The sequence below is a fragment of the Macaca nemestrina genome, chromosome 1 (genome assembly GCF_043159975.1).
Source record: "Macaca nemestrina isolate mMacNem1 chromosome 1, mMacNem.hap1, whole genome shotgun sequence".
In the NCBI taxonomy this organism is placed as follows: Eukaryota; Metazoa; Chordata; class Mammalia; order Primates; family Cercopithecidae; genus Macaca; species Macaca nemestrina.
In genome coordinates this window covers 239,223-300,170 of record NC_092125.1, presented here as the reverse complement: position 1 = coordinate 300,170, position 60,948 = coordinate 239,223, and the positions used below count along the sequence as shown (strand labels likewise).

General features: G+C 43.7%; 1 protein-coding gene and 2 long non-coding RNA genes across 7 annotated transcripts in view; 1 reads left to right on the top strand and 2 right to left on the bottom strand.

Moving 5' to 3' along the window:
• Positions 1–2,182: 2,182 nt before the first annotated feature.
• On the top strand, positions 2,183–16,104 carry LOC105463335 (uncharacterized). The gene is made up of 3 exons (XR_011609875.1): positions 2,183–2,627; positions 13,567–13,743; positions 15,079–16,104. It is a non-coding gene; the product is annotated as an uncharacterized lncRNA (long non-coding RNA).
• A 12,073-nt stretch (positions 16,105–28,177) lies between these two features.
• LOC105463334 (protein RoBo-1-like) lies at positions 28,178–40,923 on the bottom strand. Of its 3 annotated transcripts, none has more exons than XM_011710368.3 (7): positions 40,806–40,923; positions 37,130–37,215; positions 36,832–36,922; positions 36,493–36,597; positions 35,862–36,011; positions 30,263–30,394; positions 28,178–28,510 (listed from the first exon to the last, which is right to left on the bottom strand). In XM_011710368.3, the coding sequence occupies exons 3-7, from the start codon at positions 36,902–36,904 to the stop codon at positions 28,320–28,322; spliced, it is 651 nt and encodes a 216-aa protein (XP_011708670.2). In that variant the 5' UTR covers positions 36,905–36,922; positions 37,130–37,215; positions 40,806–40,923; the 3' UTR covers positions 28,178–28,319. The 3 variants fall into 3 exon arrangements, with proteins under 3 accessions (XP_011708670.2, XP_011708669.2, XP_011708671.2); XM_011710367.3 differs by having other exon boundaries at positions 37,130–37,198; XM_011710369.3 differs by having other exon boundaries at positions 36,493–36,594; positions 37,130–37,198.
• Positions 40,924–55,623: 14,700 nt separating this feature from the next.
• The window catches only part of LOC105463336 (uncharacterized), a 9,593-nt gene continuing 4,268 nt past the window's right edge, over positions 55,624–60,948 (bottom strand). Inside the window, exon 3 of one of the 3 annotated variants that reach the window (XR_976269.3) lies at positions 55,624–56,567. This is a non-coding gene — a long non-coding RNA (uncharacterized lncRNA). The remainder of the gene's footprint in view (positions 56,568–60,948) is intronic. The other 2 variants (XR_976270.3, XR_011609871.1) reach the window with 2 other exon arrangements.

Genomic DNA, 60,948 nt, shown 5'->3' with positions numbered 1-60,948 from the left:
TCAAACACCACATGTTCTCACTCATAGGTGGGAATTGAACAGTGAGATCACTTGGACACAGGAAGGGGAACATCACACACCGTGGCCTATTGTGGGGAGGGGGGAGGGGGGAGGGATAGCATTAAGAGATATACCTAATGTAAATGATGAGTTAATGGGTGCAGCACACCAACATGGCACATGTATACATATGTAACAAACCTGCACGTTGTGCACATGTACCCTAGAACTTAAAGTATAAAAAAAAAAAAAAAAAGAAAAGAAATTTCACTGTGTGACTGTGTGGAAGTGGAGTGCGGCTAAAGGGCAGAAGACAGCAACTCAAGATGATTTATAGTTTAAATTAACTAAAATCAAATAGAATTTAAAATTCCATTTCTCAGCCTTACTGGCCACATTTCAAGTGTACAGTCACCTCAAGAGCCAAATGTGTTACTTCTATTAATTTTCTAGGGCCGATGTAACAAATTACCACAGACTAAGTGGCCGATAAAAACAGAAGTATATTTTCACAACGTTATGGAAGCCAGAATTCCGAAATCAGTTGTTGGCAGGGTCACGCTTCTGCCAGAGACTTGGGGAGACTCCGTTCCTTGCCACTGCTAGTGTCTGTCAGTATTCCTTGGCTTGTGGGTCTCATCACTCCAATCTCTGTCTCCATGGTCACATGGCCTCTGCTTCTCTGTGTCTTCTCCTCTGTCTCAAAAACACTTCCTCTGCTTCTCTTATAAAGATAAATGTGATTGCATTTAGGGTCCCACCTATATAATCCAGGATAAGTTCTCCCTCAAGATTCTTAACTTAATCACACATTTTTCCATATAAAGTAATATTCACAAGTTCTGGGGATTCGAATGTGGACAAATATGTGGGGCCACCATTCGACCCACCACAGTACTTACTGTATTAGCACAGATATAGAACATTTTCATCATTGCAGCAAGTTCTGTTGCAAAGTGCTTTAGGGGATGTTTATCAATCACGGGTCAAAACACTGGATGAATGGTCAAAGCAACTTAGTGGCTGGTGAATCTGCCACAAGGAATGAAGGTTGTGATGTAAATGTTAAACGAGTAGGTTTTTCCTTTAAATTATTGTCATTATTTATTGCGGAAAAAACGCATTCCATAACATTTACCATCTTAATCATTTTTAAGTGTTCTGTGCTACCAACTACATGCACCTTGTTGTGCTACAGATCCCTAGAACTTTTTCATCTTGCAAAACTGAACCTCTACACCCACTGAACAATAACTGCCCTTCACCTTCCCCAGCTCCTGGAAGTCACCATTCTACTTTCTGTTTTTAAGAGTTTGACTACTTTAGATACCTATGTAAATGGAATCATGCAGTAATTGTCTTTTTGTGACTGGCTTATTTCACTTAGCATAATGTGCTCAAGATGCCTTCATGTTGTAGCTTGTCACAAGATCTCCTTTTTAAGGCTGAGTAAGGTAGGTGTCACATCATCGTAGGCAGATGTCACATTTTCTTTATCCATTCATCCATTGATGAACATTTAGGTTGTTTCCACAAAGAATTAGAGCTTCTGCAGCTGCCGGAAAAGCAAGCCGTCAAAACAGCAGTTGGGTAACAGGAAGAATTCTAACACTCTTTTGCTTATAGGGAAAAGGGAATCTTCTACCTATGTGTGTGTTCATTCAACACACACTAACAATGCATTTATGTCCCAGGCACAGTGCTAAGGACTGGAAGTATGCGGATCATGCATATATACACAGTCCCTGTCCTTTCAAAGTGTTCAGTCTCAAGGAGGTGTGGGTGTGTTAGAAAATCTTCAGAGGTGCCAGAATTGCACTAGATGCTTTGACGACTTGGAGGGTATTGGTAGGGTAGGATGTTCCTGGTCAGAGAATTAAATATATAGGTACCCTTTCCTCAAAAACGCTTAGGCTAGGTAGGGAAGAGGGTCAGCCACAATAGCATGTCTTTAATTCGGGGGGTGAGAACCAAAGAACTGGAAAAACAGACATTCCAGCTCCTCCAAGTTCTCCCAATCGTCGGAACTGTGGAAATAGCCCACCAGGCTTTCTCCAGTCACGTGAGCCGGGAGCCACCGGGATCTCATTGGCCAAGGCTCCCAGAGGGCGGGAAGAGCGGGAAGTGAGGACCAATGGGGCAGGCCAAAGCGACTGCAGAGGCCGGCGCATGCGCAGTGCCGTCCGGCCTAGCCCATCCGGACCGCCCGGCGTCAGGTACCTGTTCACCAAGCCGCACCGCCCCGAGGCCGCAGCTGCCGGTGCAGCGCCTCCCGCCGGCCCCCAGCGCCTGTGGAGAGGAGCGGACAGGCCAGAGGCTCCCTGGGCCGACAAGTCTCGGCTAGGCCGTGCTTCCGAGTCCCAGGCGCCTCCAGAGGCCGAGTTCCCAGCGCGGCCCACCCAGCATCCGGGGCGCTGTGAGGGGCGCTCGCACCCGGCGGCGGAAAGGCCACTGGCGTGGCGGGAGGCGGCCCGCGGCCTGGGCGTGCCCCCGGCGGGGAACGGAGCTCACTGGCTGCTCTCTTCCCGAGAGAGCGACGGGGCCGGCCGCAGCCTCAGCCATGCGCCCCTCGGCCGCAGGCGGGCTCCTCTTGGCCTGCAGCCTCGCTTTCCTGCCCTTCTTCACAGGTGAGCGGGTGGCTCGGGGTCCTCCCGCATTCCCGCAGCATCCCTCTCTGCGTTCCTGTATTCTCCACTCTTTTCCAGCCTGCATTCCCCCATTTCCACCCTCATTCCTGCATTCCCAACTGCATCCCCCAACATCGCCGCGTTCTCCCCATCGTTCCCACCGGGGTTTCCGCGTTCCCACATCCCTGCTCTAATTCCCACCCGCGTTTCTGAATCCCCGCCTGCTTTCTCTACCCCAGTCCGGCCTTTATTCCGGCATTTCTGCCTTCATTCTCGCATTCCCAGCCGCATTCCCCTTTGCATTCTGCAAACCTCCAGTCACCTTTCTTGGTTGGGCAGTGTACTCAGCACGGCACAAGGAAAGAGCAGGCACGGTTCCTGCCCTCACGGTGCTTAACAGTCTACAGAACAGTGCCGGGGACACAGTCCTGAGTGTTGCCTCCTAACCAGACACTTACCGACTGCCTGGCCTCAGGAAAGCAGCTGAGCTTCTCTGTTCTTAGCTATCCTTATTAGAGCACTAAGAATATTGGTTCCTGCCTATTAGAGTTGTAAGGAATATGTGAGCTAGTAAAGGGCTGACACAATGCCTGGCATTTCATAAGCTCTCATTAAAGAGAGCTTTAATGTCTGTCTTTCTTTCTCCAGAGACCACTTCATGTTGGGAGAATGGAGGGGAGAGAAAGTATTCACCAGTGAAACGTGAATCATTAACCCTCATCCAAGTAGTTCTACTTCCCCGATTTCCCTGAAGGTTATAGGGTGTGAACAGCCTCTAACTGTCCCTGGTTGTTCACAGAAGAAAGAAAGATGTTCTGGGTCTGCTTATTGGGAAGAGTCATTCAGTTAGTGCCACATAATCATTTTAACATTTCTCCCATTGCTGCCAGGGCATCCTGCATCCCCTCCCAAGCCAGCTTTTCACATCGTCTGGGTAGTGGACTAATTCGCGCTCAGCAGCACTGACTGTTCTGGCCACCTCCTTGCACCTTTCCTGGTTGCCTCAGCCTCTCAAAGTTCTCGTCTTTCCTTTGATGAGAAAGAGGAGGGCAGACTGAAAATAGACCCACCACCCACCTGTCCTTTCCCCCGCCCCATACTGGTGGACCAGCATCACAGTAAAAATAGCTATCACTTAGTAAGAATTCATTATGAGCCAACTTAGGACTTTTGATAAGATAAAAAAAGTTCAGCATAATTTTACGTAAAATTACAGTTTTTTCTTGATGTATTTTCTTCTCTTCTGCTTTCCACACCTAATAAAACATTACAGAAAGTCTTGTTTTATTTATTTTGAGAACAGGCCTTAGGTAAAATGTGGAAGTTTATCTTGGAGCTTCCAATCTTCAAGTTCTCTTCTCCTTTCCCCATCCTCTGTCTTCTCCACTCTATCCTGTCTTACCTCCTCTAGAGCCCAAAGCCAGCTCCACTGATTTTTCTCAATCAAAGCTCATTTTTCAAAAAAAGGATGGTAAAATCATCGTTCCTCTCACTATGAATAGCTAAGAACAGTGCTATTAACTTGCCTGGGATGCTCTGCATTTTAACAGAAATCAAAGTCCAAAACTTAAAAAAAAAAAAAAAAAAAAACCCCATTTACTGGAATATCGGGCTTAAGAGTGTTTGTGCATTTGGTTGAGAGGGCAGGAAGGCCTATCAGTCTGCATATGGCACACACTCTAATAATTTTCCTCAAGTTCACATGCCATTGCCTTGGGAAATTAGGACCCCAGCCAGGCAGCCCCAAGGGGCAGAGGGAGGCATGAGGGCAACTTTGAGGGGAGTGGGAGAAAGTGATACTTAATCTCATACTTAACCAGGTGACCACTTGTTTCCTCAAAAGTGCCCTCCTTTGCTCTGCTGATCAGAGATTGCTTAGTGGTTTGTAGTGGTTTGTAGTGAAGTTTGTTTGAATATAATATTTTCTGTAGCAAGCCATTTTTTTTCAGGAGGAAAAACAAATTTTAAAACTTTTTCATGTATTGTCCCATTTTTAAATTTACTTATATTTGTTTTTAATTGTATAACTGTAAAAATAAGTAATACATGCCTATGCCATATATTATCCTACCCTCTTCAGCCCCCAACACAACTCCTATGAAGCAGCCACCGTTATTCCTTTCTTGTTTACCTTTCCAGAAGTGGTCTGTTATTTACAAATATACCCAAATGCATCTTTTCTTTCCATTGGCAGCATTTTATACCAAATGCTCTACATCTTGTTTTTTTCCCTTAAAAGTACATCTTGAAGAACTTTTCATTTCATCCGAATATGGCCATATTCTGTCTATGGTAGTATTCATCTCTGTTTCATGGATATGACAGAATCCATCTAACCATGAGAATTTCAATCACCTCTGATCACATCTTATCACAGAGGATGCTACAATGAATGACCTTGTACAAATGCATGTGGGAAAATACCTAGGCATTGCTGGATAAAAGAGCTTGTGCAAATTTTTCTCGAAAAAAGGATTACTAATTTACCCACCAGAAATAGATGAGAATACCTGTTGCCCCTCATTGCAATTTTTTAAATTTATTTTTCATTGTTTTGCTTGATGAACATTTCTTGTTTTTTTTTATTGTTTTGTTTTTTAATTTTCTTTTATTATTATACTTTAAGTTCCAGGGTACATGTGCACAACATACAGGTTTGTTACATATGTATACATGTGCCATGTTGGTGTGCTGCACCCATTAACTCGTCGTTTGCATTAGGTATATCTCCTAATGCTATCCCTCCCCCCTCCCCCTCCCCACCATAGGTCCCGGTGTGTGATGTTCCCCTTCCTGTGTCCAAGTGATCTCATTGTTCAATTCCCACCTATGAGTGAGAACATACGGTGTTTGGTTTTCTGTTCTTGCGATAGTTTGCTGACAATGATGGTCTCCAGCTGCATCCATGTCCCTACAAAGGACACGAACTCATCCTTTTTTAATGGCTGCATAGTATTCCATGGTGTATATGTGCCACATTTTCTTAATCCATTCTGTCACTCATAGACATTTGGGTTGATTCCAAGTCTTTGCTATTGTGAATAGTGCCACAGTAAACATACGTGTGCATGTGTCTTTATAGCAGCATGATTTATAATCCTTTGGGTATATCCCCAGTAATGGGATGGCTGGGTCATATGGTATTTCTAGTTCTAGATCCTTGAGGAATCACCACACTGTTTTCCACAATGGTTGAACTAGTTGACAGTCCCACCAACAGTGTAAAAGTGTTCCTATTTCTCCACATGCTCTCCAGCACCTGTTGTTTCCTGATTTTTTAGTGATTGCCATTCTAACTGGTGTGAGATGGTATCTCATTGTGGTTTTGATTTGTATTTCTCTGATGGTGAGTGATGACGAGCATTTTTTCATGTTTCTGTTGGGTATGAATGTCTTCTTTTGAGAAGTGTCTGTTCATATCCCTTGCCCACTTTTTGATGGGGTTGTTTGCTTTTTTCTTGTAAATTTGTTTGAGTTCTTTGTAGGTTCTGGATATTAGCCCTTTGTCAGATGAGTAGATTGCAAAAATATTCTCCCATTCTGTAGGTTGCCTGTTCACTCTGATGGTAGTTTCTTTTGCTGTGCAGAAGCTCTTTAGTTTAATTAGATTCCATTTGTCAATTTTAGCTTTTGTTGCCATTGCTTTTGGTGTTTTAGACATGAAGTCTTTGCCCATGCCTATGTCCTGAATGGTATTACCTAGGTTTTCTTCTAGGGTTTTTATGGTTTTAGGTCTAACATTTAAGTCTCTAATCCATCTTGAATTAATTTTCGTATAAGGAGTAAGGATAGGATCCAGTTTCAGCTTTCTACTTATGGCTAGCCAATTTTCCCAGCACCATTTATTAAATAGGGAATCCTTTCCCCATTTCTTGTTTTTGTCAGGTTTGTCAAAGATCCGATGGCTGTAGATGTGTGGTATTATTTCTGAGGGCTGTGTTCTGTTCCATTGGTCTATATTTCTGTTTTGGTACCAGTACCATGCTGTTTTGGTTACTGTAGCCTTGTAGTATAGTTTGAAGTCAGGTAGTGTGATGCTTCCAGCGTTCTTCTTTTGGCTTAAGATTGTCTTGGCAATGTGGGGTCTTTTTTGGTTCCATATGAACTTTAAAGCAGTTTTATCCAATTCTCTGAAGAAAGTCATTAGTAGCTTAATGGGGGTGGCATTGAATCTATAAATTACCTTGGGCAGTATGGCCATTTTCACAATATTGATTCTTCCTATCCATGAGCATGGTATGTTCTTCCATTTGTTTGTGTCTTCTTTTATTTCACTGAGCAGTGGTTTGTAGTTCTCCTTGAAGAGGTTCTTTACATCCCTTGTAAGTTGGATTCCTAGTTATTTTATTCTCTTTGAAGCTATTGTGAATGGGAGTTCATTCAGGATTTGGCTGTCTGTTTGTCTGTTACTGGTGTATAAGAATGCTTGTGATTCTGGCACATTGATTTTGTATCCTGAGACTTTGCTGATATTGCTTATCAGCTTAAGGAGATTTTGGGCTGAGACAATGGGGTTTTCTAAATATACAATCATGTCATCTGCAAACAGGGACAATTTGACTTCTTCTTTTCCTAACCAAATACCCTTTCTTTCTTTCTCTTGCCTGATTGCCCTAGCCAGAACTTCCAACACTATGTTGAATAGGAGTGGTGAGAGAGGGCATCCCTGTCTTGTGCCAGTTTTCAAAGGGAATGCTTCCAGTTTTTGCCCATTCAGTATGATATTGGCGGTGGGTTTGTCATAAATAGCTTTTATTAATTTGAGATACATTCCATCAATACTGAATTTATTGAGAGTTGTTAGCATGAAGGGCTGTTGAATTTTGTCAAAGGCCTTTTCTGCATCTATTGAGATAATCATGTAGTTTTTGTCTTTGCTTCTGTTTATATGCTGGTTTAGGTTTATTGGTTTGCCTATGTTCAACCAGCCTTGCATCCCAGGGATGAAGCCCACTTGATCATGGTGGATAAGCTTTTTGATGTGCTGCTGGATTCGTTTTGCCAGTATTTTATTGAGGATTTTTACATCGATGTTCATCAGGGATATTGGTCTAAAATTCTCTTTTTTTTTGTTGTGTCTCTGCCAGGCTTCGGTATCAGGATGATGTTGTCCTCATAAAATGAGTTAGGGAGGATTCTTTCTTTTTCTATTGATTGGAATAGTTTCAGAAGGAATGGTACCAGCTCCTCCTTGTACCTCTGGTAGAACTCGGCTGTGAATCCGTCTGGTCCTGGACCTTTTTTGGTTGGTAGGCTATTAATTATTGCCTCAATTTCAGAGCCTGCTATTGGTCTATTCAGGGATTCAACTTCTTCCTGGTTTAGTCTTGGGAGAGTGTGAGTGTCCAGGAAATTATCCATTTCTTCTAGGTTTTCTAGTTTATTTGCGTAGAGGTGTTTATAGTATTCTCTGATGGTAGTTTGTATTTCTGTGGGGTCAGTGGTGATATCCCCTTTATCATTTTTTATTGCATCTATTTGATTCTTCTCTCTTTTCTTCTTTCTTAGTCTTGCTAGCGGTCTATCAATTTTGTTGATCTTTTCAAAAAACCAGCTCCTGGATTCATTACTTTTTTGGAGGGTTTTTTGTGTCTCTATCTCCTTCAGTTCTGCTCTGATCTTAGTTATTTCTTGCCGTCTGCTAGCTTTTGAATGTGTTTGCTCTTGCTTCTCTAGTTCTTTGAATTGTAATGTTAGGGTGTCAATTTTAGATCTTTCCTGCTTTCTTTTGTGGGCATTTAGTGCTATAAATTTCCCTCTACACACTGCTTTAGATGTGTCCCAGAGATTCTGGTGTGTTATATCTTTGTTCTCATTGGTTTCAAAGAGCATCTTTTCTTCTGCCATCATTTCATTATGTACACAGTAGTCATTCAGGAGCAGGTTGTTCAGTTTCCATGTAGTTGAGCAGTTTTAATTGAGTTTCTCAGTCCTGAGTTCTAGTTTGATTGTACTGTGGTCTGAGAGACAGTTTGTTAACATTTCTGTTCTTTTACATTTGCTGAGGAGTGCTTTACTTCCATCTATATGGTCAATTTTGGAATAAGTGCGATGTGGTGCTGAGAAGAATGTATATTCTGTTGATTTGGGGTGGAGAGTTCTATAGATGTCTATTAGGTCTGCTTGGTGCAGAGCTGAGTTCAATTCCTGGATATCCTTGTTAACTTTCTGTCTCGTTGATCTGTCTAATGTTGACAATGGGGTGTTAAAGTCTCCTGTTATTATTGTATGGGACTGTAAGTCTCTTTGTAAATCTCTGAGGACTTGCTTTATGAATCTGGGTGCTCCTGTATTGGGTGCATATATATTTAGGATAGTTAGCTCTTCCTGATGCATTGATCCTTTTACCATTATGTAATGGCCTTCTTTGTCTCTTTTGATCTTTGATGGTTTAAAGTCTGTTTTGCCAGAGACTAGGATTGCAACCCCTGCTTTTTTTTGTTTTCCGTTTGCTTGGTAGATCTTCCTCCATCCCTTTATTTAGAGCCTATGTGTGTCTCTGCATGTGAGATGGGTCTCCTGAATACAGTAAACTGATGGATCTTGACTCTTTATCCAATTTGCCAGTCTGTGTCTTTTAATTGGACCATTTACTTCATTTACATTTAAGATTAATATTATTATGTGTGAACTGGATCCTGTCATTATGATATTAGCTGGCTATTTTGCTCATTAGTTGATGCAGTTTCTTCCTAGCATCGATGGATTTTACCTTTTGGCATGTTTTTGCAATGGCTGGTACCTGTTGTTCCTTTCCATGTTTAGTGCTTCCTTCAGGATCTCTTGTAGGGCAGGCCTGATGGTGACAAAATCTCTAAGCATTTGCTTGTCTGTAAAGGATTTCATTTCTCTTTCACTTATGAAACTTAGTTTGGCGGGATATGAAATTCTGGGTTTAAAATTCTTTTCTTTAAGAATGTTGAATATGGGCCCCCAATCTCTTCTGGCTTGGAGAGTTTCTGCCGAGAGATCTGCTGTTACTCTGATGGGCTTCCCTTTGTGGGTAACCCGACCTTTCTCTCTGGCTGCCCTTAACATTTTTTCCTTCATTTCAACTTTGGTGAATCTGACAATTATGTGTCTTGGAGTTGCTCTTCTCAAGGAGTATCTTTGTGACGTTCTCTATATTTCCTGAATTTGAATGTTGGCCTGCCTTACTAGGTTGGGGAAGTTCTCCTGGATGATATCCTGCAGAGTGTTTTCCAGCTTGATTCCATTTTCCCCATCACTTTCAGGCACACCAATCAGACGTGGATTTGGTCTTTTCACATAATCCCATATTTCTTGGAGGCTTTGTTCTTTTCTTTTTACTCTTTTTTCTCTACATTTCCCTTCTCGTTTCATTTTATTCATTTGATCTTCAATCACTGATAATCTTTCTTCCAGTTGATTGAGTCGGTTACTGAAGCTTGTACATTTGTCACGTAGTTCTCATGTCATGGTTTTCATCTCTGTCAGTTCTTTTAAGGTCTTCTCTGCACTGATTATTCTAGTTATCCATTCATTCATTCTTTTTTCAAGGTTTCTAGTTTCTTTGCGCTGGTTACGTAATTCCTCCTTTAGCTCTGAGAAGTTTGATCGACTGAAGCCTTCTTCTCTCAACTTTTCAAAGTCATTCTCCTTCCAGCTTTGTTCCATTGCTGGCGATGAGCTACGTTCCTTTGGAAGGGGAGATGCGCTCTGATTTTTTGAATTTCCAGCTTTTCTGCACTGCTTTTTCCCCATCTTTGTGGTTTTATCTGCCTTTGGTCTTTGATGATGGTGACGTACTGATGGGGTTTTGGTGTGGGTGTCCTTTCTGTGTGTTAGTTTTCCTTCTGACAGTCAGGACCCTCAGCTGCAGGTCTGTTGGAGTTTGCATGAGGTCCACTCCAGACCCTATTTGCCTGGGTATCAGCAGCGGAGGTTGCAGAAGATAGAATATTGCTGAACAGCGAATGTTGCTGTCTGATTCTTGCTCTGGAGGCTTCGTCTCAGGGTGTACCCTGCCGTGTGAGGTGTGATGTGTCGGTCTGCACCTAGTGGGGGATGTCTCCCAGTTAGGCTACTCAGGGGTCAGGGACCCACTTGAGCAGGCAGTCTGTCTGTTCTCAGATCTCAACCTCCATGCTGGGACATCCACTGCTCTCTTCAAAGCTGTCAGATGGGACTTTTACATCTGCAGAGGTTTCTGCTGCTTTTTGTTTAGCTATGCCCTGTCCCCAGAGGTGGAGTCTACAGAGGCAGGCAGGCCTCCTTGAGCTGCAATGGGCTCCACCCAATTCGAGCTTCCCGGCGACTTTGTTTACCTACTTAAGCCTCAGCAATGGCTGGCGTCCCTCCCCCAGCCTCGCTGCCGCCTTGCAGTTAGATCTCCGACTGCTGTGCTAGCAATGAAGGAGGCTCCATGGGCGTGGGACCCTCCAGGCCAGGTGTGCGATATAATCTCCTGGTCTGCCATTTGCTAAGACCCTTGGTAAAGTGCAGTATTAGGGTGGGAGTTACCTGATTTTCCAGATGTTGTGTGTCTCAATTTCCCTTGGCTAGGAAAAGGAATTCCCTTCCCCCTTGCGCTTCCCAGGTGAGGCGATGCCTCGCCCTGCTTCAGCTCTTGTTGGTCGAGCTGCACCCGCGGACCAGCATCAACTGTCCGACACGCCCCAGTGAGATGAACCCAGTACCTCAGTTGAAAATGCAGAAATTACCCGTCTTCGGTGTCGCTCACGCTGGGAGCTGGAGGCTGGAGCTGTTCCTATTCAGCTATCTTGGGCACCAACCCCCTCACTGCAATTTTAATTTGCATACATCATTACCTTCTGCACTATCAAAATGTCTATGCCTGTGCTGTCCGGTACAGTGGCCACGAGCCATGTGTGGCTATCCAGCATTTGAAATGAGACTGGTGTGACTAAGAAACTGAATAATTATATTTTATTTTAATTAATTTTAAATAGATACATTGGACAGAGTAGCTTCAGAGCAGAGTAAGGTATGAAAGAGTTTGGAAAGTGTCAAAAGGGGATATGAGACGTATTGCTGAGAAATTATGAATTGGAAGGTCTCTTTATTAACGATTGGAATTTTTGTTATTTTGTTTTTTAATTTTTAAAATTACTTTTTAAAGTGATAAGTTTTTACTAATTAGTTTTGAATCTATGCTTTTTTTTTTTTCTTGAGACAGAGTCTTGCTCTGTCACCCAGGCTGGTGTACAGTGACATAATCTCGGCTCACTGCAAGCTCCGCCTCCCAGGTTCACACCATTCTCCTGCCTCAGCCTCCCGAGTAGCTGGGACTACAGGCGCCCACCACCACGCCCGGCTAATTTTTTGTATTTTTAGTGGAGACAGGGTTTCACCATGTTAGCCATAATGGTCTCGATCTCCTGACCTCGTAATCCACCTGCCTTGGCCTCCCGAAATGCTGGAATTACAGGTGTGAGCCACTGTGCTGAGCCAAATCTATGCGTTTTTAAAATTACATTTGGATTGTGTTTCCTCAAACAAGACTCTCCAGAGAAAGCAAGCCTGGTTAGCCCTGGATATCTAATGGTTGTAGTGGGTGGAGAGGCATCTGGGCATATCTGGTCTCTGCTTCTCCTTCTCTCCATGGCAGCACTGGCTCCCAGGTCTCAGCACTGCCTTCCCAACCCCTTCTCCTACCCAGGGTGGAGGGCCGGCTGCCCTCACATCTGCAGGGCCAATGGTAATATGTCACAATATTTAAAAGAAATACAGTAAGCTAAAAATTAAAATAAAATAGTTTCCATCCTTTTACTTGTACAAATATGTCTTCAGAATGATCTAAAAGATTTGGAATGTTCGCAAGAGTTTCATGCCAGAGAATTGCAGCACTGAGAAATCTGGATCCTGGTCTCCAGCCCATCTCTTTTCCCCATTCCACATTCCCCTTCACTGTGAAGGCCATCGTGATCATGTGTGTGGACACGCCAATGCTGAATTTTAAACTCCCCACTCCCACCACCTCTGACAACTGCTTGGTTAGACCTCAGTCTGTTTGAACAAGAAATCCCAGGATTCTTGGTAGCCAGGCAAGGTGGGGAAAGGGCATACAGGACCCAGGTGGGCATGTCCCCTTGGTGTCACATACTACTCATCCCTTAGGGGTTAACAGAGGCAGAGGAGGCCCTGGTTTTGGGGAGGTGAACAAATCAAAACCACCTTTTGATAGCCTAAGAAGAATTCTTCAGGTAAATACTATGGCTTTTACTCCTTTTTTCCCCTTGCTCTTAATTTTCCACAGATTTCCACCTCTTTATTCATAGTCCCCTCCATTCTCTGCTCTGTGCCAGGACATCTTTCACTGGAACAGCCAAGCCCTCTGTTTGCCCATGACAGCAGGTGGCAGCAGGAACACTGGAATGGAAGCAGGGAATCAGTCGACCTATGTTCACTAGGACATTGTTATGGAGCCCCAGAGGCAGAGTGTGCAGGAGAAGCCAAGGCTCTTTCTTGTCAGTTTGGGCTCCTTCTTTGAGTATCCTGTGCGTGCTGCCACCCGTGACCTTTACTTGTAAGACCACATTATTCTGTGTAAGTGTTTGGAAGTAGACCTTTTCCAGGCCTCCTCTCAAAAATGTCCCTTTTTCTGTGAGGCCTTTCCTGGCCGCCCCGTAAATTACATCCCTACCCTGCACATCCTGTCCTGTTTTGTCTCTCTCCGTAGTATTTATCGTCATCTGACATATCACATTTTTTTCTTCTTCATTTGTTTTTTTCTGCGTCCTCCATCTGAAAATGAGCTCCATAATGGCAGGGATTTTTATAATAACTCTAGTGTTGTTGGATGCATTTGAAAGTGTCACATGAGGAAGGCAGGGGTGAGGATTAGGGAAGGGTGAATGGGGTGGGTGGATCTAGTTCTAGTGGCTGTTCTATAAGAATGAGTACATTTACTTATCAATGGCAAATAACTAGCCTGTTTTCTATCTTTTTTTAACAGTTTCCTGGGAGATTATGATGAGTGACCTAGAGGAGAAGGATGTGGATGAATTCAGCTCCAGTGGCTTTAAGTGCCTGACATGCTTTGCAGTGCAGGGAAGGAAATGTGATCCAGAACTCAAATGGTGTGCGGCAGATAAAACAAAGTGTATTGAATTCTCTGGCATCATCAACACAGGTACTTTTCTCGGATGTACTGGTATTCTCTCCCAAGCCTATGGGGTCTGTGTTCCAAGGGTAAGGTAGAGGAGAAATCAGCTTTTGTCCAGATCTCTTAGAAATGAGGACACAGCAGTGGTCTGACTCTTAAGTATGTCCAACTGGCTTTCTCATATTCACTCATTTTTGAATTGATATGTGCATTCATTGACAGGCTCTCTGCTAGCTTGGAGGAGGAATCGCCATCTTCTGCAAATTTTGTTTAGGTTTAAAAAAAAGAGAAAAAACCCAGGGGCAATGTGTGCTTTTTTCCTCTCTGTTGTTGTTGTTGTTGTTGTTTTTTAAATTTTCAAAATAAAGGCTTTGGAGAGAAGCAATGACCAAGCTTAAACTTTCCTCGAAGAGATTGCAAATTATATTTTACTATGCTTGCTTTAAGAAAATACAATACAAAATTCTAAATTAATTGAAGACATTTAACTGAGAATTGAATTAGGAGTGATAGTGTGGAATAGCACGAAATGCAGTGGGCTGAGTTCCATGAGGGTTGGGTTGTTTCCGTAATTCCTCTTTACCTGCTCATATCCTCCTGCTGACTCTGGGGAGCTCCCCCTTCCTGAAGTTCATCTAAGTGAGGCAACTACAGAGGCTAACCATATTGGTTGGCCTCTTGGATTCTTATGTTTCTACTTTCTGTAATTTGCATAACAAAAGAGGGATGTATTTGCTTTAAAATAGCAATCTCTCGATTGCTGTTGACACCCCGGAAGAAATAAGATGAAATCATCAAGAGCATAGAATATGTGCCATGTGAAAGAATGTGTCTGAAGGTGCTTTGAAAGGCAGGGAACACAATCACAGTCATAGCTTTTTTATGTCTAGCTAGTTCTTAAACGATAACTCTGACCAAGAATAAGAGATTAGATTTATGTTCCTAAATTTACAAAGAGTCTACGTAACTGAAACACAGACACGCCAACTACCCTGAGTATCAGTAGCATACAGAATACTCCTAACAAAGTCATTAGGACTTCTTACTACTGTTGGCGTAAAGTGTCTATAAAAGCGTATGCTATCCCAAGTGGTAATATAAGTTGGAGAAAAGTTCATATAAAGTTTAGAAAATATGCCAATATGTGATTGACGTAGATTTTTAAAAGATTTAAGAATTTGGAAGTCCTGTGTTTGGAGGACACATTTCCAGCTCATTGCCTCTGCTACAGAGAGCCCTGTCAGGTGGATCACACCAGAGTGTGACTTGACTTATATCCTACTCCAGCCCAGTCTGTATGGGTAAAATGCTGAGTATAAGGAAGGAGGAGAGAGTGGACATCTCACTTACGGTTTCTTGCAGGTATTCGTGATGTAGCCGTTGAAATGAAGAGATGCATACAAGCAGACCTATGCAAAGAGACGATAACTTCTTATATGGGTTTTCCAATTGCTAACAAGAGTAGAAATTGCAAATCAGCCATCAGAAACGGGGCCAGAATCAGACCCCCATCTCCCATCTTCTTTGTTCTCTTCCTGGGGAGGGTACTTCATTGAGTTCTGGCGAGGGCCTAGCCACTTCCATTTATGAATTAAACCTGCATTTTTTTGTTTATGTATTCTTTCATGAGTGTTAATTTCTCCATAGTTACATTTAGTTGTTCGTTTATTTACTCATTCAGTGAGTTTACTTGTTGTGTATCCAGCCTTGCATAAAGTGGGTCAGGGTCGAAGCAAATCAGCTCTGGGTCTTGCCTTTAAGGTCCCAAAGCATTTAGAGAATGAGGACATGTGCAGTTCAAATGCTTAGAAAGCAATTTAAGAAGTACATAAAAGAGCAGAAGCGCTCTGCTTAAGGAGCCTGAGGGATTGGTTTGGTCATTGGGTAAAAGTAGAAGACTGTGGGTTTAAGGAAAGATTAGGATTTTAGATGGACTTTGAGGAGACCTTTACTATGTGGCAGCAGAAATACGGAGACATGGACACGGAGAGGTGGGCGGAGGCTAAGATGCAGTAGCTGAAATTAATGGTAGGAGGAGTGGGGGAGAGGAAAATGTCAGTAAATATATGGGCCTGGCTGGAAGCATCTTTCTGTGAGGGATGGAAAGTGCTGCCCTAGGTGAACAGGGTGGACTCACTGAGCTGAGGACAAGCCGGCTCTGTGATGGAAAACAGTTCCCTTCAATCCACCAGAGAGATGATCAAAAGCCAAGGTCCCTGGTTCTCACTGCTGACTACTGTTTGTTTGTTTGTTTGTTTGTTTGTTTGTTTTAAGACGGAGTCTCACTCCGTCGCCCAGGCTGGAGTGCAGTGGCGCAATCTTGGCTCACCGCAAGCTCTGCCTCCCAGGTCAAGCGATTCTCCTGCTTCAGCCTCCCAAGTAGCTGGAACTACAGGCACGTGCCACCACTCCCAGCTAATTTTTTGTGTTTTTATTAGAGATGGGGTTTCACCATGTTAGCCAGGATGGTCTTGATCTCCTGACCTCGTGATCCGCCCGCCTCGACCTCCCAAATTGCTGGGATTACAGGCGTGAGCCGCCGCGTCCGGTCCACGGCTGACTACTTATTACAGAATCATCCAGGAGCTTTAAATGAGAGTGCTCATCCCAGGCCCACTGCCAGAAATTCAGATTCAGCTGATCTGGGGTGAGCCTGGCCTTGCTCCCACATTTTTGTCCTTTGTGTTGTTTTAAATGCCCCCTAACCAGGGTGATTTTAATTTTCAGCTACTTTTTTTTTTTTTTTTTTTACTATTTTTTTAAATAACTGAAGTATGAGTAAAAGGCCATAATTTATTTTACCCAAAGTGAAAGACCTCCAGTTAAAGCCAACCGACTATAGCATGTAAAACAGAAGATTGTTTAAATGATATCAAATGTCAGTTGATATAAAGTTTGAAAAATTGCAAGTACTCTTCTTTAACTTTAGATTAGTTGTGTAATACAAGAACACTAACCAAATTAATGGCTTTTGTTCTCAAAGGACTTCCTAATTTATGGAGAAATGTCATCATGACCCCAAAAATCAAACTCATGGCATAAGTACATTTTAATCTTTTATATCTCTCAAAGAAAAAATTTCAGCTAAATGTGATTATATTTGTTTCTCTCATGACAACTTGTACTCCAGATATATGAAGTCAAATATCAGGATTTATTGGAATTTTAAAACAAGAGGCAAATGCTTTTATTCATAGCTTTGTTCTCCTGAAAATTTTTACTCTCAGTTTTCTCAAACAGACTCTATGAAAAGTGTCATGGATAGAGTTTTTTAAAATCCTTGAGTTTATATGTGTCAGTGCCTTAAATCGCCACCAGTTTGTGGAATAATTAGAAGACAATGAATTTAATGAACGTGTGTTCTTTGCCAATGCTCGTTGGATGAATCATGGAAAAGTTTTACAAAGATTTACTATACTATTAATTCCAATTCACGATTTTCTTCAAACAGAAGGAATACTTGCCAAACATTTAATAATCAAAGACCACAATAGGCAATGTAATTTATGTTTTTTCATTGATGTTACATTTCACACATGAGCTGAAATTTAGCCTCCAGTCAAAGGAAAAGCTTATTTGTAAACTTGGTAAAAAGATATGACAATTATATTGAAATGGAAACTTTTTACAAGACAAACAATAATGATTTCACACACTTTTAACTTTTTTTTTTTTTTTTTTGAGACAGAGTCTCTCTCTATCATCCAGGCTAGAGTTCAGTGGCACCATCTCAGCTCACTGCAACCTCTGCCTCATGAGTTCTAGCAATTCTCCTGCCTCAGCCTCCCAAGTAGCTGGGATTATAGATGCCTGCCACCACATCCGGCTAATTTTTGTATTTTTTTAGTAGAGACAGGGTTTCACCGTGTTGGCCATGCTGGTCTTGAACTCCTGACCTCAAGTGATCCACCCACCTCAGTCTCCCCGAGGGCTGGGATTACAGGCGTGAGCCACCGCACACTCTTTTAACTTTTTAACATTCTAATAGGCAGAAGATTTTGATTGTCATCAACATTGTTATGTAAAGTGGCTGTAAAAACTATAAAAACATTAAAACATTCTGTTGGTGTTTATAAATTTAGAGTTGATTTTCAATTTTTGTGATAACTGTTTTATTATGTTCGTAATACTGAGTGGACACAGAGTTAATGAAGTTACTTAATTTGGATGAATTTAGTTTTGAAATTGATATGAAGTGAGAGTTCACTTTCCATGAAATCAGGAGAGTGATATCACCAAGATGACAGAGTAGGACATACCAGCCTTCATTCCCCTTGCTGCCCTGCACCGCCCAAAAAATAGGTATCCACAAATCAAAATGGCACTGACAGGTCTCAAAGACCCTGTGTTAGTCTGTTCTTGCATTGCTATAAAGAACTACCTGAGACTAATTTATAAAAAAGAAGTTTAATCGGCTCATGGTCCTGCAGGCTGTACAGGAAGCATGGCTGGGGGGCCTCAGGAAACTTTCAATCATGGTGGAAGGTGAAGGGGAAGCAGGCATGTCTTTCATGACTGGAGCAGGAGGAGGAGAGCAAATGGGAAGGTGCTACACATTTTTAAACAAACAGATCTCATGAGAACTCAGCCACTATCATGAGAACAACAACAAGGGAGAAATCCACCCCTACAATCCAGTCACCTCACACCAGGCCCCTCCTCATACTGAAAAATACAATCATCCTTTCTCAACAGTCCCCCAAGTCTTAACTCATTTCAGGATTAACTCAAAAGTCCACAATCCAAAGTCTTATCTGAGACAAGAAATTTCCTTCCACCTATGAGCCTGTAATATCCAAAAACAATTAGTTACTTCCAAGATACAATGGGGTACAGGCATTAGCTAAAAACTCTCACTCCAAAAGGGAGAAATTGGCCAAAACAAAGGGACTACAGTCTACACAAGTGCTCCCTCACTGGTAATTAAGAAGAAATTCTATCTTTATTTATTGTCCCTTTTTTCTCACATTCCACATCAAGCCCATTAAAAAATCCTGTTGTATCTACTTTCAGAGTATCTTTAGAATTCTACTTTTTTTTTTTTGCCTTTCCCACTGCCACCACCTCGATCCAAGCCTCATCTCTCACTGTAGTATTGCCATAGCCCTTCTGTTCTCCCAGCTTCCAGCCTTAGTCCCCTAGAGCCTACTCTCATCTCAGCAGCCAGGGTCATGTCATGTAATGTACTTGCCTCTGCTCAAAATACAACCAGAGTCATGTCATATGACGTACTTGCCTCTGCTCAAAATCCTCCAGTGTCACCCACCTCACTCAGAGAAAATGCCAAAGCCAGAACAATGTGGGCCTGCTGTTCGTTTCCTAGTGTTCTGCTGCTTGCTCACCTTCTTGGTTATCCTCCTACTCATCTTCTTGTTCTTCTTCTTGCTCACCTCCTTGCTGTTCTGCATGCTTTCTGTTCTTGCTTACCCTCCTTTCTCACCTTATTTTCCTCCTTGCTCACCTCCTTGCTTACTCCCTTACTCTCCTTACTTATCTCCTTGCTTACCTCCTTACTTTCCTTGCACACCTCCTTGCTCACTCTTATTGCTTACCTCCTTGCGTGTTCTCCTGGATCACCTCCTTGCCTAACTCACTGTTCTTTTCCTTGCTCACCTTCCATTTTCACCTCCTTGTTCTCCTCCTTACTCACCTCCTTGCTTGTCTCCTTACTCTTTTGCTCACTCTTCTTTCTCTCCTCCTTGCTCACCTTCATCCTCTTCTTCTTGCTGTCCTCCATGCTCTCCTCCTTGCTTACTCTCTTTGCTCTTTTCCTTACTCGCCTCCCAGCTGTCCTCCTTGCTCACTACATTCCAGCCCCAGTTGATCTTTTTGTCATTCCTTGAGCAGCCACACTCCCACTCAAAGGCTTTGTACCGACTTGTTCCTCTTCCTGAATCGCTCTTCCCCTACATATCCATGAGATTTCTTCCTTTTCTCTCTCCTACCCCTTCTTCAGGCATTCACTAAAAAGTCACCCTTTCAGTGAGACCTTCCATGATCACTCTACTGAAAATATTAACTCCATCTTCCAACAGGCTTTCATATTTCCTTCCCTACTTTATGTTTTCTTCTTAGCATCACACAACCTAACATTATACTTATCTAATTTACCACCCATCTGCCCAACTGGAATGAAAGCTGTGCAAAGACAGGGATGTTCTTCTGCTTTGCTCACTGTCTTATCCCCAGCACTAGAATAGGACCCGCCATATAGCATGAGCTCAAGAATATTGGTTGCATTGATGGATGAATGCATGAAAAGGTGGATGGATGAATAAACAATGGAAACAAAAACTTGACTTAATTAGTAGCTACATCATGAATGAATGACCACAAGATGGAGACATTCATTAATAAAATCTTATCCCTCCGTTTTGTTGTTTATCTGCCTCTTCCCGCCTGTATTTGTGTGTCTTGTTTACCTCAGTTTACCTCAGTTTCCCTCTATCTGTTCATATCTGTCTGGGGCATGTGTGTGTCTTTTCTTCCCTTTTTTATTTTGCGTCATTTCTTGTAGACTTGGTTATATCATATTCTTTCTCTGTCCATGTAGTCTGCATTTGGCAATACAAAATAAAAGTTAGCACTTAAATTTATTTTGCCCAGGTTAAGGATGCGTCCAGGAGACAGGTCTGTACTTTTCTCCAAAGATGATTGTGACAGCTTCAATATTTAAAGGGGAAAAGACAGACACTGGGGAAAGTGGAAAAAAATTTTTAAAGTGTGGGTCAATAGGAGGCAGGCAGTGGCATGCTTCTGAGTCTTTGATAAACCCTTCACATGTGAGAAGTAGGTAGAGGAATAGTCACTTATGCATTCATCTGACTCAATCTGCATTTTTATATAATATAAAATAAACATAAGGCAGAATGTTGGGGGGATCAGACCCAACACCAGGTCATGGGGGTGACAAACTCTGGTCGAGTCAACAGATTGAGAAAAAGACAGTTTGAGAAGTAAAGTGGGACCAGGGGGCCATCGCGGTTGTGGAGGCTGTGAAGGCCCCAAGCTCCAGGAGCGCACGCTGTTTATTGGTAATCCAACAAAGATTGTGGAGGCTGTGAAGGCCCCAAGCTCCAGGAGCCCACGCTGTTTATTGGTAATCCAACAAAGATTGTGGAGGCTGTGAAGGCCCGAGCTCCAGGAGCACACGCTGTTTATTGGTAATCCAACAAAGATTGTGGAGGCTGTGAAGGCCCCGGGCTCCAGGAGCCCACGCTGTTTATTGGTAATCCAACAAAGATTGTGGAGGCTGTGAAGGCCCCAGGCTCCAGGAGCGCACGCTGTTTATTGGTAATCCAACAAAGATTGTGGAGGCTGTGAAGGCCCCGGGCTCCAGGAGCCCATGCTGTTTATTGGTAATCCAACAAAGATTGTGGAGGCTGTGAAGGCCCGAGCTCCAGGAGCACACGCTGTTTATTGGTAATCCAACAAAGAAACAGGTGGTGAGAATGTGGAGGTCGAAAGGGCGTGTTGCATCAAGCACATGATTCACGGCTGTGATGGTTTAGCATGTGCTCTGCTACTTGAGATAATGGAGAGCAGGTTCTTTTAACTCAAGATACAATCGATCCTGGGAGAGTAAGGAGCAAGGAGCCAGCAAGTCTAGATGCATTCCAGAGCCATGAGCCCTGGATTCTATCCAAGCCGTGAGGGATTTTATGCCCTGGACTTAGATTATGGTGCATCAGGGCAGCCTTCCACCCTTTAGCACAGAGCTTGGTGTTCCAAAGACCTCAAGGGGTTTTAGATCCTGGATCCCGGACATGTTCCAAGGCTCTTTTATGTTATGCCAGATATGCAAGCCCTGCCTCAGCGTCTCCCAACACTCAGCTTTTCCCAACACAGAGGAAGAAATCTGATAGGCATTTGTCTCAGGTGAGCAGAGAAATGACTTTGAACTCTGCCCTTTGTCCCATACCTGTGAAGATATGCTGTCAATTTACATGGTCAGGGTGAAATTCTGCAGAACTATTTTAGGGTGAAGGAATTTCCTAATGTACAAATTGTGAAGGAGGTATGTAGCTTTTTTTTTTTTTTTTTTTTTTTTTTTTTTGATCTTTGAGGCTGTCGTATTTAGGAACAAAATGGGAAACAGATCTGCCTGATGTGGTTCCCAGCTTGACGTTTCACTTTTGTTTAGAGCCTGGAGTCCTGAGATTTATTTTCCTTTCACAGTTCCCATGTCAAAGCTGGACATGGATGTTGGACATGGATTTGCTAGAGTGGAGGCAAGAGGCACAGATACCAAAGGACCTTTGGGGCTGAGTGTTGGGTGGGTCATCTACACAAATTTGAAACGGGGCAGGCCTGAGGTTGGGAGAGCACCATGCTTTTGTCTTAGAGACCTGACCTCTGAGAAGGATCATCACTGACCCGAACTGGGGTCTGCCCACCCAGCTGGGAATGTGTATACCCACCAGATATACACATTGAGGTTTGCAGCAGTGAAAAGGAAGGCAGTTATTTGCAGAGCACCAAGCAAGGAGGACCAGGAAGCTAATGCTTAAATCCTGACCTCCCAGGTGGCTTGCAGGTAATGGTTTTTAAAAGCAGGGTAGACCAGCGCAGTGGCTCATGCCTGTAATCCCAGCACTTTGGGAGGCCAAGGTAGGCGGATCACCTGAGGCCAGGAGTTTGAGACCAGCCTGACCACCATGGAGAAACCCTGTCCCTACTAAAAATACAAAATCAGCTGGATGCGGTGGTGGCACCTGTAATCCCAGCTACTCAGGAGGCTGAGGCAGGAAATCACTTGAACCTGGGAGGCAGAGGTTGTGGTGAGCCAAGGTCTCACCACTGCACTCCACCCTGGGCAACAAGAGTGAAACACCATCAAAAAAAAAAAAAAAAAAAAAGCAGGGGTAAATTTCAGGAAAGCTACACACAAAGTTGTACATCAATCCTGGAAGTTACACATTGGTTCTGACCTAAACAGGTGGGATATCTTGAAGTGGAGCTTACAGGTCAGGGTAGATTCAAAGATTTTCTGATTTGCAATTGGTTAGAGAGCTTTGTTTAAAAAACAAAAAAGAATATTAGCAAAAAAGACTGTTAGCTCTGGCTTATGGGTATGACCTTCTCCAGGCCCCTCAGAAAGAAATTTCTAATGGCAATCAGAGTTCAGTCCTCAGTTCTCCCTTATCTGAGGTCTGTGTGTCCTCGGTTCCATTTTGTGGGGATACAGGTTTCTGAAAAATAGCTCAGGAACATATGTTATTATATTAGGTTTAATTTCTATAGAGAGCCAAACATCTTCTGGCTCTAGTTTCTTTGGCTGTTGTTTAAAACGACTATTACCTTCTTGCTTATCAAATCGTTCATTCACTTTTCTAAGCTAGCTAGGTGCCTGGAATTTTCCTTGAAGGTACTCGAGAATTTCTTTTATGTCCATGCCTGGGGGACTCACAGACCTCTAAGAGAGGTCCCTGCTCTGTCTCAGGATCCAAGAGCCACAGCAATGAAGAGCCAGAAATGAGCTGCGGTCATCAGCCTCTGTGTGTGGAAAGTGAAGAATAGCCTCTACCTGAGATTACGACAGGCACAATCGTTCCTCCCTTCATCAATTTAAGCCCCTGAAGCACGCTGCATTATGTTCAGTTACCTAAAGCAATGGTCTACATTATATTTCATACTCTTTTCTGCAGGAGACAACAGAAGATTGGTTCTGCATTTTTGTCAAATTTCTTGTAGGGTCAAGTGCAGTGTGGCTCACACCTGTTACCCCAATGTGTTGGGAGGCTGAGCAGGAGGATCACTTGAGGCCAGGAGTTTGAGACCAGCCTGGGCAACATAGAGACACCCTGTCTCTACAAAAAAAAAAAAAAAATTTTAAGATTAGTCAGGTATCATGGCATGTGCCTGAAATCCTAGCTACTTCGGAGCCTGAGACAGGAAGATCATTTGAGCCCAGGAATTCGAGTTTACAGTGAGCTATGATTGTACCACTGCACTCCAGCCTAAGCAACAGAGTGAGACCCTGTCTTTAAAAAAAAAAAAATCTGGTAGGACATCATCCATAATGTTCAGAGTTCCATATAAAAAGATTCCTATAATAAATCTCTCTCAAAGATTTGTTCTGTTGATGATCTAATGTGCTTTGTGTGTGCTAATTCCCTCTCAAAGACAGCCACAGCCATAAATGAGTTTTCTGGTACAGTGGCCCTCCCCTTCACCCATCCTATAACACAGCTTTGTAATATTTTCCTTAGCATGACAGTTCCAATAGTCCTCATTTATAGATACCTTTTGTTGACAAAAAAAAAAAAAGAAAGCATTTGAAGAGATTTTATTCCGAGTCAAATGTGAGGACCATGACTCATGATGCAATTTCAGGAGGTCCTGAGAACACGTGCCCAAGGTGTGTGGGTTACAACTTCATTTTACGTATTTTAAGGAGACCTAAGACATCAATCAATACATGTGATGTATACATTGATTCGGTCCTAAATGGTGGAACAACTCAAGGTTCACTCTGTTGCTGCACTGGTGGATTCAAAGATTTTCGGATTGGCAGTTGGTTGAAAGAGTTAGGTTATTAATCTAAAGACCTGGAATCAATAGAAAGGCATGTCTAGGTTAACATAAGGGGTTGTGGAGACCAAGGTTCTCATTATGTACAGAAAGCCTCAAAGGTGGCTGCCCTTGGAGGCAAGAGGTGGCAAATGTTTCCTCTTCAGGCCATTAGAACCTGCCAGATACCCAGGCTCAGCAGAAGACCTGGAAAGGGAAAGGGATTCTCTAAAGAATGTAAATTTGCCCCACAAGAGACAACTTTGCAGGGACATTTCAAAATACATCAAAGAAATTTACTTTGGGGTAAAATGCTTCGATTTCCTTCAGGGCCTGCTATCTGTCATGTGATGCTATGCTGGAGACAGGTGGAAATTTGGTATCTTATTGCTACAGAGTCTGTTTTGTCAGTATTAAGATCTCTGTTTTAATGTTTTGTTGTTGTTGTTTGTTTTGAGACGGAGTCTTGCTTTGTCACCAGGCTGGAGTGTAGTGGCCCAATATCGGTTCACTGAAACCTCCGCCTCCCGGGTTCAAGCGGGAACCTGCCTCAGCCTCCTGAGTAGCTGGGATTACAGGCGTGCGTCTCCACACCCGGCCAATTTTTGTATTTTTAGTAGAGACAGGGTTTCTCCATGTTGGCCAGGCTGGTCTCAAACTCCTGACCTCAGGTGATCCACCTGCCTCAGCCTCCCAAAGTGCTGGGATTACAGGCGTGAACCACTGTGGCCAGCCATCTCTGTTTTAATGTTAATGCTGCTTAGCTGGGTCTGAATTCCAAAGACAGGAGAGTATAATGAGGCACGTCGTACACTCCCTTCTCATCCTGGCCTGAACTAGTTTTTCAGGTTTCTTTGGAATCCCCTTGGCCAAGAGGAGGGGTGTATTTAGTTGGTTGAGGGGGTTAGAATTTTATTTTTGGTTTACACTTTCATTGTAAGAATTGTAAAAAAAAAAAAAAATTTTAAAAACTATTTATTTGTTTGCAAACAGATGGGTTTTGTGGTGGCTAAATACTATCTTCAAAATAAGTCCATATCCTTATCCCCAGAACCTTTGAATGTCATTTTATTTATTTGTTTATTTATTTATTTATTTATTTATCCTACTTATTTATTTAGTTTTGAGGTGGCGTCTCCCTCTGTCACCCAGGGTGGGGCAAGGCTGCGATCTCAGCTCTGGGTGCAACCTCTGCCTCCTGGGCTCAAGTGTCTTCCCACCTCAGCCTCCCAGGTAGCTGGGACAACAGGTGCATGCCACCACACCTGGCTAATTTTTGTGGGGTTTTTTGTTTTGTTTTGTTGTAGAGACGGAGTCTCACCATGTTGCCCGGGCTGGTCTGAAACTCGTGGGCTAAAGTAATGTCCCCAACTCGACCTCCCAAAGTGCGGAGATGACAAGCTTGAGCCACTGCGCCCGGTCTGAGCATCACCCTGAGCGCCATTTTATATCGTAAAAGAGACTTTGCAGATGGATGAAGGACCTTGAGATGGGAAAATGTTCCCAGATGATCTGGGTGGGCCTAGTGTAATCACAGGAGTTCTCCTGAGAGAGGAAGGAGGAGTTAGGGTCTTGTGAGTGGAGTGATGTACTTTGAAGACGGAGGAGGGAGGTACAAGCCGAGCAGTACAAGTGGCCACTAGAAGCTGAAAAACACAATGAAATGGATTTTCCCCTCAGAGTCTCCAGAGAAAACAGCCCTGCTGACGTCAGCTCAGTGCAATTCTTTTCAGACTCGAGCCTCCAGAACAAGGAATGACATTGTTTTCTAAGCCACTACTTTTGTGGTAATTTGTTATGGCAGCAATTGAAAACTGATACAGGTTATTTAAAAAATGAACAAAGAATTGTTACCAAGTCTAAATTTCTACAAGTAATAAACTGGGCAGCTTGATTATTTCACCTCCAGAGAGATTGGATTCAAATCTCAACTCCACTATTTACTAGTTGGACAAGTTAGTAACCTCTTTGTGCCTCAGTTTCCTCATCTATAAAATGGGAATAAAATAGTACAGTACTTCCATTATGGGGCTTTTGTGAGGATCAACTGAGTTAATACATGTAAAGCAGTTAGACCAGAGGCAGGTATGTAGTAATCCCTCAACAAATGTTAGAAAATGTTTGTCATTACTGAAATTCAACTTTCTTCTCGTGAGAAACAGAAGAAATTAATTCTTACTCATTGATAGGCAGAGTACTGCAAAGACCCATAGATCACCTCCCAGATCGACTCCGGACATGCAAAGCTGAACACAATGTGCAAATACTTGAAAGCTCCGTGTCTAAAACGCACATTCCTTGCTTTCTAATATTTCCATTGAAGAATAGCCTCACTGCCCCAAATGAGGTAAGACGGTTGGAATTTAGATGTTACCCTGAATCTGCCATTTCTGTTCTGGAAAAATCAGCAGAAGGAGTCAAAGCACTTCCCAGCAGGGGCGGCCATGCAGCCTTGATAACAGAGGCTAAAATAAGGTTCCCCTTTGATCCGGCTCAGAGCCCAAGGGAACTGGGTTTGTTCTGAACTGCTGACCAGTTTGAGCAAGCAGAAATCTTCACGTTCAGGCCAGGGAAGGAATAACTCACAAGTTTCAGGGTGTTACTTGAGACTGCGCCTCTTAGATGGCAACTGTCAAGAAAAGCCTTTGGGCTGGTCTCTGCCGTGTGGTCTGTGCCCCTCTCATTGCCGTTCAGATGGATTCTGCCGTGTGGTCTGTGCCCCTCCCATTGCAGTTCAGATGGATTCTGCCGTGTGGTCTGTGCCCCTCCCATTGCCCTTCAGATGGATTCTGCCGTGTGGTCTGTGCCCCTCCCATTGCCGTTCCGATGGATTCTACCGTGTGGTCTGTACTCCTCCCATTGCAGTTCAGATGGATTCTGCCGTGTGGTCTGTACTCCTCCCATTGCCCTTCAGATGGATTAGTTGGGATAGGCTAACAGGGGTACCCTAACCCCTCATATTTCAGAGAGTTAACATAGAAGTGTTTCTTTATTGCCCACATAATGGTCCACATTGGGCATTCATGGTTGGGACACTACTTCAGGTGGATCTCCTCCAAGTAGCAACTTAAGGACCAGTCTTCTCTATACTGAGTCTTAGCCCTCCTCAGACACAAAGTGCATCCCACACAGTCAACAGATGCAGAAAGGGCATAAAGGGTCATGTCTGGAAGGGTTCCATGGGCCAGGATACTGGAGAAGGGTGCTCACTTTGGCCCACATATAGCTCAAAAATTGCTGCGAGATGTGGTCCAGTCGTGTGCCAGGAATTTGGAGAATCAAAGGGTCTATTTGAGCCTACCACAGGGTTACTTAGTTGTGGGATCAGCACCACAAGAACATCATGCAAGTTTGAATCCTGTAAAAGCTTTTCCTCGCCTGGACCCCCTGCCTTTTCACAGGCATTTATGAAGTGTTGCTGTGGCTGCTGTGGTTCCAAACCCTGCCACGTGAGGACACAGCCCTCTTGGCTCTCCATGCATGCACCTCCATCTTTTAAACTTAGCATTTAAAACTACCTCACAGACCACCTCTGCCTGCATCCTTTATCCTGATACCCATCCATCCTTGAAAGCAGATGTATCCAGAGTATATGGCAAGAATTTCACACACAGGATCCTGAGGTCAGGGAAAGTCCATTACAGCTGTGACTTTACAATCTGTGGGAAAGGACCCTCTTGGGATGTGAATTGTTCACTCAAAATAATTTTCCCTGGCAATGGGCAGTTAAGGATCAAGAGTGGGAATTGAGAATATCAGGAAACAGGTGCATTCCAGGATGTGTGACTGAGGATATAGTTCGATTCACACCAAGATGGCAGCACAGGGATTCTTATAGATGCCATTCAGACTTCCTCTGAAATGTGCTATTTGGGTTGAAGAAAGAAGCCATTAGAAGGGTGAATAGGGTTTTTTAACCTCAAGAACAAACAAGTAATCACACACATACTTCTGGACGTATCAACCTTTTAATTCTCTGATATTGTGGGTAGGCAGTGCTGGGGGAGGGAGACATTCAAGGTCTCCAACTTCTTCAGGTTTATAGAAGTGCTTGGAAACGTTTGTAGATGGCCTTGGAAGTGCCTCAGAGATCAAATCAAGACTTTCAGCAGAAAGAGAGCAGTCAGAATTGATGAGATGATGGACATCAGCTGAGGGCTTCCATTACTGCTGCCTTCACAGTAGGTACGGATTTTTATGTAATTTATCGTCTCCACATCCTTCAAGTTGCAAGCAGTTTCAGTTGCACAACCCATACCAAATAATAATATGGTGTCATTAACTGCAAAGAGAAGGATCCAGAGGTTAGTCGTGTCTCCCCTCCTCACCCACATCCTCAGGTCAACCTATCTGCATCCCCTGTGGAAGAGAAGGGTGTGCAGAGTGCCCCAGAATCCCTGCCTTCTGCCTTCTGCATGAGAGGCATCAACGGTGGCTCCAACTCCATCCAGGGACCAAGCCTTACTGCCTTCTGGTCCCAACATCTCTCCAGTTGAGGAGAGACCCCAAAGGGACCTTGCTGTCTCAGATGCATGACTGAGACTGGGGCCTTTGGGTCCTGACTAAGGAAGGGATCGTTGATGTAGGAAAAAAGCTAGAAAGAAGTCAGATCTCATGTATTTTGCTAAAATACTTCAGTGGTACCTGTCCTCCTCCTTACCTTTGCTTCCTTTGGGGAAACCACAGTGAAATATTGCAGATCTCTCTCAAGATTGTGGCTCTTCTCCCCAGGGCTCTGAGTTTCTTGGGAGATTAGTACTGTGAAATCTCATTGCATGTCTGTGCTATCCACATGGTAAGAGGGAGTAGAGAGACTGCCCACTATCAACAGCTCCAACCCTTTTCTGTATCCTACCAGACATCATATTTTTCTCAGTCATCTCAACATATCCAGACAAAGGGCCCTTCACCTGCGAGTACCAGACCCTCCTTCAAGATCTTCCTCCCTTCCCCTCCAAAGAAAGCATAACTCGTCTCTTTTCCCACTAAATTCTCTCTCCTGTCATTTAATCAGCTCGTAAAACACCACCAATTCCAGAAAACCTCTTCCAAATGGATCAGAAGAGAACTGACAGTACCTCCATCCAGCTGTACAATCTAGAAAGAGATTATGGTCGAATGGCATATGTGCCCTTCACCACAAATATACTTCTTCCCTACTCAGGAAAATTACAAATCTTTCTATAGATTTCAGAACGACACCATGCAAAAAGTAAATGCTTAATCGTGGGGTTTGGTAATGGTAATAACGGTAGTGATGATAATAACTGGAACTGAGGTGCCATCACCCCCTTCATTGCCAATGAGCCAAGAGCTCATTTCAGGACATCATAGTGATAGATGTCCCCCTCAAGCCTCAGTCCTAGCTATGGGAAGCAATTATGTTCTCTCCTCCCCTCTCTTCCTTTTTCTTTTTTCTCCTTCCAGATGTCTCCCTCCAAACCTTAGAGGGATAACCAAGCATCTGGCCCTGTAGCACACCTTGCTGTGTGTACCAGTCAGCCTCTCAAATAATCCCCAGTGGTTCCCATCTTCTGGTATTTGTGCACTGGCATAGACCTCTCCCAGGCTGTCAGTCTTGATCTGTGTGTGACCAAGAGTGGAAGTGAGGATGTGTCACTTCTGAGATTCGATTATTAAAAACTATAGTCTCTCTCTCTCTTGCTCTCTCTCTCTCTCATCGCTTGTTCTGGGAGAAGCCAGCTGATGTGTCCAGATGACTCTCAGGCACCTATGAGGATCATAGGAGACGAACAGAGACCTGCCAACAACCATGTGAACCAGCTTGAAAGCAAACCCTTCATCCAAACGACCACAGACCCTGCTGATACCTTAATGTCCACCTCATGAAAGACCGTGAGCCAGGACCATCCAGCTATGCCACATCCAGATTCCTGACACACAAAAACTGTAAAATAACCCTTTGTTGTTTTCAGCTGTAAATTTGGGAGTAACTAGTTATCCAGCAATAATTGGCTAATACACTACGCCCGTTAGGAAACTGAACACCAAATGCTTGGGTAAATATCGATACCTGTGCCTGTAAAGTTAAGACACTTCGTCTCTTCCCCTTTACAGGCGAGGTCACTTGGTTGGCAGGTAGCACCTTGCGCATTGTAGCAGGCAGGACAGGTAATGCCATTGGGATCTGAGGACTTCCGAGCCACTGATTGAAGAGAGAAAAAAAATGTATCTTAAGAAACAGGCAGATAAAAGAGTTCATTATTTATCCCCAAGATCATGGTTATTCTAGGATTTCTACACACACACACATATACACACACACACACACACACACACACACAATTACAACTAGGATGGCATGGGGAGGAGGGAGGAGGATTGTAGGTATTAGATGTTTCCATGTAAAGTAATGAAAAACATTTATTAGGAATTCAGTGTTATTTTCCCTTTTCATGAATCACCCCCTCTCTGCCCTGACCGGAGAAAAATATTTAAATAATGGTAGAGAAGATAATCTGTGGTCTAAAAAGATACGATTGAAGGAGTGAGGAATTAAATAGATGAGGAAGGACAAGTCTTTCAGCTGGAATTGAAGAGAAAATTATTTAAATCTAAAGACTCACATTTAGAGAAAATCCCCAAACCAATCCCTGCCACCCACCATCACTCAGTCTCCCCCACCGCCACTCACTCTCCCCCATCGTCACTCACTCTCCCCCACCGTCACTCAGTCCCCCCCACCGCCACTCACTCTCCCCCACCGCCACTCACTCTCCCCCACCGTCACTCAGTCCCCCCCACCGCCACTCACTCTCCCCCACCGCCACTCACTCTCCCCCACCATCACTCAGTCCCCCCCACCGCCACTCACTCTCCCCCACCGTCACTCACTCTCCCCCACCGCCACTCAGTCTCCCCCACCGCCACTCAGTCTCCCCCACCGCCACTCACTCTCCCCCACTCTCACTCAGTCTCCCCCACCGCCACTCAGTCTCCCCCACCGCCACTCAGTCTCCCCCACCGCCACTCAGTCTCCCCCCACCGCCACTCACTCTCCCCCACCGCCACTCACTCTCCCCCACCGCCACTCACTCTCCCCCACCGCCACTCACTCTCCCCCACCGCCACTCACTCTCCCCCACCGTCACTCAGTCTCCCCCAATGCCACTCAGTCTCCCCCAATGCCACTCAGTCTCCCCCACCGCCACTCACTCTCCCCCACCGCCACTCACTCTCCCCCACCGCCACTCAGTCTCCCCCACCGTCACTCAGTCTCCCCCACTCTCACTCACTCTCCCCCACCGCCACTCACTCTCCCCCACCGCCACTCACTCTCCCCCACCGTCACTCAGTCCCCCCCACCGCCACTCACTCTCCCCCACCGCCACTCACTCTCCCCCACCGCCACTCAGTCCCCCCCACCATCACTCAGTCCCCCCCACCGCCACTCACTCTCCCCCACCGTCACTCACTCTCCCCCACCGCCACTCACTCTTCCACCATCACTCACTCTCCCCCACTGCCACTCACTCTCCCCCACTCTCACTCACTCTCCCCCACTCTCACTCAGTCTCCCCCACCGCCACTCACTCTCCCCCACCATCACTCAGTCTCCCCCACCGCCACTCACTCTTCCACCATCACTCACTCTCCCCCACCGCCACTCACTCTCCCCCACCGCCACTCAGTCTCCCCCACCATCACTCAGTCTCCCCCACCGCCACTCACTCTCCCCCACCGTCACTCACTCTCCCCCACCGTCACTCAGTCCCCCCCACCGCCACTCACTCTCCCCCACCGCCACTCACTCTCCCCCACCGTCACTCAGTCCCCCCCACCGCCACTCACTCTCCCCCACCGCCACTCACTCTCCCCCACCATCACTCAGTCCCCCCCACCGCCACTCACTCTCCCCCACCGCCACTCACTCTCCCCCACCGCCACTCAGTCTCCCCCACCGCCACTCAGTCTCCCCCACCGCCACTCAGTCTCCCCCACTCTCACTCAGTCTCCCCCACCGCCACTCAGTCTCCCCCACCGCCACTCAGTCTCCCCCCACCGCCACTCACTCTCCCCCACCGCCACTCACTCTCCCCCACCGCCACTCACTCTCCCCCACCGCCACTCACTCTCCCCCACCGTCACTCACTCTCCCCCACCGTCACTCACTCTCCCCCACCGTCACTCAGTCTCCCCCAATGCCACTCAGTCTCCCCCAATGCCACTCAGTCTCCCCCAATGCCACTCACTCTCCCCCACCGCCACTCACTCTCCCCCACCGCCACTCACTCTCCCCCACCGCCACTCACTCTCCCCCACCGCCACTCAGTCTCCCCCACCGTCACTCAGTCTCCCCCACTCTCACTCAGTCTCCCCCACCGCCACTCACTCTCCCCCACCGCCACTCACTCTCCCCCACCGTCACTCAGTCCCCCCCACCGCCACTCACTCTCCCCCACCGCCACTCACTCTCCCCCACCGCCACTCAGTCCCCCCCACCATCACTCAGTCCCCCCCACCGCCACTCACTCTCCCCCACCGTCACTCACTCTCCCCCACCGCCACTCACTCTTCCACCATCACTCACTCTCCCCCACTGCCACTCACTCTCCCCCACTCTCACTCACTCTCCCCCACTCTCACTCAGTCTCCCCCACCGCCACTCACTCTCCCCCACCATCACTCAGTCTCCCCCACCGCCACTCACTCTTCCACCATCACTCACTCTCCCCCACCGCCACTCACTCTCCCCCACCGCCACTCAGTCTCCCCCACCATCACTCAGTCTCCCCCACCGCCACTCACTCTCCCCCACCGTCACTCACTCTCCCCCACCGTCACTCAGTCCCCCCCACCGCCACTCACTCTCCCCCACCGCCACTCACTCTCCCCCACCGTCACTCAGTCCCCCCCACCGCCACTCACTCTCCCCCACCGCCACTCACTCTCCCCCACCATCACTCAGTCCCCCCCACCGCCACTCACTCTCCCCCACCGCCACTCACTCTCCCCCACCGCCACTCAGTCTCCCCCACCGCCACTCAGTCTCCCCCACCGCCACTCAGTCTCCCCCACTCTCACTCAGTCTCCCCCACCGCCACTCAGTCTCCCCCACCGCCACTCAGTCTCCCCCCACCGCCACTCACTCTCCCCCACCGCCACTCACTCTCCCCCACCGCCACTCACTCTCCCCCACCGCCACTCACTCTCCCCCACCGTCACTCACTCTCCCCCACCGTCACTCACTCTCCCCCACCGTCACTCAGTCTCCCCCAATGCCACTCAGTCTCCCCCAATGCCACTCAGTCTCCCCCAATGCCACTCACTCTCCCCCACCGCCACTCACTCTCCCCCACCGCCACTCACTCTCCCCCACCGCCACTCACTCTCCCCCACCGCCACTCAGTCTCCCCCACCGTCACTCAGTCTCCCCCACTCTCACTCAGTCTCCCCCACCGCCACTCACTCTCCCCCACCGCCACTCACTCTCCCCCACCGTCACTCAGTCCCCCCCACCGCCACTCACTCTCCCCCACCGCCACTCACTCTCCCCCACCGCCACTCAGTCCCCCCCACCATCACTCAGTCCCCCCCACCGCCACTCACTCTCCCCCACCGTCACTCACTCTCCCCCACCGCCACTCACTCTTCCACCATCACTCACTCTCCCCCACTGCCACTCACTCTCCCCCACTCTCACTCACTCTCCCCCACTCTCACTCAGTCTCCCCCACCGCCACTCACTCTCCCCCACCATCACTCAGTCTCCCCCACCGCCACTCACTCTTCCACCATCACTCACTCTCCCCCACCGCCACTCACTCTCCCCCACCGCCACTCAGTCTCCCCCACCGCCACTCAGTCTCCCCCACCGCCACTCACTCTCCCCCACCGTCACTCACTCTTCCACCGTCACTCACTCTCCCCCACCGCCACTCAGTCTCCCCCACCGCCACTCACTCTCCCCCACCGCCACTCACTCTCCCCCACCGTCACTCACTCTCCCCCACCGCCACTCAGTCCCCCCCACCGCCACTCACTCTCCCCCACCGCCACTCACTCTCCCCCACCGCCACTCACTCTCCCCCACCGCCACTCACTCTCCCCCACTCTCAGTCTCCCCCACTCTCACTCACTCTCCCCCACCATCACTCACTCTCCCCCACTCTCACTCAGTCTCCCCCACTCTCACTCACTCTCCCCCACCGCCACTCACTCTCCCCCACCGCCACTCACTCTCCCCCACCGCCACTCAGTCTCCCCCACCGCCACTCACTCTCCCCCACTCTCACTCAGTCTCCCCCACCGCCACTCACTCTCCCCCACTCTCACTCAGTCTCCCCCACCGCCACTCACTCTCCCCCACCATCAATCACTCTCCCCCACTCTCACTCAGTCTCCCCCACTCTCACTCAGTCTCCCCCACTCTCACTCACTCTCCCCCACCGTCACTCACTCTCCCCCACCGCCACTCACTCTCCCCCACCGCCACTCAGTCTCTCCCACCGCCACTCACTCTCCCCCACTCTCACTCAGTCTCCCCCACCGCCACTCACTCTCCCCCACCGCCACTCAGTCTCCCCCACCGCCACTCAGTCTCCCCCACCGCCACTCACTCTCCCCCACCGTCACTCACTCTTCCACCGTCACTCACTCTCCCCCACCGCCACTCAGTCTCCCCCACCGCCACTCACTCTCCCCCACCGCCACTCACTCTCCCCCACCGTCACTCACTCTCCCCCACCGCCACTCAGTCCCCCCCACCGCCACTCACTCTCCCCCACCGCCACTCACTCTCCCCCACCGCCACTCACTCTCCCCCACCGCCACTCACTCTCCCCCACCGCCACTCAGTCTCCCCCACCGCCACTCACTCTCCCCCACTCTCACTCAGTCTCCCCCACCGCCACTCAGTCTCCCCCACTCTCACTCAGTCTCCCCCACCGCCACTCACTCTCCCCCACCATCACTCACTCTCCCCCACTCTCACTCAGTCTCCCCCACTCTCACTCACTCTCCCCCACCGCCACTCACTCTCCCCCACCGCCACTCAGTCTCCCCCACCACCACTCACTCTTCCACCATCACTCACTCTCCCCCACCGTCACTCACTCTCCCCCACCGTCACTCACTCTCCCACACCGCCACTCACTCTCCCCCACCGCCACTCACTCTCCCCCACTCTCACTCAGTCTCCCCCACTCTCACTCAGTCTCCCCCACCATCACTCACTCTCCCCCACCGTCACTCACTCTCCCCCACTCTCACTCTCCCCCACTCTCACTCAGTCTCCCCCACCGCCACTCAGTCTCCCCCACCGCCACTCACTCTCCCCCACCGCCACTCAGTCTCCCCCACCGCCACTCACTCTCCCCCACCGCCACTCACTCTCCCCCACCGCCACTCACTCTCCCCCATCGCCACTCACTCTCCCCCACCGCCACTCACTCTCCCCCACTCTCACTCAGTCTCCCATGCAGAGAGAGACTGGTGTCTATCCGTGGTGCTCCACAGGAAGAAGGACAAGCAATTGGCAAGCAACGTCAGTGGGTATCTCAGAAGCAGAAAGATGGGTTGTGGACTGGTTCTTAGAAGGCAGAGGCTAAAATCGATGGACTGGGAGCAGGAGGAGGAAGGGAGGGAGAGCACAGAGCTGAGCTGGTCCTCACCTTGGAAGTCTGCTTTGTTACACTTTTCAGCTTGGCAGCATTGATAGCCATACCCATATGTGTGGTTAACCCCCAGTGTCGCCGAGAAGGCCCGTGGCTCACACTTGCTTGAAGAACAGCCTTTCTGCAGGATAGTATAGGGCTGCTGCCCTGCACAGAACCAAACCCCAAGAATTTTCTCTCTGCGCCAGAGGCAGTGAGGCCCAGTGGGCAGCCAGTATTAAAGGATTGCAGGCCCCCACTCCATGTGTCTTTAGTCTTTCCTCTTCTGCGAAAGACTGCTTTTGCATTGGTCCATTCCATAGAATAAACCAACAGAGGGACAATATGTTAGAATTTGCTAAAAAGGGAGTGTCAGGCCTCAACGGTCCCCACGAGATTGTATAGGAGCCAGGATCACCTATACCTTTCCCTGAACACCCAGTGTTCACACAGTGCCCCATCCCTGCCACCACACTCTCCTAGCCCCATCCTGGCAGGACATTATTTTAGGAAGAAAGGATAAAAAAGACGATGCATAAAGGAATGAGGAGATACATCAAGTTTCTGAACAAAGTAACCCCCTCACACTAAGCACCTCCTTTGTCTGCCCTGAGTATCCAGCAGCTCGGGCAGGGTGGCTGGGGCCTACCTGTCATATTAAATTCACTCTTTTTGCTGAAGCAGCCATGAGAGGAATCACAAGTTTTCTCCTCGTCACACTGTTGATCACATTGTACACATTTGTAACTCTCTTCTAAAAGGAAATAAATATTGTTCAAAAAATAATTCAAGAATGAAAACTGTCAAGTCAGAGTTGATGTTTTCAATAGCGAGAGATCCCTGGGAATCAAAGTCACATGAAACCTGGTCCCTGTGGGGCTGGATGGGTCCTTGGAGGCCCACACGGTCCACAGTTGCTCCCTAAGGGACTTATTGCTATCCTCACCCTTCAGATCTTTGGGAGAAAGGGGCATTTGTTCATTCTTACCCACAGTGCTGGCAACGAAAGCAGCGAGGACACAGACGGTGAGGAGACTCTTTAGGCTGGAGGACAGGGACATAATGGCTCCTCTGATACGCTGCAGAAGACCCAGGTGAGAATGAAGGAGTCAAGGACATGGGCCCAGGCTCCTACTATAGCATGTGCTAGAAAGGTCTGGGCTGTGGCATCTCAAAGCAAGCACTCCATTAGCTAAGGACACACATTTCTCAGTTTTGAAGTCACCTTCCCACAAAGAGCCAGCCACCCTGACATGGGTATTAGCACCCACACTGGCAATGCTCACCTTCAAGTATTTCAGATCTTCTTGTGAAGGGACTGCCTCTGAGATGGAGAGGAAGGCAACTGTCCTCACCTAGAGAGGAATGGAGACTTGGAAAAGGAGCAAAATCCTGAAGATGAGCTCTCCCTACCCCTTTCTTTCACTTACTTTTATAGCACTCTAATTCAAGTGGCCTAATGATTACGCACTACAGATCAATATCATCTTGACACAAAACCAAGTGCAGTAAATTGCACTGGTCTAGGCACTGGATACTGTGAGAACAACTGTTCCTGACCCTCTGATCTCCTAATAGAAAACTCTCTGGGGAAAAAGATTGTTGTGAGTTTAGCAACTAAGTTTTGAAAAGAAAAAGAATTCAGAACAGCTTGTAATTCAGAACCACCCGGTCATATGTTCTTCAACAACCATTTTAATGTTGGGTCTCGCACAAGCATTTATCGAGCATCCAGCTCCAGAAACAGAGACACAAAAGGCAAGGCAGTTGTAGCGGAGATTTCGTTGACTGAACTAGACATTGCTGTGGAAGACTGCAAATAATAAATCTCTCCTAGAATTAAGTGTCGGGGGTTGGAGGGGAACTGCCTCTCTTTCAAAGAAACAGCATGCTTCCTTTTTCGAATAATATGAAGTATGAACTCTTAGATAAAAGAGTTTTTGGCCATCAGGAAGTTCAGAGTTGTATTTTATGCCAAACCATGATTTCTCTAATTGCTTCTTCCTGTTCTTCTTGTATGTTGCTCTGTTCATCTTTTTGAAGACAACTGGTCACCATTCAAGGGGCAGTGGAGATATTAGTAGGAAGCCCATCTGTGAAAGAACAAGACCTGGGAGAAAGTGGGAGAAAGTGGTCCTCATGGCAGGGGGTGACAGGGGTACTTCACAACACCTCTGGGCCTCTGTTTTGTGAGTTGTAAAGAAGAGTCCAAAGTCTCCCTGGGTTCTGTGGGGATTAAAGAGATGGTATGTCTCTGGCTTGTAGCTGATATTGTCCAGCTGTTCCTCAATGCTAATTCCAAGATCTCCTTCTCATGAGATCTATCCCTTTCTTTCTCCTCCCAGAATCAACTCTTATGGCATGCTTGTATTTCTCCAGATGAGGAACTGGGAATCTCCCTCTACCCATTTTCCTTCTCCCTCTGTCTTTATTTTCTTGCTGATCTATTGTGAGGGCATAAACTCTATCCCAGTCTACTTGTTTGAAATGGGAGACAAGGGAGATAAGATAAACACCTTTATAAGCAAACTTTGAGAATTTCTTATTACAACATATGTCATTCTTCATTGGTATCTATGGACAAGTTGATATATCTAGCCATAAAAGGCAATAAACCCTCCTGCCAGGCACTGAAATCCTGATTGCATAGTCTGAAAGTTCAGGATGTTGTGGTTATTCTCTACAGTGGGCAGGCAGGAGCCTCCTGGGGTCTCCTTCGGCTGAGTGTCGAAGAAGAAGGTGTCAGGCCTGCAGGAGAGGAGAAACAGGGCTGTCCAGTGCCTTGGAGGCCAAGGCATGGAGGAGCAGGAGAGGGACAGGCCCAGGACAGGTGTAGAGGTCAGCAGGGCCTCGCTGGAATCTCTGCCAAGGCACAGCACGATGCCGAGAAGTGAGGCAGCAAACGTAGCAGGTTCTTGTTTATTGAACAAAGTCGATAAAGAGTTGCAGAGGAGACCGAAACATGAGCTCAGAGAAGGCCAGAGGACCCACCAACCCCTCAGGCGTGGTTAGGGTAGAAGATGCCCTTCAAAACTGGTGGGAAGTGCCAGCTTCCATTCCAGACAGAACTCCGCTCAGTTCAAAACTGGTGGGAAGTGCCAGCTTCCATTCCAGACAGAACTCTGCTCAGTTCAAAACTTGTGGGAAGTGCCAGCTTCCATTCCAGACAGAACTCCGCTCAGTTCAAAACTGGTGGGAAGTGCCAGCTTCCATTCCAGACAGAACTCTGCTCAGTTCAAAACTGGTGGGAAGTGCCAGCTTCCATTCCAGACAGAACTCCGCTCAGGCCCCACAAAACGACAGAGCCAGGACTTGCTAGACAGATTCTGGCATTCCTTCTACACATTCTGTCATCAATTCTCCTTTCAAAGAAGATGTGTGGACTTCCCCAACCTAGGAAGGAATCCCAGACTCCCTGCCTTGTGGAATTTCATAAGCCATCTCCCCCACCACCAGCCTGTCCCACCCCACCTGCCTTGAAACTCATCTTGCAGGGGTTGGAGGAAAAGCCTGCAAAACTCCTGCAATAACATGATGTGACGGCTCAGCAGGCGTCAGGGCCCCACCGCTTTCACCGCGTGTCCTTCTTGAAGGCAGGTTTCCAGGAAATGGCAAAGATTTATTTTATACTCTGAAATTCAGGTTTCATTTTCTATAACCTTAAACCAACCCAGACAGAGACAAATACATATGATACCCAACCAAGAACAACCTGCAACCTCATTCCAACTTCCTCCTGTTCAGCCTCCATCATAACCTCAAGCTAACAGATAAAAATGTTGTCTCTTGCTTTCTTTAAAAAGAAGGAAAAGATCATTTTGCGGTGAGAATAGGCTTTGGAGTGAGTCCTGTCTCTGACTCTGCCACAGAGCACTGTGTGAACCTGGACACACTGTTCCACTCGTCTGAGCCTTGGTTTCAGGAATGTGCAGGGAAGATGGCAGTGCCTACTTCTCAGGATGGAAATGGAGACAGTATGTTTGTGACATGCCTGTTGCAGTGCAGGCACATAGCAGTGGACCTCCCTTGTCCATATTAGCAACATGTGCAAAAATAGGCAAGAGTTTGTGGTTGGTGGAACAAGGTCAGTGGGGCCAGTCAACTTGTTGCAATGCTCTGCATGTGCCAACGTGGAAGTGAACATCTGCTAGCAACAATGTAAGGCATGTGCACATCTTGCATTTTTCCTCCACTACCTCACCTGAGGAGACGTCTCACGGGGTGACTGGATGTCCAGAAGCCCCCAGAGGCTTGGACCCCCAGATCAGAGACCCCCCACAAAGTCCTTAGTATAGTTGTACAGAAAGAAGGATAGCATCTTCATTTTTACTACCTTCTATCTGAAACGTAGGCTTTCCTTCCATGATAAATGGAGCCCACAAACCACAGCAAATCTACCCACCAGTAGTCATCATCGAGGTTTCTTATGACGTGGCGTCTGCAGATGTCTGAACGTATTCTTTGCCTTCATCAGCTGCTCTAGGCTATTTCCTTATCAGTCCCACTGACAGGTCCTGCTATCTGGTACTATCTCACATGTTAGGGGAATTTATGACCGTATTTTAGTGTAATGATAATCCCGTGTGATTAAATTTGTTTAATGAGAAGGGGTTCTTGGATCCACAGCCTGCCATATTCCCATGGCAGACATGGTTTCTACCCCACTTCTGAAAACAGCAAAATCAGCATCTCCCTCCCAGAACAGTGCTCTGTCCCCGCCCATGCAGAAAGCATGGCCCACGCTATACATTTTATGATTCTTTCCTTGGCCCATTAAACCTCTCCCCTTTTTCCTAATGATACTTACCCATGAACTCTGACCAGCTGAGGTGGCTAGAAATAAGGATAGTTTCTGGCAGAGGAATTTCAGGCCAGGAAGCCACACTTACAGTGTAGTCTTGGTTAAAATTTTGTAAGTTAAGTCCAACTACCCGCTGCAATGCAACGATGCTGGATGCCTACCTGGGCTGGCTGTCAGCGTGGGCTGGAGCCTGAAGGGCAGGCTGGGGTCCGTGAGGAGGGATAGTCAGGCAGAAGGAACTATTTTGCCACTGCTGGTAGAAATCCAGGGTCTGCATCTCTTATGTCACATGGAGAATAGAATGTAACAGTTATTAAATTTGGGACCGCCCACCTCTGTGCCAACTTCCTACTTCCCCAAGCAGGTCCTCAGCAAACTGTCTGTGGCCCAGGGAGCACAGACCTGGGCTTACCTGTTGTTACTGTGGCAAAGCTGCCAGCGGCCCACCTGGGAACACCATTCCTGCAGAAACACAGAAGAGAGTCCAAGACACTTATCGGGCACACGGGGATTCACTGTCTATCACCTCCCACACCTTCCGGCTTCAGAACCATCCCACAGATCTCCTTGCGAGCATCCCACTCTCTCAGGGCAGCTGAGATCATTCTTGGATCCAGAAACAACATTCTGCTCCATGTTCCAGATGAAAGCACTCCCCAGGGGAGCACCATGGCCACCCTCCCGTCAGCCCAGCTGCTGGGCTCAGTTCTGAGAGTGGCACACTCCCTGTTCTCCCAGTCAGACAAAGATTGTCTTCTGGACCAAATTCTACTTCAGGCTCTCAGCTCTCTTCTCAACTAGGCCCTGATTTTTGGGCTTCCATGTGGTTCTACCTTGTCCAATTTTAGCAAGAATCCTGCGATTCTGGGTGGGTGAAGGGTACTGAGAGTAGGATGCAGGAGCTGGGAGTGTAGAGACAGAAGAGCCAGGCCCAGGTGGAGTGCCCTGGGGGCCTGCAGAATGCCTGGCCCTGCCTCCACTGTCCTCACCAGCCTGCCATTCTAGCCTTTATTATGTTATAACCCCTGGCATAGCATAGGAGACCTCATCTGAAGGTCTGAACAACTGCCAGTTATCCTCATCAATTGAAACCCAAGTATCCAAGTATCAGCAGGTCACAGGCAGGCCAAGGCAGGAAGCAGTTTCACTCTGGAGAGGTTTCATTTTTACTTACCAACTGCAAGTCTTCTGTAAGAACTATTTGTCTAGCCCTTTGACCATTCATGTATTAATATCTTAACATTTTTTCCTTAACATTTTATGACAGTCATACATATATATAAAACTTGTGTATATGAACTTACATATGTATATAAAACATGTATGTAAACATATACTATAACTTCTATATAAAGATATCCATTTTTATCACATTTATTGTTATTTGGTTCAAGGTCTATCATTTAACATTCAATTTGGGGGATCTTTGTTCTGGTTAAAATGCCATTAATTTTGATATAAGCAAATCTTGTAGCTTTTCCTACCTGTGAGCTCCATGGGATAAGATTTCCATCTGCTTTGTTCACTCTTGCATCTTTAACACATGTGATGCTGATACTTACTAGGTGTTTGGTAATTTTTGTTGGTGAATGATTCTTCATCTAATAATGGCAATGTTCTATTATTTGAGGCTTTCTATGTAACTCTTCAAACATGGAAAACAACATGGAGTACTATGTGGTGATAGATTTCGACTTTATGGGCCACATTTATTGATTTTAGATTTTTAATAGAAATCCGCTGTCAAAAAATTAACTGGGCATGGTGGCGGATGCCTGTAATCCCAGCTACTCAGGAGGCTGAGAATCGCTTGAACCCGGGAGGTGGAGGTTGCAGTGAGCCAAGGTCATGTCACAGAACTCCAGCCTGGACAAGAAGAGTGAAACTGTCGAAAGAAGAAAAGAAGGAAAGGGAAAGGGAAAGCAAAAGGAAGGAAAGGAAGGAAAAAGGAAAGGAAAGGAGAATCACCTGTCAAACCCCAAAGACTAATGAGCCGATGTGCCATAGTCAACATAAAGTTTTTATTTCAGCTAAAACCACTGAGAAGATGAACAGGTCATGTGGAATCTGCCACACTCCTCATCTCCTCAAATTCTGGAGCATCTTCTGTCCCTAGAAATGTGTGCAGGCAAGAGATTACAGGCTCGTTTTCTATTCATGATCACCCTCCCAAATGTAAAGCGATAGGCAACTATTCTGCAGCTTCTCCTCAGTCGGCACAAAAAAGCACTTTCAAAATTCCATTTTCTGACCTGGAGCTTCACCAACTGGGTGTCCCCAATCTCTGAATTTTCACCTCCTCTAGACATTCCTGATTATTGTGTAGAAATAGAACATATTTGGCAGCTCGTGTACCCAACTTTTACACATGTGGTTAGACTAACAGAAGCATGTAAACTAAGCATTATTGGTTGTTATGACTGAATGTTGCCCCTAACAGTGTATACATTGAAGACCTAACCCCCAGTACCTTCGGATGTGACTGTACTTGTGTTACTGGAAGGAGGATCTTGAGTGAGTTGTCCAGGTCCTTGGCGTTTTGAACAAAGAATTGGACAAAGCGCACAAAGCAACAAAGGAATGAAACACAGGAACAAAGTAGCAAAAGCAAGGATTAAAGCGAGAAAGCAATCCACAGGGTGGGATTGGGTCCCAGCAAGCCACTCAAGGACCCAGTTACCAAGTTTCCTGGGCTTCAAGTACTATTTTTGAGGTTCCTGTGGGTTACCCCTTATCTGGATGAAGGATTTGATCTGTGGCTAATTGAAGGCTGAGGTGAACTGGTAACCTGTGCAGACAAAGGGATGGTCCCTGCTTGGCCCTCAGGCAGTTCAAGGCACTCTCCCTTTCGCTGTAAGCCTTGGTGGAGAGGGGAGGGCTGGTAGGGAGAGTAGCCTTTGATCCTTTGTTATCCGTGTGGGAAGATGGGGTTTTTCCTTTTGGTTTAGCTACAGGAAGTTTGAGTTAATTGGCCTTAGGTTCCCGGCCCCCAGACCCAGGTGTTTTCCTTTTGACCCAGCTTTAGGAAATTTTCATGAATTGGCCTCAGATTCCTTGCCCCCAGACCTTGGAGTTTTTCCTTGATTTGACATGCATTGGCGTTAAGTTCCCTGCCTCCAGACCCTATTTATTCTCCTACCCCAGATCCTGTTCTCCTGCCTCATTTGGAGATAGGGTCTTTACAGGATAATTAAGTTACAGTGAGGTTATTAGTGTGGGCCCTAATTCAATATGTTGACAAAAAGATTATGCATGTTGTTATGTTGTTATGTTATCATAAACATTTGTGTACAAGTTTTTGTGTTTACATGTTTTCAAATATCTGGGGTATATACCTACAAGTGGAACTTCTGAATAAGATGGTAGCTCTATGTTTAACTTTTTGTAAAACTGCCAGTGTTTTACAAAGTGGCCGTACTATTTTATATTTCCATTAGTGTGCAGGGGGTTCTGCATTTCTCCACATCCTCACCAGCATTTTTTACTGTCTTTTTTATTGTAGCCATCCCAGTATTGGGCCCCAGGACAAGATGTACTCTGGTGATGGCTCCAGTCCCATTCCTGAACGTGCCATGCTGCAGCAACCTGGGTCCTGGGCCATTGGGGGAACCCAGCATAAATTCTTTCTCTGGAATAATAAGGTTATATGGACTCTAGGCAGCACCCTATACTGCACTTAGGGACTGTGAGCAACCTCGGGCTGTGAGGTATAAAGTATCAACTCATTGTGGGGTTTTTTGGTTTCTTTTTTCTTTTGTTTTTGAGACAGGGTCTCGCTCTGTCACCCAAGCTGGAGGGCAGTGGTGCAATCACAGCTCACTGTAACCTCAATCTCTTGGGTTCAAGTGGTCCTCCTGCCTCAGCCTCCCAAACAGCTGGGCCTACAGGCACATGCCACCACTCCTGGCTAATCTCATCGTGGTTTTGATTTGCATTTCCATAGTGGCTAATGATGTTGAGCATGTTTTTATGGGCTTGTTGGCCATTTGTATATTTTCTTTGGGAATGTAACAGTCTTTTGTTACCTTTCCTTTTTACTTTTAATGGCTAAACACTATCTTTTCCCTTTTTGAGCTATTTAAGAAAAGCAGCACCTTAAAATAACATATCAACAATTAGATGAAACTATGGTCCAGATAACTCTCCTTTGCTGATTCTCTTCTTTGCACTCAGAAGTGCCAGTGTTCATGAAGATCTGCAGTCCCCACATGATGAGAGGCAAAAACAGGAGAATTATTAGTTTAGGTCACATTGAACACTGAGTTTTGTGGTGGATGGTTTTTGTCTTATTTAGGGAAGTTTAAAACAATACATATTTCATCCTACTGACAGAGTTAAGCTTGCTTCATCTGCCTAGTGTCCTGAAGAAATTTCACAAGAGGTTATGAGAAAATGTAGTTTCAAAACCAGCAATGGCAGCAATATCCACAGCCAGTTATAGATATTTTATAAGCTTTTCTGTCTGAAAACCAGTTTCTGAAAATGAATTGGTTGCAAAATCATATGTATTTTAAAGAGAATGATAATTATATAGGGCAGTAGAAGAAAAGCTGGAAAAAGAACACAAGGAAACTTAAATGTTGATGCAATTTCATGCTGTTCTTCATGTATGTCTTTATATCTTATAAAGACATAAATAGGGAGATAAAAATAGGGAGAGAATCAAAAATGTACATAATTGAGTGAAATTAAGCATAAGTACAATTATTTAACGTGTAGAGTTTGTTTTTGAGATTGCGAAAATGTTTCAGAGATGAATAGTAGAGGTGGTTACATCGCACGGTGAATGTACTTAATGACACTAAATTATACACTTCAAAATGGTTTCAATGGTAAATTTTATGTTGTGTATATTTTGCCACAATAAAAAGATTTTTTAAGAGTCAGTACCTCAAAAGAAGAGATAGAGATCAAATGGCTAACTAGAGGTGCCTAGCACTCACCTTTTCCACAAAGAAGAACCAAAGTAACAAATAGATAACCACACATTGACTAGAATGTGTAAGGAAGAACACTGGAATTCAGCAGATAGTGTTCAAATTCAAAGAAAAGAAACTTTGAAGCACAAAAACTCAGGATGGCAGCATAGAGAGGTAAGAAATGCAGCCTACTGAGATGTGCTTGGAGCCAGGAGGGACTCCTTCCCCATTGTGGAGAAAAGGTTAGCAGGAGGTCCCCAGAAGTCTACATTCCCACCAGACACCTGCAGTCCTAGCTACAGGAGAGCCCTCAGCCCTCACAGTCCCTTAGTCTAGTATAGGGTACAGCCTAGAGTCCACATGACTCTACTACTCCAGAGAGAGAATTTATGCTGGATTCCCCCAATGCCCCAGGACCCAGGGCTGCAGCATGGCACCATTCTGGGAGTGGAGCCATCACCAGAGTACATCCTGTCCAGGGTCCCAATTACTCCTTCATCTTCACATCCATCCCTGGGGTCTCATCCACATCCCACCACAGGTACCCAGAGTGCTGCTGCATAAAGACACAACTTAGATCTATTATAGCAGTGCAGCTGTGACCCTGGCACCTGAGCCTATGCAGCCCCTTATACCCCGTGGAGCCGGAAGACTGGTGTGTGTGCTCCCCAGACCCTGAAAGCCACCTGCCCAGGCTTTTGCTGCTTCTGCTGGAGAACACATCCACTCTAGTAGTAGTGTCATCCCACACCTGCACATACTGCCCAAGGGCCAAAGGAATGGCCTGCCCAGAGCCTGCCATCACCAACACCAGCACCCATGAATGCCACCCTTGGGATAAAGACTGACAGTAAAGGGATGGAAAATAATACTCCATGCAAATGAAAATCAAACGCATCCAAGAATAGCTAATATTTGTATCAGACAAAATAGACTTAAAGTCAAAAAACATAAAAACAGACAAAGAAAATCATTAAATAATTATGAAGAAAGAAATTTAGCAAGAAGGTATAACAATTATATACGCACCCAACACTGGAGCACCAATGTGAAGCAAATATAATTAGAGCTAAAGGGAGAGATAGACCCCGATGTAATAATAGTTGGAGACTTTGTGAAAGGAAAATAAGTCTTGGGGCCCCAAAATCACTAAGCTAAAGGGAAAAGTCAAGCTGGGAACTGCTTAGGGCAAACCTGCCTCTTATTCTATTCAGTCACCCCTCTGCTCACTGAGATAAATGCATATCTGATTGCATTTGGTCTTTGGAGAGGCTAGTCAGAAACTCAAAAGAATGTAACCATTTGTCTTTATCTACCTATGACCTGGGAGCTCTCTCCCTGCTTCAAGTTGTCCCATCTTTGCTTTTGAGTTGTCCTGTCTTTCCAGACTGAACCAATGTTAATCTTACATATGACATGAGATTGATGTCTCATGTCTCCCTAAAATGTATAAAACCAAACTGTGCTTTGAGCACCTTGGGCACATATCCTCAGGACCTCCTGAGGCTGTGTCATGGGTGTGCATCGTCAACCTTGGCAAATGAACTTTTAAAATTAACTGAGACCTGTCTCAGATATTCAGGATTCACATTTTGTTAACCATGAAGGGATTCTGAATGGAGATGCCCCTTGACCTTTGACAAATCTCCTATTGGTGCTTGGTACCAGCATGAGCTAACTTTGTGGCTCAAACTAATAGGACAATTTGCTGAGGTGTGGGAGCACCCCCTCCAGATGATACAGGGGCTAGAAGAAAATTATTTAGGCAGTTAATGAGGGTAAGAGAGTCCTCAGCAAGGTTTCCCTTTTAATAAAAAGCAGACCACAAATCATTTCTTTTCTAACAAAGAGCAACCTGAAAAATCAAGCTGCAGACATAGAAAAGCAAGCTAGAAGCTTGCATGGGTGAATGTTGGCAGTTGTACCAATAGGAAAAGGCTACCTGGGGGCCAGGCATGTTCAACATGGAGGCTCCATCTTCCCTTTTCTTTGTCAACCACATGTACAGTAAAGGAACAGACAACATGGTGCCAGCCAGGTAGAGGACCCATCTGCACAATAAAAGATTAGGATGGGGCAACCAGCTTCTTTGTGTACTATGTAAATGGCACACCTGCTCCTACCAATCTCTCATCCCCTGTGTAAATCACACTATGCTTTCTCAAGCTAATCCATAAAACCATGTGCATTTCATCATGAAACCAGAAGGCCCACTTGGAACCCCTTCTCTCTCTGGAGAGAGTTTTTTTCTTTCTCTAGCCTATTAAACTTCCACAGTTAACCTCACTCTAGTGTGTTCGTGTCCTTGATTTCCTTGGTGTCAGGCAACAAACCTCAGGTATTACCCTAGGCAAACAATACTGCTTCACAGAGAATACCTGATCTCCCAAAATTTGGTTAAGATCTAAAGTTTATTTTGCTGTACAACTCCACTTTTTGAAGTTTTACTTGCTTCCAACAAGGAAGGCAAGATTTCTTGCTTCCATGATGATGGAAGGCAGGTAATTCTTCTATGGAGTTTGAGCTCGCTCCCAACAGGGAAGATGAGTTTGAGTTTTTTTCCTGACTCTAGGGTGGTAGAAGGTGTCTTCAGTCTGATACCCATCCCTAAGTAAGTTAACAACCAGCTGTTCTTAATTTCTCTTTACCATTAGAGTGCCCAGTAATCATATTGTTGGGGATTCTTATTGTTTGTTTCAGACTTTCTTCCATCAGATTTGACCAACTCTACCTGACTTGGTCAAATCTGAGTGAGAATTTCAAATTATGGGTAACAAAGCCTCTCTAATTTGGCTAAAATTCCTCTCCACTGCAAAAGAAGGGGAAAAAAAACCAAACACATGCTTGGTTTCTGAGCTTGCTTCCTGTCTTAAAAAACAAATATTTTTTCATTTACTTTTCTTTCACACTATACCTCACTCCCCCTTTGCCATATGCAGTACTACAAAATCTAGAGAAGACTTCTAGTGACTCGAACCCCTTTAAAGAATTCAGAACAAAGGCACCATTCACCCCTTTGGGGGTATTTTTTGGTAAGAAGCTTAAAGAGAAATAATTTTATATGAGAAAGAATCTTGTATGGTATATTTAGTCCTAGAATAAAATTACTGGTTGGTTGTTTAAGAAAGAGGGATATTCAGAACTAAAAAAAAAAAAAAAAGAATCAGAATATTCAAGCATGTCGTGAATGGTCTGCATAAGTCACAGTAAGATGATTTATTTTAAAAAAAACTGTTTTATGATCAAGTTGTCTATTAATTAAAAGAAAATTATAATAGTCTATCTAGAGATTGGGCTTGATGTAAAAAAAGAAAACACACACTAATTGTTAGAATAATAAATTTTTCTTAGGGGACTGATTTACTCTCAATTATAAAAGATTTTAATTTTTTTAACCAGAAGTTCAAATTGTATTGCATCTTGCCATTTTTGGTTCATCATGAAACCAGAAGACCCACTTGGAACCCCTTATCTCTCTGGAGAGTTTTTTTCTTTCTCTAGCCTATTAAACTTCCACACTTAACTTCACTCTGGCGTGTTCATGTCCTTGATTTCCTTGGTGTCAGGCAACAAATCTCGGGTATTACCCCAGACAAACAATACTGCTTCACAGAGAATACCTGATCTCCCAAAATTTGGTTAAGATCTAAAGTTTATTTTGCTTTAAAATACTATTCCTATTTCTCACTTTTAAAGGGTGAGAAATAGTAATGCTCTCCAGCTCATTTTTCTATTTACATAAGTTCTTTTCCTCAAGTTCTTTTTGTTGTGGCCTGATGCTAACAATGTTTTCCTAAAGGTCTAAAGGAAATGTTTTCTTCCAACATAATGTGTGCAGTGCAGGTCTTTTCTTTTGCCTTTTGGTAATTGTCATAACAGATTTTAGGGTTTATCAAAACAATTCCTATGCCATTATTATTATTATTTTTTGTTTGCTTGGGGGGAAAACTGAAATTAAATTTTTTTATTTAAGGTTATTACATTTGTGGGTCTTTCTGTATGGGCTTTTAGAGTCATTGTGACATTGAGTTACAGGGCTTTGACCCCTGGGTCTAAAAAGGATACCAAGTTCTGCTAAATCTTAAACACTGACAGCAGTTAAAGCCTCATCTTCAGGCCTGGTAAAAGAAGCCAATCAAAATAAACTGCAATCCAGAGACACAAGGCCAGAAATTAAAGCTATTCAGCTCCTTAAGGCCCAGGGGCTATCGTGGAAGAGATGGGCATGTGAAATTGTAAGGGGTGATTTGAAAGATATAACAAGTTCAGTTTTTCTATAAATTAATCCTTAATGTCAAAGTCACACTGATGCAAGACCGGCATATGCCCCCTGCGTCAGATTAACGAGGTTTTCCTGAAGCATTAACTGACTCTTTAATAAAGGTTATAAATGTTATAAAAGACTTACGGAAGTTATATCTTATGATCAAGACTAAAATTTTATAGATTGTTTATAAAATTTTAAGAAACAAATTTAATTGGCTTAATGCTATTTTTATTAGGGCTTACTATTTGGGAAATTGAGTCTCCTCTCTCAAAGAATGAAGATTTTCACTTTTTTTTGAAATCCTTGAGTTATCACTTTGGTCAAATAAATGACTTATTTTACAATGACCTTTAATATCAAGTGTTTTAAATTTTTGATATTGGACAAACTTTCCAAAATCAAGACATAAATTATGTCTTTTTCTGACTTAATCCTTTAAGATGTTAGTTTCCCTAAAGTTTAAAAATGACAAAATTTGACATATTTGGAATAAACTATAAGCATTATATATAAGCATTATATATAAAAATAAAATATAGGAAACATTGTCAAATAAAATGGTATTTAAATTTCTTTGACCTACATTTGTATAAATATGTTATTGGTATGTATTCCAAAATTATGGGAAACTCCTATAATTCTTATATGAATTAGTGTACATTATTAGTAATAATTATAATTGTTATGTTAAATTATCATGTGCCACAAAGGTAACAACTTTCCTTGTCTATTGTATCTTTGACTATGGCTGCCCTAAAACATTTTGTCATCCATGGACAATTGTCTTGTTTTTGTCCTCTTTAAAAGGTGGTTTTAAAATCAGCTACAAAATTCTAACAGGTGCTCTTGCATACAAGTTTCTGATAACTTTGGAGATTGTGACATCAGAATTGAAGAAAAACATTTAGGACTTATGGAGAACCGAAATGTTCATGACTATCAAGCAGAATAGGAATTAACTACATAGGGTAAACTAATAGAAGACTAAAGTAATCTTTTTGACTTATGCTTAAAATGTTGCTGATTCTTTGTTTTATTTTTTCAGTGGCAAAGAAACTTTTCTTTTGAGCTACTGACAGCTTTTAACAATTTAGTATACTCCTATGAACAAAATTTAGAATATATTTGTTTCTGTCTACCTGATTTATCCAGAATTTGGAAACTATTTGTGAGTATCTTTAACTCATGTCAAAACAGTTATTTGCATAAGTGCATAAGAATCTGTTTTTATTTATAACAGGACACAATAACAGAAACTGGTTATTTTATGAAGGCTTTGGCTGGAATGGTGTGCTTTCCTTTAAGGAATCAAACTTGACTTATGGAGCCAATAAAAGCTGCTTGGGAAAACTGGCCTCATACCTTGTCTACACAGTCCCTGTACAGGATTCCTGACCTGTAGTAAGTAAAGCATGTCACTTTCTGACAGGCCCAGGAGCCCCAAGTTTATCTTAGAATGTCAAGAGTAAAAGAATTTACCCAACTCATAGGTACTTGATGCTACAAACTCACAGCTGGGCTTGGCTTTAAAAAAAGTCTTATTTGAGACCCCTTCTATGGAACAAAGTTCCATCAAAGCCAACTTAAAAGCCTGTGTAAAAAAAAAAAAATTATTCTTGCTGTACTTTATACAAATAATTAGGCCAAGTATAATAAAGCAAATTAATCCTACCATGATTTGTCTTTAGTAAAAGTGGGAAACTGGAGAGAGAAAAATTATATTTCAAAAACTATAGTACAACTGTTGTTAGAGTCTAGTCTTGCCTAATGTTTTTCCATTTTTATTATTTTCTACAATTAAGAATGAATTCTAATGTTTCTGGGCTGTAAGTCTTCAAAATGTTTTCAATTTTTTTTCTTCTTTTTCCCCCATTTTTCCTAATTTGGAGTCACTGAAAACTAAGCTGTACTTTCATAAAGCCCTGTGAACTGAAGCTAGACAAGTTAAACTTTAGAAGAAAATAACAGTGACCTATTTGCATACATAACCCACTTTCATACCTGCAGACTAACATATAGACTTCAGAGTAATGTGGTCTATATCAATTTTCCAGGATTGTTCTTTTGTTGTTGTTTTTCTCCCTTTCTCTCCCTATTTTCCCTTCATAGAACATGAGACTTCACAATCTGCCAAAAATGAATTTTCCTAATAACTCAGGACCTACCCATCTAAGAATAAACCATCCTAGCAATGAGAGATCAGACAAAACCTGAGGACAAAGACTCATTCTCTTCTAATGTGCTTTCTACAAAAGATTTTGAGAAATAAAAGGGAGAAAATGTGAAAGGAAAATAAATCTAAACGTGAAAGGAAAATAAATCTAAATGTGAAAAAATAAATCTAAATGTGAAAGGAAAATAAAATCTAAATGTGAAAGGAATATAAATCTTGAGGCTGCAAAATCACTAAGCTGGGAACTGCTTAGGGCAAACCTGCCTTCCATTCAATTCGAAGTCACCCTCTTCTCACTGAGATAAATGCATATCTGATTGCCTCCTTTTGAGAGGCTAATCAGAAACCCAAAAGAATGCAACCTTTTGTCTCTCATCTGCCCATGACCTGGAGGCTCCCTCCATGATTTGAGTTGTCCTGCCTTTTCAGACCAAACCAAGGTTTCATCTTACATATGCTGAATGATGTCTTATGTCTCCCTAAAATGTATAAAACCAAACTGTGCTTGACCACCTTGGGCACATGTTGTCAGGACCTCCTGAGGCTGTGTCATAGGTGTGCATCCTCAGCTTTGGCAAAATAAACTTTCTAAATTAACTGAGACCTGTCCCAGATATTCAGGGTTCACAACTTCAACACTTCACTTTCATCACTGTAAAAATTAAGCAGAAAGTCAACCAAAAAAAATCAGATTTAAACTACACCATAGACCAAATGGACCTAACAGACATTAACAGAACTTTTTATCCAACATCTGCAAAATACACATTCTTCTCATCAGCACATAGAACATTCTCCAGGATAGACCATAGGTTAGGCCACAAAAAAAAAAACTCAACGCTTTTTAAAAATCAAAACCATATCAAGTATCTTCTCAGATCGCAAAGGAATAAAACTAGAAATCAACATAAAAAAGTTTTTGGAATCTGTAAAAACACATCAAAAAAGTAAAAAGATTTCAATTACACAATCTAACAATTCACCTCAAGGAACTAGAAAAGGAACAACCAACCAATCCAAATATCAGTAGTAGGAAATAAATAATAAGGATCAGAGTAGAACTAAACAAAATAGAGACAAAAACAAACAATGCAACAAAATAAAAAGTTTTTTTTTTTGAAATAACAAAATCAACAAGCCATTTTCTAGAGTAACTAAGAAAGAAAAGAGACTGGGCATGTTGGCTCATGCCTGTAATCCCAGCACTTTGGGAGGCCAAAGTGAAAGGATTGCTTGAAGCCAGGATTTCAAGACCAGCTTAGGCAGTAAAGTGAGACATCCATCTTTGCAAAAAAAATTTTAATCAGCAAGGCATGGTGGCTCATGCCTCTAGTCCCAGCTATTCAGGAGGCTGAGGTGGGGTTCAAGGCTGCAGTGAGAAATGATTGAACCACTGCACTCCCTTCTGAAAAACAGTGAGAACCCATCTTAAAAAAAAAAAGAAAAGAAAAGAAATAGAAGGACCAAGTAAATAAAAACAGAAACAAAAAAGAAGACATTATAACTGATACCACAACTGAACTAGAAATGATCATTAGAGACTATTATGAACAACTACATACCAACAAATTGAAAGGCCTAGAAGAAATGGATAGATTTTTGGACACATATAAGCTTCCAAAATTGAACCATGATGAAACAGAAAGCTAGAACAGACTGACAATAAGTAATGAGACCAAAGCAGTAATTAAAAGTTTCCGATCAAGGCTGAAGTAGGAGGATCGCTTGAGCCCAGAAGTTCAAGGCTTCCAGGAGCTACAATCATGCCACTGCATTGCAGCCTGGATGACAGAGCAAGATCCTGTCTCTATTTTTTATAAAAGAAATCCCATCAAAGAACTCAGGACTGAATGACTTCACTGTTCAGTTCTACCAAATTTTAAAGAAAAACTGATGCAGTTCTTCTCCAACTATTTCAAAAAACTGATGAGAAAAAAAATCTTTACTAACTCATTCTACGAAGTCAGCATTATACTGATACCAAAACCAGAAAAGGACACATATATATACACACACACACACACACACCCCTCAAAGAAAACCGCAGGCTGATATCCATCATACAGGAATGGATCAACCTATGCAAATCAATAAATGTGATATATCACATCAACAGAATGAAAATCCATATGATCATCTCAATAGACACAGAAAAAACTCTGATAAAATTCAACATTTCTTCATGATAAAAACTCTAAACAAATATGATACAGAAGGAACACACCCCAATACAATGTCTATATATGACAAATCAACAACTAAAATCATATTGAACAGGAAAAAGCTTTTTCTCTAAGAACTGGAACAAGACAAGAATACCTACTTTCACCATTTTTATTCAACATACTACTGAAAGTTCTAGCTAATCAGGCAAGAGAAGAAATAAAGGCACACAAATTGGAAAAGAAGAAATCAAATTGTCCCTCTTTGCAGATAATGTGATCTTGTATATATAAAAAAAAATAAGAACCCTGCAAAAAAAAAAAACAAACCCTTAGAACTGATAAATTCAGTAAAGTTGCTGAATACAAAATCAACATACAAAAATCAGTAGCATTTTTATATACCCAATAACTAACTAGATGAAAAAATCAAGAAAGCACCCTCTTTTCCAATAACTACAAAAGAAATAAAATACCTAGGAACAAATTTAACCCAGGAGGTGGAAGATCTCCACAATGAAAACTACAAAGCACTGAAAGAAATTGAAAAGGACACACACATACACAAAATGAAAAGGGATTCAACCCTCCTAAATTGGAAGAATTGATATTGTTCCAATTTAGGAACAATACCCAAAACAACCTACAGATTGAAAAATACCAATGGCATTCCTCACAGAAACCGAAAACACAATCTTAAAATTTGTATGAAACCATAAAAGATCTTGAACAGCCAAAGCAATACTGAGTAAAAAGAACAAGCTGTAGGCATCACATCACCTGACTTCAAAATATACTATAAAGCTGTAGTAACCAAAACAACATGGTACTTGTATAAAAATGGATACATAAAGGTCAATGAAACAGAATGGAAAATCCAGAAATAAATCTATGCATTTATAGCCAACTTATTTTAAGAAAGGTGCCAAGAATATACGTTGGGGAAAGAACAGCCTCTTCAATAAGCAGTGCTGGGAAAACTGAATACCTCTATAAAGAAGAATGAAATGAGACCCCTACTTCTCACTATATACAAAAATTAACTCAAAATGGACTAAAGACTTAAAAGTAAGACCCAAAACTACTAGAAAAAAATAATAGGGGAAATAGATGAAGACATTGGCCTAGGCAATGATTTTATCAGCAAGACTTCAAAAGCACAAGCAACAAAAGCAAAAATAGACAAATAGCCTGTATCAAACTAAAAAGTTTCTGCACAGCAAAGAAAACAATCAACAAAGTGAAGAGACAATCTGTAGAATGGAAGAAAATATTTGCAAACCACTCGTTCTACAGCGGACTAATGTTCAGAATATAAAAGGAATTCAAATAACAACAACAATTATAATAATAATAGTCTGATTGAAAAGTGGTCAAAGGATCTGAATAAACGTTTTTCAGAAGAAGAAATATTCTTTTTTCTTTCTTTTAGGCAGTAAGATTTTTACTTACCCACCTTTCTGCTTTCTTTCAACATTATAAACATTATAAACCAAATTACTTTCTTTGTGACCCAGAGTTATGATAGGAACCATCTTGCTACAAAGTGGTAGCAGATATATGTCTGATTTTATGTTTTTATGGCCCCTCTCAATCTCTGGCTGTCACTTCTGTGTCCTTTCTCAGTTGTCCCTTAATAGTCTATTCTAACTCCTGTAAAACAGGGACAAATCTCATTGTTCAGATGTTTAAGAGAAGGCCCAGCCGTTAAGTCAGGTGCTCAGGAAAATACAAACAGTTCCTCATTGTTCTTCAGTATAGCTCCTTCCATCTGTCATGGTCTGAAGAACTACTGAACCAGTAAACCAAGCACGCGGGTATAAGTCCACAGACCAGGGGAAGGCCTAGATGGTAAAGTACTTGGGCTTTATGACTCCATGACCAACTTCCAGGCTAAGGAAGGACTGACTTAGTGAGCAATTCCAAGACCACTGAGCTCATAGTTTCCTGTGGATGTCTCCCTTGTACCTTCATCATGACCAGAGCTTGAGGGGGGCTTTTCAATTCCCCCTGCCACACTTGGAACAGTATGAGGGATGCAGTAGAGGTCAAAAACTAAGTGACCAGCCCCAGGGAGTCAATGGGGGACATTGACAAAACAATCACAAAGTTGGTGTCATTTGCTCTTAGAGAAGGGAGGCGGGGCCAGGCAAGGACAGCAGCTGGAAGGTGAAGGGCAGGCCTGGTTCTCAGTAGTGGTAGTCATCCAGCTTGAAGGGGCCATCACTGGACATGCCCAGGTACTGGGCCTGCTTCTCAGTCAGCTTGGTCAACTTCACATTTAGCTTGTGCAGGTGGACTTCAGCCACTGCCTCATCCAGCTTCTTGGGCAGGAAGTGAACCCCAAGTGGGTATTTGTCTAGGTGAATCCACAGCTCAATCTGCACCATCACCTGGCGTTCCTGAGGACAAAGAGAAATATAAAAGAATGGAAAACATATGATGGAAATAATTGAAGAAAACTTCCCTGGCCTTGCTAAAGACCTAGACATCCAAATACAAGAAGCTCAAAGAACACTTGGGAAATTCATCACAAAAAGATCATCACTGGGCACATTGTCATCAGGTTATCTAAAGTCAAGATGAAGGAAAAAATCTTAAGAGCTATGAGGCAAAAGCACCAGGTAACCTATAAGGGAAAAGCTTATCAGATTAACAGCAGATTTCTCAGCAGAAATGCTGCAAGCTAGTAGGGATTGGGGCTTTATCTTGAGCCTCCTTGAACAAACAATTATCAGCCAAGAATTTCATAACCAGCAAAACAAATAAAGGAAAGATACAGTCTTTTTCAGACAAACAAATGTTGAGAGAATTCACCACTACAAAGCCAGCACTACAAGAACTGCTAAAAGAAGCTCAAACTCTTGAAATAAGTCCTGGAAACACATCAAAACAGAACTTCTTTAATGCAAAAATCTCACAGGACCTATAAAACAAAAACTACAACAACAATAACAAAAACCACAAGGTATACAGGGAACAAATAGCACAATGAATGGAATAATACCTCACATCTCAAAATTAATGTTGGATGTAAATGGCCTAAATGTTCCACTTTAAAGATACAGAATTGCAGAATGGATAAGAATTTACCAACCAACTCTCTGATGTCTTCAAGAGAATCACCTAACACATAAGGACTCACATAAACTTAGAAAAAGACATTCCATGCAAATGGACACCAAAAGTGAGCAGGAGTAACTATTCCTATATTAGACAAAACAAATCTTAAAGCAACAGCAGTTAAAAAAGACCAAGAGGGACTTTATATAATGATAAAAGGCCTTGTCCAATGGGAAAATATCACAATTCTAAATATATATGCACCTAAACCTGGAACTCCCAAATTTACAAAACAATTCCTACTAGACCTAAGAAATGAGATGGAAAGCAACACAATAATAGTGAGGGACTTTAGTACTCAACTGACAGCACTACGCAGTCATCAAGAAGAAATTCAGCAAAGAAACAATGAATTTACACTATACCCTGGAACAAATGAACTTAACAAATATTTGCAGAACATTCTACCCAACAACTGCAGAATATATATACTATTCATCAGTGCATGGAACTTTCTCCAAAATAGACCATATGATAGGCCATAAAACAAGTCTCAATAAATTTAAGAAAATTGAAATTATATAAAGTACCCTGTCAAACCACAGTGGAATAAAACTGAAAATACACTCCAAAAGGAACTTTCAAAACCACACAAATACATGAAAATTACATAACCTGCTCCTGAATGATCACTGGGTCAACAATGAAACCAAGAGGGAAATTAAAAAATTACTTGAATGGAATAATAATAGTGACACAACCTATCAAAACTTCTGGGATACAGCTAAGGCACTCCTAAGAGGATAGTTCATAGCCTTAAATACCTACATCAAAAAGCCTGAAAGAGTATAAATAGACCATCTAAAGTCACACCTCAAAGAACTAGAGAAACAAGAACAAACCAAATCCAAACCCAGCAGAAGAAAGGAAATAGCAATGATTAGGGCAGAACTAAATGAAATTGAAACAAACAAAAAGAAATACAAGAGATAAATAACACAAAAAGCTGGTTCTTTGAAAAGATGAATAAAATTGATAGACCTTTAGCAAGATTAACCAAGAAAAGAAGAAAGAAGATTCAAATAAGCTCAATTAGAAATGAAATGGGAAATATTACAACCAACACCACAGAAATACAAAAGATCATTCAAGGCTACTGTGGACATCTTTACATGCATAAAATGGAAAACCTACAGAAGATGGATGAATTTCTGGAAAGATACAACCCTCCTAGCTTAAATCAGAAAGGATTAAAAACCCTGAACAGACGAATAACAAAAAGTGAGATTAAAATGGTAATAAAAAAAATTACCAACCAAAAAACTCCAGGACCAAATGAATTCACAGCTGAATTCTACGAGACATTCAAAGAAGAAATAATACCAATCTTATTGAAACAATTCCACAATATCAAAAAATTGGGAAATCCTCCCTAAATCATTCTATGAAGCCAGTGTCACCCTAATACCAAACCAGGAAAGGACATAGCAAAAAAAGAAAACTACAGACCAATATCCCTAATGAACACAGATGCAAAAATATTTAATAAAGTACTAGCTAATCAAATCCAACAACATATCAAAAAGATAATCCACCATGATCAAGTGGGTTTCATAGGCAGGGATGGTTTAATATAGGCAAGCCAATAAATGTGATATACCACATAAACAGAACTAAAAACAAAAATTACATGATTATCTCAATCGATGCAGAAAAAGCATTTGACAAAATCCAGCATCCCTTCATGATTAAAACCCTCAGAAAAATCAGCATCAAAGAAATATACCTCAATGTAATAAAAGCCATCTATGACAAAGCCACAGCAAACATAATACTTAAAGGGGAGGAGTTGAAAGAATTCCCTCTGAGAACTAGAACAAGACAAGGATGCCCACTCTCACCACTTCTATTCAACATAGTACTGAAAGTCTTAGCCAGAGTAATCAGACAAGAGAAGGAAAGAAAGGGCATCCAAATCAGTAAAAGTCAAACTGTTACTGTTTGTTGATGATACAATTGATTACCTAAAAAATCCCTAAAGACTCCTCCAAGAAGGCTCAAAACTGATAAATGAATTCAATAAAGGTTCAGGATACAAAATTAATGTACACAAATCAGTAGCTCTGCTATACACCAACAGCAACAAAGCTGAGAATCAAATCAAAAACTCAACCCCTTTCATAATAGCTGCAAAAAATCAAATAAAATACTTAGGAATACACCTAACCAAAGATGTGAAAGACCTCTACAAGGAAAACTATAAAACATTGCTGAAAGTAATCATAGATGACACAAACAAATGAAAACACATCCCATGCTCATGGATGGGTAGAATCAATATTGTAAAAATGACCATACTGACAAAAACAATCTACAAATTCAATGCAATTCCCATCAAAATACCACCATACCACCATCATTCTTCACAGAACTAGAAAAAATAATCCTAAAATTTATATGAAACCAAAAAAGAGCCTGCATAGCCAAAGCAAGACTAAGGAAAAAAAAAAAAAAAATCCGGAGGTATCATATTACCTAATTTCAAACCATAAGACCACAGTGACCAAAATAGCATGGTACTAGTATAAAAATAGGAACATAGACCAACGGAACAGAATAGAGAGTCCAGAAATAAACACAAATATTTTCATCCAACTGATCTACGACAAAGCAAACAAAAACATAAAGTGGGGAAAGGACACCCTATTCAACAAATGATGCTGGAATAATTGACAACCCACATTTAGAAGTACGAAACTGGAGCCTTATCTCTCAATTTATGCAAAAATCAACTCTAGGTGGATCAAGGATTTAAATCTAAGACATGAAACTATGAAAGTTCTAGAAAATAACATCAGAAAAATTATTCTAGACATTGGCTTAAGCAAAGATTTCATGACAAAGAACCCAAAAGTAAATGCAATAAATACAAAGATAAATAGGAGGGACTTGGAGGGGCATGGTGGTTCATGCCTGTAATCCCAACACTTTAGGAGGCCAAGGTGGGCAGATCATGAGGTCGGTAGTTCAAGACCAGCCTGACCAACATGGTGAAACCCCGTCTCTACTAAAAATACAAAAAGTAGCCGGGCGTGGTGGTGCACGCCTGTAATCGCAGCTACTCAAGAGGCTGAGGCAGGAGAATTGCTTGAACCCAGGAGTCAGAAGTTGCAATGAGCCGAGATAGTGCCATTGCACTCCAGCCTGGGTGACAGAGCAATACTCCATCTCAAACAAACAAACAAAACAAAACAAAACAAAAACTCTTAAAAGAAAAGATGGGGTTAAATTTTTATGACCTTAGATTTAACATATTCTTAAATATGACACCAAAAGCACAAGGAACAACAAAAATTTCCTTGAAGAATTGGACTTCATCAAAATTTAAAACTTTGTGCATCAAAGAATACTATTGACAGTAAAAGGAACCCACTGAATGGGAGAAAATATTTGCAAATCACATATTACAAGGGTCTAATATCTATAATACGTAAATAATTTTTACAAGCCAATAACAAAACGGCAAATAAACCAATTTTAAAAGGAGCAAATGATTTGAATAAACATTTCTCCAAAGAATATATACAAATGGCTAACAAGCACATGACGGAGTTTTCAACATTATTAATTGATAAATGCAAATCAACACAACTGTCACAGGCGGAGGGTGTCCAGGTTCTTGGTGTTTTGAATGAAGAATTGGACAAAACACATAAACAA

Coding starts and splice junctions, on each gene's coding strand:
- LOC105463334 (XM_011710368.3), bottom strand. CDS start 36,904: ATGTCCCTGTCCTCCAGCCTAAAGAGTCTCCTCACCGTCTGTGTCCTC. Junction 30,395..35,861: donor TAACAAAGCAGACTTCCAAG/GTGAGGACCAGC, acceptor CTCTTCAATCAG/TGGCTCGGAAGTCCTCAGAT. Junction 28,511..30,262: donor TCTTAACTTTACAGGCACAG/GTATCGATATTT, acceptor TTCTCTTTGCAG/TTAATGACACCATATTATTA.